This window comes from Lithobates pipiens, unplaced genomic scaffold (assembly GCF_037356315.1).
Source record: "Lithobates pipiens isolate NorthernLeopardFrog02 unplaced genomic scaffold, aLitPip1_a1.2 Scaffold_3, whole genome shotgun sequence".
Classification (NCBI taxonomy): domain Eukaryota; kingdom Metazoa; phylum Chordata; class Amphibia; order Anura; family Ranidae; genus Lithobates; species Lithobates pipiens.
The window spans coordinates 1814673-1886761 of NW_027507790.1; the positions used below are offsets into that span (position 1 = coordinate 1814673).

Consider the following 72089-nt stretch of genomic DNA (forward strand, 5'->3'; position numbering starts at 1 on the left):
TTTACTACTAGAAATCTATAAATGAGAACTCTGTTACATATAATTCTCAGCGTGCTGGCAATTAAATGAAAATGGTGAAATAAAAACCATAAAGTGAAAAATACTTATCCATACACCATAGATAGCTTTAACAGTATGCTACTATTGATAAAGTGCAAGTGCTAGTAAATCTACATGTGCCAATATCTGTATGCTATGATAAATAAACCATAAATATAAATAGAAAAGGAATATTGTGAAATAAAAAATAAGAAATATAAAAATAGAATAAGGCAAAATGTGATGTCTTCGAACTGCCAGTGAATATAGTGACTGTACTTAGTCTAAAAAACTTTGTGCAGAATATAATCGAGGTTGATATCGTGATAAATAGCACACTGCAAGTAAATGAAAGTGAAAACGTGTACAGTAGAAATTAAATTTTTTTTTTAGAAAATATACAAAATTAAAAGTGGACCATATGCGTTTAAAAATGTGAATAGGTGACGGAATCTTCCGTGCGTGAGGGAGGGGGGGTGATGATTTCCAATATTGTTCCCCGTGTTCAGTGGTCACTTCTATATTATGCTCTCACCGGAAAAAAGACCCCATCCGGGGTGGATCAGCCTTCACAATATCAGCTATTGTGTCGCTCTCTGGCTTGCTTCAGATGTAATGATGGGGATCCCTCGTTTTTCCGTGAGTGTAGTGTGCCATGTTATGTATGTTAAAAGAGAGGCACATCCATAGTGTGATAACGTTTAAAAACTCATATTTATTCAGTTCAGCGTGGCCAGGCAACGTACATCTCTAGCATAGACGAGGAAGCCGAGCGGGACTTTTAAAGCTGTTTTAAAGCTGTATTAAAAACCGCAATTGAAATTTCTGCTTTTGTAAGTAGTTTTAATCTATTTCTGAATAAATATGAGTTTTTAAACGTTATCACACTATGGATGTGCCTCTCTTTTAACATACATAACATGTACACTCATGGAAAAACAAGGGATCCCCAGCATTACATCTGAAGCAAGCCAGAGAGCGACACAATAGCTGATATTGTGAAGGCTGATCCACCCCGGATGGGGTCTTTTTTCCGGTGAGAGCATAATATAGAAGTGACCACTGAACACGGGGAACAATATTGGAAATCATCACCCCCCCTCCCTCACGCACGGAAGATTCCGTCACCTATTCACATTTTTAAACGCATATGGTCCACTTTTAATTTTGTATATTTTCTAAAAAAAAAAATTAATTTCTACTGTACACGTTTTCACTTTCATTTACTTGCAGTGTGCTATTTATCACGATATCAACCTCGATTATATTCTGCACGAAGTTTTTTAGACTAAGTACAGTCACTATATTCACTGGCAGTTCGAAGACATCACATTTTGCCTTATTCTATTTTTATATTTCTTATTTTTTATTTCACAATATTCCTTTTCTATTTATATTTATGGTTTATTTATCATAGCATACAGATATTGGCACATGTAGATTTACTGGCACTTGCACTTTATCAATAGTAGCATACTGTTAAAGCTATCTATGGTGTATGGATAAGTATTTTTCACTTTATGGTTTTTATTTCACCATTTTCATTTAATTGCCAGCACGCTGAGAATTATATGTAACAAAGTTCTCATTTATAGATTTCTAGTAGTAAACGGTATAGCGCCAGGTCTATTTCTCTTTTCCCCTTTAATTTTACATATGTATCCAGGTCATCATGGAGCCGGTATCTGACCCCATGTGACCAGATTTTCCTTCCACTATTGGTTCCCGGACTGAGACTTGGACCCCATTCATTTAGGTGATGGGTTTTCCTCCAATCATCGGCCTTGGAACAGTGGAAGTCTAGCTGGTTCTCAATAATTGGTCTTTCATTCATATGTAGTTTATAAATATGAGCAATGTGGGGGAGCTAGTGTATGCCCCAGTTGAAGTCCTTTGAGATGAAAAACTTCGGCCTTGGCCTTCTGCGTCCCACATTGCCCTTCCTTTTTACTCTGTGATCACAGTTTTTATTATTATCGATGTATGTTGGTTTTTATAAATAAAAAACCCACTTTTTGACCTACACCATATGGAGGCCTTTTTTTATTTTCATAACCTTTCAGACTTGAGTTCTTTTGCCGTCCAGTTTAGTCTGAATTCCAGCCCTGGTGTTTCCTACATCTGAGTTCCCATCTGAAAGTTACCTACACACCCCTTGGAGTTGTGTTTGGAGGTCCTGAGTTCCTTGGAGTTCTGTCGATTTTCTGATCCCGGCACCCTTGCCTTAATGACTCGTTGCCACTGACATTCGAGTCCACCTGTTCCGGTAAGAGTAGATATACTTCGCCTTTTGGTTGAAGATGTACCACCCATCCCTGATGCTCTTTACACGGGACAGTGCCAGTGTACTCTATCCCTGACTATCCACTATCTGGTGGTGGACTCACACCGGACATTTCCCGGACCTTCGCATTTTTTGGACTTTCACACATTTCCATTTCTCTTTATTCTTTGTATAATTGTTTTTTTTTTAACATTTACATGCAGACACCCATATTTGTTTATTCTTTAGCACTACATCATTCATCATTCACTGTTCAGCATCTTTGTCACATTGTTCATGTAGCAGCTTTCTACTCTTCATTTATTTGAGTTAGCGCAGTCATATTTGCCATTTATACTTCGCAACTTTTTTGTATATTTTGTTATATGATATTTTTGCACAGTAAAAAGTAACTTAAACATTTAAAAAGACAATACAAGCATACATTTGTAATTTTACCTTATTTTTCATGTATGCTATGCTATTTTACATGTCTTTATTGTTCCAGTTACTGTGTAAAAACCTACTGTGTATAAATCCTTAACTGCTTCCTGCCCTGCCTACAGACAAATTACAGCTAAGCAGGAACTTTCCCATCCTGGATGGAAATCATATGATGTTCCCCCAGTCACTCGGCTCGCAGTTGCCCTAGGGGCCATGCTGCAGCTTGATCTATCACCCCCTGTGTCCAACATACACAGGGGATGACAGATCATTGTACCAGGCCCACCCTGATACCATATGATTGCTGTGACCGATCACAACGATCACATTTTTACACAAAATAATTTCATTCAAAGGCATTCATTGTGTACTATTCTGTTGATCTCTGTGATTGGTCATAGTGATCATATGGTACAGGGCTAATCATAGTATATCTGTACTAGACATGTGCAAAAGGAAAAAATTCATTTAGTATAGTTTCATTTTCATTTGTTAATTAATTAATTTAATTTAGTTATATTCACTAAATTCATTAAATTCATTAAATTCATTTTCAGATTTCGTTTCGTTTTCTACCGAATGTGAAAAATCGGTCGCATTCGAAAATATTTCAACCAAATTCGAAAATATTTCTACCGGATTCGAAATGATTTCAACACGATTCGAAATTATTTCAACCACATTCAAAACTATTTCAACCGGATTTGAAAATATTTTGCAACCCGACTTTAGGGCCAAATTTGGAGATGTTGTAGTGCTAGTTCTATTGTGTTTGCATACCTAATTTGGTGTTTCTAGCTATAAGTGACCCCGAGATATGTGGTCCCAAAGTTGGGTCGCAAAATGTAATTCTCTGCAGCAGAAAAGTGCTTGACATTTTTGTGACCTGACTTTGGGGCCACGTATCTCAGGGTCACTTGGTGCTAGAAACCCCCTGCAGAAAAGTACTTGGCATATTGCCCATATCTGGGGTCACCTGGTGGCAGGTGACGTGGCAAGTGGGCAATCCACAACTTGGTCACGTGGCACTCATGTCCGGTCACGTGGCACTCGTGGCAGGTCACGTGGCACTCGTGGCAGGTGTCATGGCAAGTGGACAATACACAACTTGTGGCAGGTGACGTGGCAAGTAGACAATACACAACTTGTGGCAGGTGACGTGGCAAGTGGACAAATACAATACACAATTTGTGGCAAGTGGACAATGACATACAGCATATGCACTTGCCTTGCGATCGACATCCGTGACTTCTTCAATCAGGCATGCTGACAACTTCATTGATACCATAAATATAAATGAAATAAGATGTGTGTGTGTTTTTTTTGCACTGGTGCAAGTATGAAAAGTTGATGTAACAGATATATATAAGTATAAGTAACTAACCATCTTCAAAAATTTCTAATTCAAATAGAAAAGATTAGAACAGAATAGAAAAAAAATATAATTTAATAGAATAAAATAGAAAGAATATACAACCATCTTCTGAAATTCAAATTTGAATTCAAAATTTAAATTTCGAATAGTATGAATTCAAATTTTTTAATTAATACATTTTAAATTTGGATAGAAAAGATTATAATAAAATAGAAAATAGACTAGAAAAGAATAGAATATATTATATTTTATTCTATTCTGTTCTATTGTTTTTCTAGTCTATTCTTTTATATTCTATTAAAATCTTTTCTATTAAAATCGAAATCATTATATACTAAATTCAAATTTCGGAAGATGGTTTTATATATATATATATATATATATATATATATATATATATATATATATATACATATATATATATATTTCTTTTCGACATTCGAATTTCATATAGAATGAATTCGAATTTGAATAGAAAAGATTAGAATAGAAATAGAGAATAGACTAGAACAATAGAACAGAATAGAATATAGATACTATCTATTTCATTTTAAGATTTTTTGCAGATTACCATTTGTTTTAATAATATCTCCTGCAGACTGTTAGCATCTATTTCATTTTTTTGCAGATCTCCTGCAGACTATTAGTATCTATTTTGTTTTTCACCAGATCTCCTGCAGACTATTAGCATCTATTTCATTTTTTTGCAGATCTCCTGCAGACTATTAGTATCTATTTAGTTTTCTCCCCAGATATCCTGCAGACTATTATCATCTATTTCTTTTTTAGCAGATCTCCTATAGACTATTAACAGCCATTTCACTTCTTTTTTTGCAGATCTCCTGCAGAATGTTAGAATCAATTAAATTTTTCTTTTTTTGCAGATTACTATTTATTTCCATCAGATCTCCTGCAGTATATTAACATCTATTTATTTTTTTGCAGATCTCCTGCAGACTATTAGCATCTATTTCATTTTTCTTTTTTTGCATTAGAACAGCTTCACAATAGTACAAATGTATATGGTAACACTGTACTGTTCTGGCCACAGTAAATAAATAAATAGTAAAAACAGAGTATGTAAATAAATAGTAAAAAAAAGACAAAGAAATGTTAATAAATTGAAAAAAAAAAATTTTTTTTACATACTGTCACTAGTCAGTGTCCATGATCACTGCCACACCAGTTATACGATCACATTGTACTGCTCTGGTTACAGTACATAGAAACAAATTGTGAAAAAAAATGTTTTATTTAATTTCTTAATTTTACAAAAAAAAAAAAACTTAAAAAAACTCACTGTGCTTCTTACTAAATATCTTAGATTGTTTACTTTACAATAAGGGGTCAATTGGGGGGGGGGGGGGGGGGTATGTGTATTTTTTTGATATTTTAGGTGCCTCAAGATTTGAGATAGGCAGTCAGAACATCAGGACCAATGAATTTTCAAACATACAGTTTATACCATAGATTGTAGACTCTATAACTTTCCTACAGACTAAATAATATACACTGGTTTGGATTTTTGTATGTGTGTGTGTGTGTTTTTTTTTAACAAAGAAATGTAGCAAAGTACATTTTGGCCTAAATTTATGAAGAAAGATTATTTTTTTGTTTTATGTATTTAGCAACAAATTAAAAACCCAGTGGTGATTAAATATTACCAAAATAAAGCTCTATCCGTCTCAAAAAAATTATAAAAAAATTCATTTGGATGCAGTGTTGTTTGACTGATTGTTATTCAAAGTGTGACAGTGTTAAAATCAGAAAATTTACCTGGGCAGGAAGAGAATGCAAGTGTTTGGTATTGAAGTGTTTTTTAAATAACAACAAATAAAAAAAAATATAATATGCTAAATATTATCACCAGCTAGGGGCAGGTGGGATAGCTCAGGTACCGCTATGGGGGAGCCCATATTCTGGCAACTTCTCCTTCCCTTCTCTCCTTTATTGCCTCTCATGCCAGGACCTTCTGGCTTCTAGCTTTATATACATACAATAATTACTTTTTTACCCTGCAGATCTGATCTGCTACTCTTGGCTTGGATAAACATCTAGGGTGGTTGTACCTGGATATTACCGGATGCCTTACCCCCTTCTGCAAGCCCCCAGAAAGTCTTTACCCATATTACATGACTGGGTTAGTCTTCTGGGTTCTTGCTACTGCCCGACCACCTAAATCATCAGGATTATCCCTTCCTTCTCCCCTGGAGTTCTGAAACATTTTTACAATTGACATTGCTGGTTTTCAGGTGAGCTATCTTGCTCTCCGATATACTCCATCTGCAGCTCTACATCTCTGTACCCTGGTTTTTCTCTTTTCTTTTTTCTCTCTCCAAAACCCCCCTTCCCTCCCCCCTTTCTCCCTCCTTTTCCTTCCCCCTTCACCTTCCCCCCTTCCCCTTCCTTTCTCCCCCGTTTTCTCTCCCCTCTCTCCTCTTTTTTCTCTCCCCTGCCTCCCCTTTTTCTCCCCCACCCCCCGTTTCCTTTCCTTTCCCTGCTTAATACACCCCCTTGTCCTTTCTCACTCCTATTTTTCTGTCCCCCCTCTCCCCCTTCTCCTCCCTTCCCTCCCTTCCTCCCTCCCCTTCTTCTCCCTCACTTCTTTCTCTCTTTCCTTCCCCCCCTCTTTAGGTCTGGAGACATGCTTGGCCAATCCATCACCTTTACCCTCAGCTTCTTTAGCAAGGCAGTGGTCACCTTGAAGATGTGTTTGGGGTCATTATCATGTTGGAATATTGCCCTGTGGCCCAGTCTCCAAAGGGAGGGGGTCGTGCTCTGCTTCTGTATGTCACAGAACATGTTGGCAGATTCCTCAATGAACTGTAGCTCCCCAGTGCTGGTATCACTCATGCAGCCCCAGACCATGACACTCCAACCAGCATGCTTGACTGTAGGCAAGACACACTTTTCTTTGTACTCCTTGTCTGGTGGGCACCACACACGCTTGACACCATATGAACCAAATAAGTTTATCTTGGTCTCATCAGACCACAGGACATGGTTCTAGTAATACTGCTTGTCTTCAGTAAACTGTTTGCAGGCTTTCTTGTGCATCATGTTTAGAAAAAGCTTCCTACTGGGATGACAGACATGCAGATCAATTTGATGCAGTATGTAGCGTATGGTCTGAGCACTGACAGGTTGACCCTCCCAACCCTTCAACCTCTGCAGAAATGCTGGCAGCAATCCTACATCTATTTCCCAAAGACAACCTCTGGTTATGACGTTGAGCATGGGCACTCAACTTCTTTGGTCGACCATGGCAAGGCCTGTTCTGAGTGGAATCCGTCCTGTTAAACAGTTGTATGGTCTTGTCCACGGTGCTGCAGCTCAGTTTCAGGGTCTTGACAATCTCCTTATAGCCTAGGTCATCTTTATGTAGAGCAACAATTATTTTTTTTAGATCCTCAGAAAGTTCTTTGCCATGAGGTGCCATGATGAACTTCCAGTGACCAGTATGAGAGAACGATAACACCGAATTTTACACACCTGCTCCCCATTCACACCTGAGACCTTGTAACACTAACAAGTCACATGACACTGGGGAGGGAAATAGCTAATTGGGCTCAATTTGGACATTTTCACTTAGGGGTGTACTCACTTTTGTTGCCAGCAGTTTGGACATTAATGGCTGTGTGTTGAATTATTTTGAGGAGGCAGCAAATGTACACTGTTATACAAGTTGTACACTCACTACTTTACATTGTAGCAAAGTGTCATTTCTTCAGTGTTGTCACATGAAAAGTAATAATAAAATATTTACAAAAATGTGAGGGGTGTACTCACTTTTGTGAGAAACTGTAAATAAAATTAAATAGGCAAAAAGTGCAATACAAATTTCAAGAAATGAAAAGGCGTATATTTTTTTAAAAATAATATTTTTGATGTCTTATATAATATTTAACATCTGGTACTTACCTGGTAAGTCGTGTAAAAATGAATCATTTGAATACCAAGTACTTGACCTAATTACCTTGTTGACCATGTTGATAAAAAAAGCAACATGATCACAATGACAAAGTGTTTTTATTGTAAAAATATTAGCCATATGATCCCCATCTCCATACCTGTCCTGGTGATCATCAATGGATTATGTTCATAAACCATATCTACACGATTCCAATCACATGGGTTTTGATTATCAATAAAACCAAGATACATAGCAATCCAGTACAGAGAAACTTTTTTTGTAACTCGTTTTGTCTCTCAATGCTGTAAACTAGAAATGAAGGCCAATTGTTAGCAAAGGTGAAATCAGTAATTCTGGCATAATTCATTAGTTGACAATGAATTAAAATTAAAACACCAAACCTATAATTCTATAAATAGATTTTACCAGAAAATGACAAGACATGCATCTAGCTAAATGGCACTTGTGCTAACCCTTTTCCATGTCATCACCCTGTTATTTTTAAATATGTTATTTATGTTTACATCAAATTTGGCTTTAAAGGGTCCACCACTGATCACCCCATTTTTTTAATAAATAAACACGCGAAAGAGGTAAGAGGATGCCTGTAATAATATATTCATAATAAAAGACCAAAATTGCTGTTATATATGTAAGCTTAATTTTTTACTTGGTAGCGCTCATCGGGCTATTTCTGACACAATTATCCCAAAGTAAAGAGAATACTTTATTTTTCTATAGAAGTAAATTTATGCCAAACTGTGATTTTGCAACCATTCTTAAATCCCCCCCCCCCCCCTATCTAAAACTGTTGTTAGTTGGCATATATTATTTATCTCTGCTGCTATAATAGGCTTCATTGAGGCTAATAATATTATGAATTCTACTGATAAAAATTATTCAGGTTTAATTATTTAAATTGTACACTAGGTGTCTATTGTCCATACTCCCATGTTAGAATTGTCAAATCCCTTAAGGTTTAAAGGCAGGACATTTCCTTATAAAATATCTCCTTCATTTACTTCACTGTGTTCATTGTATACATAATAATATGACCATGATTCTTTTTCAGGTAAGCTGAAACAAATTACGGAGATAGATTTGCTGAGTTAAGTGCAGCATTTGTGTATATCTGTCATTTTGCTATTGCAAGATCTATTTTCATTGGACAAATACAGATATTTTGGTCTTGTATTCTTTACAGCATCTGAAATTTCATCTTCAGTTCAATGACTTCCAAGGGTTTAAAGTTGCAAACCACACATCATACATTTTAATAAAATATAAAAGCCATCATTTTATTTTTAGCTTCATATTTTTTTTATTTAAAAATACTTCTTAATACCATTACTTCATTACATATTTATGGTTTGAGTCCTTTAAATATTCACAATCTCCAAAAACAAAAACAAATATTAGGATCATGACCTGGTTGGCTAGAACATTGGATAATATGAATAGGAGTCAGGCAAAATTTTAGGAACTATTTATCAAACAATTTAGCAGAAATCAGTCAGTTTTTTTTTTTTTATTCACAAATTCAGAAATGTAAAACCTGCTACTTTACTGTTTAGTCGGTTAGATGAAAGTGAGAACAGAGAACCACTCTGTCTGGCAAAGTATGGCACAGAATCATTTCACAATGTTATTTTTTAGGAGTGCCTTACCTAAATTAACTACGGTAATTTAACTGTACTCAAGCTAGCACTTTTCTCTTTATAGATTGAAGTCATTGCTTGGGCTGCATACCTGTGCATACTTGTGCTGTATACCTCCAAGATAGACCTCTGCTGCTTCTCCCAGTAATGTCTCCTCTCTCTCTGGAAGAAGTAGCAGAGGATGAACCTTGGAGAGAGGTCATTTTAAAGTGCAGACTACATAGGAAAAAGATTCATTTACCTTCTACAGCTGCAGTCATTTTTTCTGTTTCACTAAGATATCTCCAGCAGAGAGGAAGGATGCACATATTGCCGCTAATGTCGCGTACACACGATCGGAATTCCGGCCAGAAAAAGACAGATGAGAGCTTTTCATCGGAAAATGTGACCGCGTGTATGCTACACCGGAATTTAGCTGTCCGAATTTCCGCCAGCCAAAAATTGATAGCATGTTCTCAATTTTTCAGAAGGAAAAACGTTCTATCGTAAATTCCGATCGTGTGCATGCAATTCCGACACGCCAAAAATCACGCATGCTCAGATTCAACTACGAGATGGAAGCTATTGTCTACTGGCTATTGAACTTCCTTTTTTTAGTCCCGTCGTACGTGTTGTATGTCACCGCGTCACTGGAATTTGGTGTGACCGTGTGTAGGCAAGACAGCTTGAGCGGAAAACCATCAGAGCTTTTTCCAACGAGAATTCCGATCATGTGTATGCGGCATAAAGATTATCTGGATGCGTGACTAGACATATTGGAGTCTATCTTGGAGGTGAGAGGCTAGAACACATGGGGTGTGGATTGTAAAAGTGATCTACATGCTTTCATTACGTTATATATTTTTTTCTACACATTTGGACACATTTTTTCCCTCCCCCTTCTCTTTTGCACTAATTTGCACAGTTGAAGAGACTATTAATTATTTGTGAAATTTTCCACACAGTTTTTTACAGTTTGGACTATCATTGTTATTTGAACTTCACATTCATGCATCATTGCATTTTGCACCTTGATTTAATTTAAGCACTTTTTTCTATTATTGCACTAGTACTATGATTGAACTTATGCATTTTTATTTATTTTTTTACATATTGGGGTTGATTTACTAAAGAAAAATCAACTTTGCACTACAAGTGCACCTGGAAGTGCAGTCGCTTTAGATCTGAGGGGAAGATCTGAAATAAGTGGAAGCTCTGCTGATTTTATCATCCAATCATGTGCAAGCTAAAATGCTGTTTTTTATTTTCCTTGTATGATCCCCTCGGATCTACAGCGACTGCACTTCCAAGTGCACTTGTAGCGTAAAGTGGATTTGCCTTTAGTAAATAAACCCCATTGCATTGTGAATTTTTTTAAATATTGCACTTTATTGGATATTTACAAGTGTACATATATAGCGCTGCTTCACTTGAATTATATAATTCTGGTACTGGTGATGCTATAGAAGTTTAGCAGCTGTATAGAACATTCATTACACTTTTTATTTATTTACATTTATTCAATACTTTGAGTAGCACACAAGTACCAAACTTGTTTAGATTAGGGGATGTACAGCAAATGCAGTAACTCAACTGCAAACTATTTAATTGTCTAGTAGCATTTTGGAGGTATAAAAGGTCATTTATCTAAAACAGCTTTAACTTTATATATACTTTTTAAATATTTTAGCAAATAAAATGCTCACAAAGTACCATATTTAACCGTTGGCCGACCAGCCGCCGCACTTGCACTGCGGCAGCACGGCAAGTGCGTGCCCCCCCCCCCCCGCTCGCTCCCTGACCTGATCGCTCGGGACACAAGGAGAACCGGGAGCTGTGTGTGTAAACACACAGTTTCCAGTTCTCTGAGCAGTGAACTGACAGATTGCGATCTGTTAGTTTCCATGCACAGTCCCATCCCCCCTTCAGTTAAAACACTCCCTAGGACACATATTAACCCTTCACTGCCCCTAGTGTTAACCCCTTCACTGCCAGAGCCATTTTTACAGTAATCAACGCAATTTTAATTGCACTAATCACTGTATTAATGCCAATGGTCCCAAAAATGTGTCAAAATTGTCAGATGTGTCCCCCATAATGTTGCAGTCATGATAAAAATCACTGATCACCGCCATTACTAGAAAAAAAAATATTAATGAAAATGCCATAAAGCTATCCCCTATTTTGTAGATGCTATAACTTTTGCGCAAACCAATCAATATACTCTTATTGCAATTTTTGTTTACCAAAAATATGTAGAAGAATACGCATCAGCCTAAACTGAGGAAAAAAAAAGTTTTTTTATATATTTTTTGGGGATATTTATTATAGCAAAAAGTAAAAAAAAATAGTTTTTTTCAAAATAGCACAAAAAATTAAAACCGCAGAGGTGATAAAATACCACCAAAAGAAAGCTCTATTTGTGGGGGAAAAAAACGTAAATTTTGTTTGGGAGCCTCGTCGCACGACTGCGCAATTGTCAGTTAAAGCGACGCAGTGCTGAATTACAAAAAGTGGTCTGGTCTTTGGCCAGCCAAATGGTCCGGGGCTAAAGCGGTTAAACTTTATAATCAAATATAAAATGCTTCTATATGCTAATATTTAAGCCTTATTATTTTTTCAGGTGCACTATTTAATGTATGCTTAATAACCTGTATCGTTTTATCTTTTGAATATTTTTTTCAACCATGAACAGTAATGATTCACTAATTTCTGAATTTATTATCTTGGGCTTGTCTACTGATAAAGAAATTGAAACTTTCCTTTTTATTCTGTTTTTGATTATTTATATAGTAGCCTTGACCGGTAATGTAACCATCCTCCTCCTGTCCATCACAGATCCTGGTCTAAAAACCCCTATGTATTTCTTTTTGGGACTGTTGTCATTTCTTGATATCTGGTGTACTTCAGCTACATTACCTAAGATGCTCTCAGGCTATGTGACACAGTCTAAGGTGATTTCATATTATGGCTGTGTAGCCCAGTTGTTCTTCTTCACATGGCCAATGGGTATGGAGCTTTTACTCCTTACAGTTATGGCATATGACCGATATGTTGCAATTAGAAATCCACTTCGTTATGCATCAATAATTAATCGTAGAGTCTGTGTGAACATAGCAATTATTATCTCTATTATTGGCTCTCTTAATTCGGTGACACACACATATTGTACCTTTAGGCTTCCCTATTGTAATGACAATAAGATAAATCACTTCTTCTGTGAGATAATGCCTTTGCTGAAACTGGCATGTGCAGACACCTATATCAATGAGATTGTGGTCTTTACAGCTGATTTTATTCTCGGTATTTGCTGCTTCTTACTAACTTGCGTTTCATATGCATTTATTTTCAACACTATACTTAAGATACGTACTGCTGAAGGCAAGCGTAAAGCCTTTTCCACCTGTGCTTCCCACATTGTAATTGTATCTCTGTATTATGGAGCTGTCATATTTACTTACATCAGACCCAGGTCCAGCCTGTCTTTGGAAAAAGATAAAATAGTATCTGCTCTATATGCTGTAATTACACCTACACTGAACCCTATCATTTATAGCCTGCGGAATAAAGAAGTAAAGGAAGCATTCCTAAGAGTGTTTAAGAGACTAGTACCACATAGGTTCCAGAAAAATGCACCACCTCGGTTAAGACTTTTTTAATTATCCAAAATTTGGGTTTATTTACGTTATGAAAAATATGCCCTTTATTGCATGTCGCCATTTTACAACATTTTCGAAAGAATTAAACATAATCACAGTTTTAAGTTGCAGTTATTTTAGTAGTTAACCACTTCCTGCCCGGCCTGTAGACAAATGGCGGCTGAGCAAAAGCAGTACATTTCCGGTACCATGGGATTACTGTGACCAATCACAGCAATCAGGTGACAGTTGCACACAATGAATGTATTATTTTATTCATAGCTATACATTGCGTACGATCTCTGTGATTGGTCACAGTGATCACATGGTACACAAAGGGCCAATCACAGTACATCTGTACCATGTGATAGCTGTGATCAATCACAGCTATCACAAAATTACAATGAATAGATGGCATTCTTAAAAATGATTGGTTATAACAGTGATCATCACAGTTATAAGCAATCATAGTGTAAAGAAAACCTAAACATTTCCCCAATGTAGCACAGTGTCACTATGGTAACACCGCATTGGTCTGGTTTCAGTTTGTAAAGAAAAATTGTAAAAAAAATAAAAAATTGTGAATAAAAAAGAAACATTTTTTTAAAATGATTTTTTTTTTCTTTACATACTGTCACCAGTCATTGTCTTTGATCACTGCCATACCAGTCATATGGTGACTCATTTTATTTAATTTCTTCATTTGTTATGCACTTATTTTGGTTATTTTAACCCATAAATTTAGCAGAATACATTGTGGCCAAAATTTGAGAAGAAATTATATTTATTTGCAAAATTTTATAACAGATACAAATAAAAATATTTATTTTTTCCAAATCTTTGGTATTTTTTTCGTTTTTCTTTTATACCAAAAAAAGAAAAGCCCAATGGTGATTAACCACTTGCCGCCCGCCCTATTACAAATTGACGGCGGCAAAGTGGTTTCATTATCCTAACCGGACGTCATATGACGTGATTAGGATTATGAGCCGCTGCGCGCCCCCGGGGGCACGCATCGCGGCGATCGTTGTTGCGGGGTGTCAGTCTGACACCGGGCAACTACGATCTCGGTAAAGAGTCTCAGACGGAGACTCTTTACCATGTGATCAGCCGTGTCCAATCACGGCTGATCACAGTGTAAATGGGAAGAGCCGGTGATCGGCTTTCCCTCACTCGCGTCTGTCAGACGCGAGTAGAGGAGAGCCGATCGGCTGCTCCTCTGACAGGGGGGGTCTGTGCTGATCGATTATCAGCACAGCCCCCCCGAGGATGCCCACACTGGACCACCAGGGACACCACTAGACCACCAGGGAAAAGGTAATAAAAATCCATAATCCTCCCTAGACCACCAGGGTGCCAGTCAGCACAATGGGTGCCAATCAGTGCCCATAATGGATGCCAATCAGTGGCCACAATGGGCATCACTGATTGGCATGCATTATTGTTTGGCACTGATTGGCATCCATTACTATAACACCGATGCCGCCTATGAGTGCCCACCTGTGCCGCCTATGAGTGCCCACCTGTGCCGCCTGAGTGCCCACCTGTGCCGCCTGAGTGCCCACCTGTGCCGCCTATGAGTGCCCACCTGTGCTGCCTATCTATGCCCACCTGTGCCGCCTATCTATGCCCACCTGTGCCGCCTATCTATGCCCATCTGTGCCGCCTATCCATGCCCACCTGTGCCGCCTATCCATGCCCATCCGTGCCGCCCATCCGTGCCGCCCATCTGTGCCAGCTATCAGTGCCAATTTGTGCCACCTATCAGTGTCCGTCCGTGTCGCCCATCCGTGTCGCCCATCCGTGTCGCCCATCAGTGCCGCCTATCAGTGCCACTTCATTGGTGCCACATTGGTGCCCATCAGTGCCACCTTATCAGTGCCCATCAGTGTAGCCCCATCAGTGCCCATCAGTGAAGGAGAAAACTTACTTATTTACAAAGTTTTGAAACTGAAACAAAAAAACATTTTTTTTTTCAAAATTTTCGGTATTTTTTTATTTGTAGCGCAAAAAATAAAAACCGTAGAGGTGATCAAATACCACCAAAAGAAAGCTCTATTTGTGGGAAAAAAATTATAAAAATTTCATTTGGGTACAGTGTAGCATGACCACGCAATTGTCATTCAAAGTGCGACAGCGCTGAAAGCTCAAAATTGGTCTGGGCAGGAAGGTGTTTAAGTGCCCTGTATTGAAGTGGTTAAATAGCACCCAAAAAAATCTCTATCAGTCTTACAAAAATGATAAAAATGTAATTTTGATACAGTGTTGCATGAGTTAGTAATTGACCTGGGCAGGAAGGGGTTGAAAAGGGGTTCAAGTTATCATTTAGTAAACATAGGAAGCACTTAATAAAAAAATTAGATTTTCACTATACACAACTATTAAAGGCAACAATTCCTGATCAGGACCAAATATAGGTTTGTAAATTCACTAGAAACAAACAATATGGGTTAAAATGCAGTATACATGCACAAAAACTGACTTTATGATGTTTCATTTATTGATAATCTATTTTTACTACTTTTTATGGGTTTTGATAGCTAATAGATAAACCAACCCACTTTAATGGTATTACTTCAGAATGAAACGCAGTATGACATAAATTGTGTTAATCACACAATTAGAAGAAGAAACCAGTTAGAAGAAACCAATTTCAGTATTTTATTTTTATTATTTCAAAGTTGTTAATTTCTTACATATTACAGAGAAGTGAAACATTACCAGTGTAATCCCATTGGGTCAAACACCAAATATAATTTTTTTGTATATTTAGATTTACTGGTCCTTGATGTCACCTCTGTAAGGTGTTTATTGTTTGTGTCACTTACAGCCATGGATGTTTTTTTTAAATATGATTTTAATGTTTATGGTGGAATGAAGAAAGATTTTTATTATATATGTATGGTTCATTTGCTGGGAGATCATACCTTAAAAATCATTCTCCTACACTTTTCACTTCTTTGTCCTTTGCTTATATCATTATTATTATTGAAATACAGGATTTATATAGCGCAAACAGTTTTCGCAGCGCTTTACAACATCGGAATGTGGTATGACTTAGTGCCCTCTCTATATATAATACATTCCGCATTCTTTGATATTGATTTTATGATGGTAAATACTAATTGTGTATTTTGGGGTTTATATGGGCATTATTTCTCAGCAATTTGAATATTAATGTTTTGTATGTAATTCGATTATTAAGAGGTTAACTTTGTATCACTGCTCTATGATAGCGCAATTTTGTGGTCAGGTGTGTATAATGAATAATATTGAGTAGGATATATAAAGCTCTAACCAGGGAGACTGGGAAATGTATTTATAACAGGTGAAAAAAAAGAAGAAATCTAAGTTATTTTGGCACATGAGGTTCTTTGAGAATTATATTGAAAAAATTGTGTACCACGGGAGAATCTGAATTTCTACTTCTCTCCCTCATATCAGTTTAGAGCTAAACTCCACATGGGAAGCTAATTTAAAGCAAATTTCCTCATATTATGTGTTAAAAATCCTAAAGGAACATTATATAAGTAAAATAAAAATTCATAGCCAAATTAAGACATGTGCACTGCTAAAAAATGTGTTCGCTTTCATTTTCATTCGTTTTTTGTTTTTTTTTTTCGTTTTTTTGGTCATTCGTTATGATCACAATTAGTAAATTCGTACATTTTAAAATTCGTAAATTTGTACATTCTCAAATTAGAAAATTCGTAAATTTGTAAATTCGAAATTCCAAAATTAGAAAATCTGAAATAGTAACTATTAAATTATAGGTATTGTAATTTCCTTTCCAATTTGGCTGTTAGTGAACATAACAAAATACACTAAAAGCAATAATTTGGAGGAAGAGGAAGGGATTATCACGATGCCTCAAAAAAAAATAGACAAACAATTTAATTTAAAAAAACAAATTCGCTATACAATTTTTATTATTTCATGAACAGATATCACAAAATATACATAAGTTAAAATAATATCAGAGTGATTTTGCTCTCTCCTTTCTCCAGGAAGCATAAGATTTGTAATATGTCGGGCCAAAGTGGTATTGGCCTTAATGTGCTGTCCGGTCAATTCTTCCCTACATGTTTCGCCATAAAAATGGCTTCCTCAGGTAAAATAAAATATGACCACTAAAGAGAAACAATGATTCTACAAAAAAAGGAAGGAAAAGAACATATTGTGAATATATAAAAATTTATTAAAGGGCTATGATAGCATACTGCATAAGAAAGCGGGCTACCACCCAAAATATGGGCACACCAGAACCATCCAAACCCACCCCCAGAGGGCACATCAAGATTGCTCGCGTAGGGCCGAATACCTACCCCAACATAACCCCGCGAAAAAGGCAAGCTAGGCGCAAGCCACATAGACAGCAATCGCCCAGTAACCACCTTAGTGTAACTATAGGGGGCAGGAAAGGCAATCGTAGAGACTAGAAAGTCAAAAAAGAAAAAGAGATAAATAAATTTGATAATATCCACTTTGGGGTGATTCCATGGAGAAAATCCCCAGACGTGGAAACACCAAATCAAAACACAATATATACATAATAGGGCCACCATGGCCTTCATCTATACATACCTATTAAAAAGAAAATTGTAGGAGAATTTAAAGTACGGAGGCGCTGAAGAAGATATAATCAAATAACTATGAATTTCAATAGCACTGATGGTTGAAGAGTATCCGCAAAGATTGGATTGGTATAATAAAGCAATAGCACTAAAACGAGCAAAGAAAAAAGAAAGAAAAAGGAAAAACGGAGGGGGTTAAAAATCAAAAAATCAATCAAGAAAAAAAAAAAAGTGTATTTAAATGCTTACCTTGACTAAAAAGTGAAGGCCAGCTTATATTGAAAAATGTTTGCCAATAATATATAACAAATACAAATTTATCCAAAGTTACGATATATCTGAAATAACACATGCTGTATCTAAACGAATGGAATGTAATGAATTAATAATAATAATAAATAACAATACTAATAAAAACGTTTTATTATTATTTATTATTAATTTGTTCTGTTCCATTTGTTTGGATGCGGCATTCGTTATTTTGGATAATTCGTAACTTCGGATAAATTTGTATTTGTTATGTTCACTAACAGCCAAATTTGAAAGGAAATTACAATACCTATAATTTAAGTTATTATTAAGTAAGTATTATTTCAGATTTCCAAATTTCCAAATTTACTCATTTACAAATTTACGAATTTAAAAATGTGCGAATGTATGGATTTACGAATGTGCAAATGTACTATTTTATGAATGTACACATTTACAAATTTTCGAATGTTTGAATTTACGAATATTCTGAAAAAATTGTTAAACGGGTCTTCCTTAATTCGGATATTTCCGAATTAACAAATTTTTCAAAATTCGTTAAAAAATGAATTTGTAACAAAACGAATTGCACATGTCTATCCAAATTCAGGAACTCTCAGCCCAAAAAATTCAAATACTTTACCTGGGTTTGAATACCAAATCAACAAGCTACAGGAATATGTGGATGAATACAATAGAAAACATTTTAATTGCATCAAGTTATCAATGTATTTCGAGTCATATAAACACAAAATATAATTGTTTTATATATTTATATTTACTGGTCCTTAATGTAGCTCTGTAAGGTGTTTGTGTCACTTATAACTATGGATGTATTTTAATTCAGATTTTATTGTTTATGCAGTAATAAAGACATTGATTTTTAATTATACAGTATATGTATGATTCATTTGTTGGGAGGTCATACCTTAAGAATCCCATCCTACACTTTTCACCTTTGTCCTATGTTCATATTGGGATGTGGTCTGACTTAGTACCCTTTCTATAGCTCTATATAATAAATTCCCAATTTTTTGACATTTCTTACATATTGTCATACAACTGTTCTTACAGGTGTAATAAAAAAAAGTTCAAATGCAATCTATACACAAGCTATACTGTGTGATTTTCTGATACAATAAGTTAACTTTTTGCACAATACTATGACGTGCTGATGACAAATTGTACAGATGTTAATTTACAGGTGCACTAAATACAAAAGTCTAATAAAATATGTCAACAAAATATTTGGATTTGAATTGGAGGCAGAGAAGACAGTGTTGTCCTACGATGTCACATGACTTTTTACTTACAGTATCTCACAAAAGTGAGTACACCCCTCACATTTTTGTAAATCTTTTTGTATACCTTTTCATGTGACAACACTGAAGAAATTACACTTTGCTATAATGTAAAGCAGAGAGTGTACAGCTTGTATAACAGTGTAAATTTGCTGTCCCCTCAAAATAACTCAACACACAGCCATTAATGTCTAAACTGCTGGCAACAAAAGTGAGTACAACCTTAAGTGAAAATGTCCAAATTGGGGCCAAAGTGTCAATATTTTGTGTGGCCACCATTATTTTCCAGCACTGCTTCGAAAATACGGGCATGGAGTTCACCAGAGCTTCCCAGGTTGCCACTGGAGTCCTCTTCCACTCCTCCATGAAAACATCACGGAGCTGGGGGATGTTAGAGACCTTGCGCTCCTCCACCTTCTGTTTGAGGATGCCCCACAGATGCTCAATAGGGTCTTGGTCTGGAGACATGCTTTGCCAGTCCATCACCTTTACCCTTAGCTTCTTTAGCAAGGCAGTGGTCTTCTTGGAGGTGTGTTTGGGGTCATTGTTATGTTGGGATACTGTCCTGTGGCCCAGTCTCCGAAGGGAGGGGAGCATGCTCTGCTTCAGTATGTCACAGTACATCTTGGCATTCATTCATAGTTCCCTCAATGAACTATAGCTCCCCAGTGCCAGCAGCACTCATGCAGCCCCAAACCATGACACTCCAACCACCATGCTTGACTGTAGGCAAGGCACACTTGTCTTTGTACTTTTCACCTGGTTGCTGCCACACACGCTTGACACCATCTGAACCAGTTACACTAATCTTGGTCTCATTAGACCACAGGACATGGTTCCAGTAATCCATATGCTTAGTCTGCTTGTCTTCAGTAAACTGTTTGCGGGCTTTCTTCTGGGATGACAGCCATGCAGACCAATTTGATGCAGTGTGCGATGTATGGTCTGAGTACTGACAGGCTGACCCCAACACCTTCAACCTCTGCAGCAATGCTTGCAGCACTTATACATCTATTTCCCAAAGACAACCTTTGGATATGACAATGAACATGTGCACTCAACTTCTTTGGTCCACCATGTCGAGTCCTGTTCTGGGTGGAGCCTGTTCTGTTAAACTGTATGGTCTTGGCCACCATGTTGCAACGAAGTTTCAGGGCCTTGGCAATCTTCTTATGGCCTTAATTAATAATAATAATAATAATAATAATTCTTTTTTTCAGATCCTCAGAGTGTTCTTAGCCATGAGGTACCATGTTAAACTTCCAGCGATCAGTATGAGAGAGTGAGAGCGATAACACTAAATTCAACAAACCTGAGACCTTGTAACACTAATGAGTCACATGAAACCGGGGAGAGAAAATGGCTAATTGGGTCCAATATGGACATTTTCACTTAGGGTAGTACTCACTTTTGATACCAGCAGTTTATACATTAATGGCTGTGTGTTGAGTTATTTTGAGGGGGCAGCAAATTTACACTGTTATACAAGCTTTACATTCACTACTTTACTTTGTAACAAAGTGCCATTTCTTCAGTGTTGTCACATGAAAAGATATAATAAAATATTTACAAAAATGTGAGGGGTGTACTCACTTTTGTGAGATAGTGTCTATACCAACTCTAGAGAATGTTGAGACCATAAAGTAAGTTTTAAAGTCATGATAAGATCATTGACAGAGAAATCTCAAGCCAGGAAATATGTTGTTTGTAGTACTTTTTTTCAACAACACCTATTTCAAGTACAAATGTAGCGGAATGCCCATTAACTTATAAAGCTCAGATATACGTGCAGGCCCCTTTAACCCCATTTACCTAAACTCCCTTGATTCCAGGGAAGATAAGTTACTCAGCCCCCCTCCCTCATCAACAGAGAGGCAGTAGTATCTAGAGAAATGATCTGCAGCCAGGTGAGAGGACTCTAATGTCAGAATTGACATGCAGGCAGACGAGCCAAAGTCCAATAGCATGCAGATTCTCCAAAAGACCCAGTTACTGGGGGGAACTCCTTCCTGTTTACTACCAAATGTCCAATTGTGTAGCACTCAAGATCTCCAGTTCCAGTGCGGTAGCACTTTGCCCTTGGGCCTTGGATTTCAATTCTGTTTTACTAGAACTACCATGAACTTCACTGTAAGGGTTCTGTATATGGGAGGAATCGCAAGTAGCTGTGTTTTGAACTGAAACAGTGATTCTCATCTAGACTCTCTATTGTTAGATAGTCTAATAGAGAATTGCTATATAGACACGTTACCTCGATTGAGTGTTAGAGGCATTGTTGTGCACTGTGCATGTTCTTGCCATCTTGAACCTGTATTTCAATATTCTGGTGTGCGTTCATTTTCTTTGCCATATTGAACCTGTGTTGTATTATAACTTTGTATCTGTTTAGTAAATTGCAAGTTTATTAAAATACAGTTATGCCCTGCCTGATTATTTATCTGACTGCCCATTTTATTAAACAAAGATATCTTCCAAATTCAGAAGCATGGCCCTGCAATGAGACAGGGGCATAACTAGAACCTTTAGGGCTCTGGTACAAGAAACCATGATGGGCCCCCCTGACCCCCCCCCCCTTGCATCCGACCCCCGGGCTTCCAATTTTGGGAGGGTGTTCACGGACATCCTCCCAGAACTCTGACTCCTGTATGCCCCTTGGCACGTGCATCCAGCGCAATCACGGCGGCCCTATACCATGTGATTAGCTGATCACATGTAAACAGACTTGCTAGGCATCCCTTCCTCCTACGCTGTGTTTATGTAAAGAAAGGAAAGGCGTTAACTGTCAAGAATGTCAGTAAATTGTTTGCACTGATAATCGGTGCTGCATTTCAGTGCCGCCTATCATTGCTCATCAATACTGCCTATCAGTGCCCATCAGTGCCACCTATCAGTGCTTTACCTGTAGGTAGAGGAGGTTTAGAAACAGTTGACTTTAACCACCCACTGGAACACAAACATATGTTTTTAAATTCTACAACATTAAGCTATATAGATAGTAGAGAATATCACCAAACACAGAGTTTAAAGTAATGAATAAAGGCATCTTAGGGGAGCTTTGAAAGCTAGGGGCTACCTATACTGAGATTTGGTAAAACAATTTCAAAGTCAACTAAAAAAAGGGACTATCAAATAAAAGAAAGAAGCAGAACAAACCTGGTATATGCAGTTCAGTGTAGTGTGGAATGAAAATATCTGTTGACTGGGTAGACAAAACATTCACTCAACGATGCATGGCCCGGCATAGGTGGGCAAAATCTGCAGTTCAGGACTAAGCAGTCTTCCTACACCTTAATACTTAAAAGTTTTACTAAACACTAAACATATAAATATATGTCTATATGCAGTAACACATGCTTGTTATACTTACTGTGGAATCTAAGGGGTTAATCCTCTGCATTGTGTAAAAAGGTTGTGTGATCCTGTCTTCTCTGATCCTCCTAAGGGGGCCGGCTGCACAGGGTTAGTTTGGTGTGTATTGCTAGAGAGGTTTTTTTTTTCTTGGGAGAGTGCATGTGATCAGGAAGGGCCAATCAGCACTGTCCACACAGAGGGTCAGGGGAAAATGAAAACTCCTCCTATAAGCTTTAAGCAGACAGTGATAGAAGTCACAAGACTGCTCTAACTGTTGATGAGAAAAGGTATTTCTTAGTTTATATTTACTTAAACTATTGCATTTCTATGCTCTATGTACTGTGGGAGACCACATATATCAGGGTTCTGAGTTTAGTAACACTTTAATACTCACTTTTCCCTGCACCCTCAGTGGCTGGTGCTCTCCTTCACTGCATGATGCTCTGAAATGTGGACAGACTCTAGATTTGCTCATGTATAACACAGAACTGCTGCTTCTACATTGTATGGGATGATTTCAGATAGCTGCAACTGAAGGACCAGGAGACTGGTCAAATGAAGAGGAGGAAGCCTGTGAAAGTGAGAAAAAAGGTAAGTATATCACATAATTCATCACCCTTAGACAAAATGAGTAGTTAATCTCTTGCCGCCAGGGCCAGATTAAGAACATCATGGGCTTGGTGCTAAGGATTTTAGTAGGGCTTTTTATAAAAAATAATGCAAACATTTTTTGTCATGACAAATTTAATTAAATAGTGAGAGGGAAGTTGAGAGAGAGAGAAAGGGGATGAGAGAGTGACGAGGGCTAACGGAGGGAGGATGAGAGAGAGAGGGGGATGAGAGAGAGAATGTGCTTGACTATGTGTGGGAGTGACATCAATGCAGCCCGGCCAAGGCAAGTGACCAAAGGCACAGAAACCGGAAGGAAGACCAGGTGAAGATGGAAGCGCCTGATTGATCACAGCACAGTACTGGAGGGCTCTGTCTGACAGGTAAGTGTACCCTAATCTGCTAATATGCTGTGCACACTAGTACATTATGGCATAACCTACCTCAGGGCCTCTAAAAAGTAGTAATGTTAGCAAATTTTACTACCGCTTTAATATCACAGGATCCCAGGAGCCTCTCATGGGGCCCCCTACTGACCCAGTGGCCCTTGGACAGTGCCCAATTGCATAGTTGCCAACATTTCAAAAATATTTTCAGGGACACTTTTTTACCAGTGGTAAATTTAGAGTAGCTGACATCCCCTATGTTCCTCTATACATCACAACAGGAATCACAAAATTAAATGAGTATTAATAGTACCAATAATGGGCAGAACAAATATGAGGACTAAGAAGATTTCCTTTAGTTGGACTAACATATGTGTGCCCATTTTAGAGCTAGAAACATTGAGGATATTCAATATAATTTTAAAGAACTGTTTTTGTGCTTAAGAGGCATAGGGGAGGAGTATGGATAGTATAAAAGTGGGAAGTATGTGCAGGTGAGGGAGAGAAATGTTGGGGGTATAACAGTGGGCACTATCTGCAGGAGAGGAGTGTGGAGTGTATGGCAGTGGGCACTATATACAGGAGATGAGTGTGCAGGGTATGACAGTGAGCAGTATGCACAGCAGAGGAGTGTGGAGGGTATGTCAGTGGGCAGTATGTACAGGAAAGGAGTGTGGAGGGTATGATGGGGAAGTAGGTAGAGGAGAGGAGTATGGAAGGTATTATGGGGCAGTATGTACAGGAGAGGAGTGTGGATAGAAAGACTGCTGGCAGTATGTACAGAAGAGGGGAGTGGAGGGTTTGAAAGTTGGCAGTATGTACAGAAGAGGAGTGTGGAGGATATGACAGTGGGCAGTAAGTATAAGAGAGAAGTTTGGAAGATATGACAGTGGACAGTTTATATAGGAGAGGAGTGTGGAGGGTATGACAGTGGGCAGTATGTACAGGATAGTAGTGTGGAGGGTATGACAGTGAACGGTATGTACAGGAGAGGAGTGTGGGGGTATGACAGGGCAGTATGTACAGGAGAGGAGTGTGGAGAGGATGACAAGGGCACTATGTACAGGTGAGGAGGATGAAGGAATCTGGGAAGAAAAAATGTAAAGGCTTGTGGAAGGATTTTTATGGACTGCATAGTGAAATGAATGAAGGAGAGACTAGCCATAGTCGATCTATGCATGGGCAAGTTTTTCACATTTTTGGTAAAGCTTACTCCCCTCTGAAAAGTAATCTCTGGCGGATTGCTTTTCAATGAGTGGTCAACGAGTGGTATAGCAGCAGCTTACAGGTGTTCATGAGGTGCTACTGCCGCCTCCTTGTTTTTTTTACATTGCTGAATGGTAGTTTTCGTTTTTAATTGTTGGACTATGCTGCTACCGCAAGAGAGTTTGGCTTGCAGTTGTAGAGTGGCCCCATTGAAATCAATAGGCGAGTTTTACAGGCAGTGCTGTCTGTCAAACTCTGCAAGCTGAGTTAAAGATGCTGCAGCTAAAGAAGTTACAAAAAAAAAGTTGCAGCTGTGAAGGGAAGTATAAAAACTATGGCATTAGTACAGCCCTGTCCAAATGTATTTTTAAGATTTGGGTCAGGGACTTGCGGTGAGGTCAGTGGCTGATGAGGCACTGGCTAGTATCAGAGCCAGATACACACAGATTACATAAGCCAGAGAACATTAGAGCGAAAATTTGGGAAAAAAATACTGCGCTAAAGAAATCTCTCAACAATCAGTCTAAATATCTAAAGGCTGCGATTGGTACGATGTGATACACACCTATAAAGCATATAAGTCAGGAATTACAACCACGCTCACAATTACAAAAATCTAAAAAAATATATCTAGAACCTATAACAGAATAATATGTATACACTATAACTAGTCAAAAATTATAATACAAAAACCCAACTAAGTGAATAATAAAAATATACTCTATAACTCATACAATAATCAAGTGTACAAAAAAAGTATATATATATATAAAGTGCTCAAAAATTATATATAAGCAACAGTTCCTCATAAAGACGTAGTCATGAGCATACAGTGGTAAAGTGCACAGAATTTTTGTGAACAATCAGAAATATTACAAATAGAGTGCTCAAAAATTATATATAAGAAAACAGTTCTTCATCAAGATGTAATCGTGGGCATAACAGTCCAATAATCATAAGTGTTTCTTCTCAAGAAATCCTATGCGGGTGCAAGAAAGAGAATTTCCTTCACCAACACCGTGCTGATAAATGGTAAAAATGCGCGCTTACCAAATCCCAGAATCAGAAAGGCATTTGATATCAGAAATCTTAGGGGTCATCACACAGGGACATCACCTCGTTTTCACGTGGTTGGACCATTCATAAAAGGCAAGCAAAGACTCCCATAGCGTAAAACCGTAAACCAAAATCTTTTATTCCATAATAAAAAACATACTCACAAACATAAAGGTCAAATCAGCGTTAAGAAAACCCGGCCGGCAAAGCGAACGTCCAAATGTCACGTGATTTGCGTCAAGCACATCAAGACCACCCTACATACGTTTCGCCATATGTGGCATCGTCTGGGGCATGGGCGATGCGCTGACGCATCACGTTTTATATACACAAACTAGAACCAAGCCTCGTTCTGAGCTGAGGGGAGGAAACCGGAAATGATGGAAAACAGGAAGTACATCACACCAACATGGCCGCCACGTGACACCACAGGCTCCATATTGGGTGAGGGCAAAAATTAACTAATACAAAAAATTTTTTTTATAAACTTTAACCACTACAATACAGGGCACTTTCGCCCCCTTCCTTCCCAGCCCAATTTTCAGCTTTCATCACTCTAGCGCTTTCAGTGACAATTGCGCGGTCATGCTACACTGTACCCAAATAAAATTTTTATCATTTTGTTCGCACAAATAGAGCTTTATTTTGGTATTATTTATTCACGACTCCGTTTTTTATTTTTTGCGATATAAGCGCAAAAAAGCGGAAATTTGGAAAAAAGACAATATTTTCTTTTTTCTATTTTAAAAGAAATCCAATAAAATCTAGTTTTGTCATACATTTAAGCCAAAATGTATTCTGCTACATGTTTTTGGTAAAAACAAATTCCGTAAAGTGTATAATAATTGGTTTGTGTGATCACGGACATATGTATGCAAATGATCATGTACATATGTGTGCAGGTTATCACGTACATATGTGTGCAGATAATCATTGGGACATGTTATTTTAGTGGGACATATGTGGGGGACATGTTTTTATTATTAGGGACATGTGTTTTTATTATTTGGGGACATGTGTGTTTTGGGGACATATGTGGGGACTGTGTTTATACTGTGTGGTGTGTTGTGTATTACACTAGACTGGTGATCAGTGAGTAAAAAGCTGTAAAAAACAGCTCATACTCACTGATCATCAGCCGGCTGCAGCGATCGGCTCTCCTCTCCTCAGCGATGACTTCTGTGTGAGGAGAGGAGGAGACGATTGCCTAGCAATCGGCTGTTTGTTTACATCACATGACGGCCGTGATTGGACACGGCCCTCATGTGATCAGGAGGGCCAATCACAGAGCCCTCCTGCCGATCTGAGATGCGCCGTGTCCGGGTGACACGAGCACATCGGGATCGCACCGCTGCGCGGGCACGCGCGCGCGCGATCCCGCTCCTTCTGAAGGACGTTTCTGAACGTCCTATCAGAAGTAGATGGCTCCCACCCGGCCGTATATGTGCATTGGCCGGGTGGGAAGTGGTTAAAAACAGAAACAGCAAAACTTAAAAATAAATCCTACTAGCATGGCTGCCACATGCTACCACGGGCTCCCAGCTAGATATAGGCAAAAGCAACTATTAGAAAGAGGGCGGCAAAACCGGAAGTACATCCTGTCAACCTCCCAAAAACCGGAAGTGATAAAAACTACACAAACTAGAACCAAGCCTCGTTCTGAGCCGAGGGGAGTAAACCGGAAATGATGAAAAACAGGAAGTACATCACACCAACATGGCCACCACGTGACACCACAGGCTCCATATTGGGTGAGGGCAAAAAAATAAAAAAACTTTATATAAACTTTAAAAACAGAAACAGCAAAACTTAAAAGTAAATCCTACTAGCATGGCTGCCACATGCTACCACGGGCTCCCAGCTAGATATAGGCAAAGGCAACTATTAAAAAGAGGGCGGCAGAACCGGAAGTACATCATGTCAACCTCCCGGAAACCGGAAGTGATAAAAACCGGAAGTGTGTCACGCCAACCTCCCGGAAACCGGAAGTGATGAAAACCGGAAGTGCGTCACGCCAACATGGCCGCCACGTGACGCCGCAGGTTCCATATTAGATGAAGGCAAAATTCATCCAATATGAAAGATTCAAAATCAAAAAGTGGCAAAACTCAAAATTGAGTATCACCAACATGGCTGCCACATGTCACCGCAGGCTCCATGTCAAACGAAAACTGGGGTAACCGTTAAAAAAGGGGACAAAAAAAATGGGAAGTGCATCATATCAACCTGGTAGTAAACCAGGCCGACTTCACAGCCGCACGTCAAAGGTCACACAGACCCGGAAGTGCACCACATCAACATGGCGGCCACGAAACACCAAAAGCCCCACATTGTCTAAGGGCAAACGTAAAAATAAAAGTAAATATGATAATAATTAAAAAAAAAAATACTAAAATAGCGTAACGGCCACAAAAACAATATCATTAACACCCCGGCATGGGAGCCACCGGGTGCCATTGATTTCATACCAAAAAACAAAAAAACAAAGACAACTATAATGACTAATTGTCTAATGGCCACATAACGTTAGGGAAGGGAAGATCCTTCATCCTCCCATCAGCTCAAATCAAGTTCACATAATCTGAACTCCCAACCATTACAAATATGGACCCCGCAGACATATATACCTGCCAAAAAAAATTATGAGTTGTCTATAAATGCGTTAATATCAACATCTACGTTAAGCCCGAACGGGGTATAGCATTTAATTTTATGAATCCAGGCCATCTCCAATCTTGATAGCCCCTGACCACAGAACCTCCTCTCCAAGGCAAATCAAATTTGTCTATGCCCAAGAAAATGGTCTTAGCTGGATTTTTATCATGATGCTCTAGATAATGCCTAGATACCGAATGCTTTGGGAAGCCATTGAGGATGTTAGTGATATGTTCATTTAAACGCACGTTGAGTGCCCTTTTGGTCCTCCCAATGTACTGTAGCCCACATGGGCATTGCAACAAATAAACTACCCTTTTGGTGGTACATGTGATAAATGGTTTAATCTTATGTACCCGTAATGTACTGGATGATATAAATGACTGAGTGCGTCTATGTGTGCAACCACTCATAGAGCAAACCCGACATCTCCGACATTGGTAATATCCCGTTAGTTGCTCAAAGAAACAGGGTTTCACACTAGGGGGATTGAGGACATTGGGTGCCACCTTATTCCTCAAAGAGGGGGCGTCCTTATATATCACTCGTGGTCTGGTGGGTAGCACTTCATTTAAAGTCAAGTCATTGGCTAAAATATGCCAATGCTTATTAATAATCTTTTTTATTGCCTGGTGTTGAACGGAAAACGTAGTAATGAAGGGGACCTTACCCGTTTTGTCATCTAAGTCAGTCTTTGTCCTTTCTCTCAATAATGAGCTTCTTTCGGTAGCCCTAGCGGCTTGTAATGCCGTTTCAAGCATCCTATTTTTATAGCTCTTATCACTAAACCGCTCTGATAAAATCCCAGCTTGTTTCTCAAAAATATCCGGATCCGTACAATTTCTTTTGATTCTCAAAAACTGACCCTTTGGTATAGAGTTCAGCCATACTTGATGGTGACAGCTATCTATTGGAATATATGCGTTTCTGTCAGTGCTTTTAAAATAAGTAGAAGTGAAAAGTTGGTCTCCAGACTTATAAATAGTTAGGTCTAGGAAATGAATGCTAACCTGACTCGCTTCAAAACTCAACCTAATCCCTCTATGGTTCAGATGTAATGAGTCCATAAAGGCATCCAAATCCTCACGTCGCCCCTCCCACAGGAGGAGGATGTCATCAATGTACCGAACCCACAGCTTAAGCTGGGGCCTCTGGTCAACATAGATGACATCCTCCTCCCACAGGGCCATAAAAAGGTTGGCCAGACTGGGGGCATACTTAGCCCCCATTGCCACACCTCTTTTTTGATTGAAAAACTTCTGGTCAAACCAGAAGTAGTTATGTGTGGCCGCAAACCTTAATAGCTCCATGATGAACATAATATGTTCATCGACCAAGCCAGAATCACGTCTCAAAAAAAGTTCAACTGCAAACAAACCCATCTCATGAGGGATAATAGAATACAGAGATGCTACGTCAGCTGTAACTAGCCACATGTCATTAGTTGGAACATAACTAGATAGTACATTAATGACCTGACGTGAGTTCTTGAGGTATGAGCGTATGTTTCGAACCAACGGTTGTAGAAATTAAATCAATATACTTGCCCACCCGGGATGTGAGCGAATCAATACCGCTCACTATTGGTCGCCCCAGGGGGCAAGTAAGGCTCTTATTAGAGCGAGGGCAATAATTCTAGCACTAGACCTCCTCTGTTCCTCAAAATATGTAACCTGTAAAAGAATTTAAAGCGTTGCCTATGGAGATTTTTAAGTACTGAAGTTTGGTGCCATTCCAAAAGCATGCACAATTGTAAAGCATGACATGTTAGGTATCTATTTACTCAGCGTAAGATCATCTTTCATAGTATTAAAAAAATTGGGCTAACTTGTTTTTTTTTTTTTTTTTATTCATGAAACAGTTTATTTCCAAAAAAAACATGTTTTAAAAATTGCTGCGCAATTACTGTGTAACATGAAAAATTGCAATGACCGTCATTTTATTCCCTAGGGTGTCTGCTAAAACAATATATATAATGTATGGGAGTAATTTTCTAGCAAAAAATTATGATTTTTACATGTAGGAGAGAAGTGTCAGAATTTGCCTGGATGGCAAGGGGTTAATTACCATAAGTAAGTAATATACAAATAATTATGATATATTGTTTTTAAGGTAATTTACTATATTTTCAAAACTGTACTCAAGCAGGTGGCTTAACAGACAAATTACTGAAGTTTGAAGTTATGACTTCAAACCGGTAATTTCACAGTAAATAGATAAATTATAAATTATAAGGAGAGGAGAGAGATGGGACTTTGAGTGAAGCACACAGCAGTAAATGGATTGGTCAAGTGACTAAGAAAATTTAATGTATTGAGTAGTTTTGAGACCTTAGCTAGTAAATAAATTAACCAAAAATTCAGATTATATAAAAACTTGATATTCCATGATTGATGAGCGGCTATAGTGCCGTGAAACGCGTAGAGCCTTGAATTATTACCTTCTTTTTATTGCAATCATGGAATATCAAGTTTTTATATAATCTGAATTTTTGGTTAATTTATTTACTAGCTAAGGTCTCAAAACTACTCAATACATGTTTATTTATTTATTTATTGAACTGTGATTTATACTGTACGAGGCATGTTGCCCCAAGTATTTTTTAGAGGCCTGTTGCCCAAAATACTTGCAAACAATGTATGATTTGTGAAATATAAATAAATTAAATTTTCTTAGTCACTTGACCAATCCATTTACTGCTGTGTGCTTCACTCAAAGTCCCATCTCTCTCCTCTCCTTATAAACTACAGACAGGGATGGAGGCTGGCGTCCCTTTGATGCTGGCCTCATTTAAAGTCCCAAAATGCACTTTTCCTATATTGAAATAATAAATTATGTTATAACATATAGTGGCTAACAGAGGACAGAATTAGAAATAAACTTAACATTAATAAGTCACCGGGACCAGATGGCTTGCACCTGAGGGTCCTTAGGGAACTCAGTCAAGTAATTTTTACTGACAGTCTACTGACTGGTAGGGATGAGCTTTGAGTTCGAGTCGAACTCATGTTCGACTCGAACATTGCCTGTTCGCCTGTGCGGCGAACAGTGAACAATTTGGGGTGTTCGCGGCAAATTCGAAAAGCCGGGAACACCCTGTACAAGTCTATGGGAGAAATCTAAAGTCCTAATTTTAAAGGCTAATATGCAAGTTATTGTCCTAAAAAGTGTTTGGGGACCCTTCAGGTCTGGTATGGATATTAAGGTAAACCCTGCGTCAAATTTAAAAAAATTTACGTGGGGGTCCCCCTAAAAATCTATACCAGACCCTTTATTCGAGCACCCAACCTGGCAGGCCACAGGAAAAGAAGGGGGACGAGAGAGCGCCCCCCTCCTGAATCGTACCAGGACACATGCCCTCAACATTGGGAGGATGCTTTGGGGGTCTGTGACCACTCAAAGCACCATGTCCCCATGTTGATGGGAACAAGAGCCTCATCCCCACAACCCTGGCCGGTGGTTGTGGGGGTCTGCAGGCGGGGGGCCTTATCAGAATCTGGAAGCTCCCTTTAACAAGGGGACCCCCAGATCCCAGCCCCCCCGTTTGAAATGGTAAGGGGGTACAAAAGCACCCCTACCATTTCACAAAGAAAGTGTAAAAAATAGTTAAATAAGACAAACACACTTTTGAAAAATTCCTTTATTAAAAATAAAAAAAATAAAAAAAAGATTCCAGCAGTGGTAATACACTCATGCTATCCAGCAACGGATGATCATTTCTCCGGAGTCCAGCGATGGCTGATCTGATCCAGCGACGGGTGATTTTCAGTCCAGCGAAGTCCATCCATGCATCCATCTTCTGTCTCCACTGTCGGAGACACTGCGGGATGCCGGTGCCTGACATTTCTTATATTAGGAGGGCGGGGCCACCCGTCACCTGACCCCGTCCCCCTCTGATGCTAGTGAGGGAAGCCAGGGCTTCCCCAATGATGTATGGGTCACCCTGCCCCCCTCTGATGTAATGCAGGTTTCCGTTTAAGATTTAAGTAATGACAAAGGTATCATTAGAAGTAATCAGTAGACATGTGCACCGTCAATACAATTTGTTTTGTTTCATTCCGTTCCATTTCATTCAATTTCGTATTAGCTGTTAATAATTTTCGTTAGGTTCGTTAACTTTTCGTAACAATTATGAACATTCTTTATGATGAATTTAAAAAGCAAAAAATACCTTTCTTAATATGGCAGTCGTCAACTCATTATGCTCATAATGAGGGGCTCCCACCATCCCTGTGCTGTGCTGACTTCCTCCTGGGGCTGTACCCCTGCTGTGCTCATTATGAGGGGCTCCCACCATCCATGTGCTCATTATGAGGGGCTCCCACCATCGCTGTGCTGTGCTGACTTCCTCCTGGGGCTGTACACCTGCTGTGCTCATTATACGGGGCTCCCACCATCCCTTTGCTGTGCTGACTTCCTGGGTTTTTAACTTCATCATAACGAATAATCGTAAATTATTATGACAATAATAAAACAATATTAACGGACATTCTTATTTTGTCCGATTCTGAATCTCCCATCAACTACCAGTACCAGTCTCCCACTCCCATATTAAAAAAAGTAATTTTCCCAACCCTCACTCAGCAGCAGAAGAAAACCTCTGGTCAACAAAACACCAGTCATGTTTCTGTTGTAATGGAATTTGGATCCGAAATTCGTCAACGAAATTTTGTATTTCGTATACAATTCAGAAGCATAGAAATTTGTATATTACAGATGCTTCTGAATGAACGAATTTTCGGAAATTCATACGAATTTTTGGAAATTCGTACGAATTTTCGACTTGTACGAATTTTCGATTCATACGAAGTGAACCACACATGTATAATAATCAGTATGGATTCATGAAGAATCATTCTTGCCAAACCAATCTTTTAACCTTCTATGAGGAGTTGAGCTGCCTTCTAGATAAAGGAAGGCCCGTAGACGCGGTGCATCTGGATTTTGCAAAAGCATTTGACACAGTTACCCATACACGTTTACTGTACAAAGTAAGGTCCATTGGCATAGACCATGAGGTGAATACATGCATTGAAAACTGGCTACAAGGGTGAGTTAAGAGGGTAGTGATAAATGGGGAGTACACCGAATGGTCAGGGGTGGAAAGTGGGGTCCCCCAGGGTTCTGTGCTGAGACCTATGCTATTTAATTTGTTCATAAACAACCTGGAGGATGGGGTAAATAGTCCAATATCTGTATTTGTGGACGATACTAAGCTAAGCAGGGCAATAACTTCTCCACAGGATGTGGAAACCTTGCAAGAAGATCTGAACAAATTCATGGGGTGGGCAACTACATGGCAAATGAGGTTTAATGTGGAAAAATGTAAAATAATGCATTTGGGTGGCAAAAATATGAATGCAATCTACTCACTGGGGGGAGAACCTCTAGGGGAATGAAGGATGGAAAAGGACCTGGGGGTCTTAGTAGATGATAGGCTCAGCAATGGCATCCAAGCTGCTACCTACAAAGCAAACAGAATATCGGCATGCATTAAAAAAGGGGTTAACTCAAGAGATAACTCTCACACTGTACAAGACTCTGGTCCAGCCTTACCTGAAGTAAACTGTCTAGTTCTCATGTACTGGGAATGGAGCGAGTACAATAGGGATAAAACGTTTCTGCAGAAGGGAGTTTAACAAGACATGTGGCCACTAATTAAAATGAGAAGAAATTAGGTTTAACCTTAAACTGTATAGAGGGTTCTTTATTGTAAGAGCGACAAGGATGTGGAATTCCCTTCCACAGGTGGTGGTTTCAACAGGGAGCATCAATAGTTTGAAAAAACTATTAGATAAGCACCTGAACGACCACAGAATACAGGGATATACAATGTAATACTGACATATGATCACACACATAAGTTAAACTTGATAGACTTGTGTCTTTTTCAACCTCACCTACTACGGTATGTAACTATGTAACTATATAGCATAATTATATGTGATTTAGCTTGATTAAAACAGTAACTTTTCAGCAGCAGAAGATTCTCATTCTCCCTCTTAACTATGGAGAAAAACATGGGATTAAGGGTAAACCTTTTTTTCCTTGTAGTTAAGAAGGCTGGGCTGGAAGGGAACATGTGTCTTTTAGATGTTACTGGTCTCAGAGCTGCAGTCTTACCTGTTGTGCCACAGAGGAGCTCTGGAGTTATTGCAATGTTTTCCCAGCTTGGTGCATTGCTTTAGGTCCAGTTCACACTGAGGCAGCGCGACTTACAGCGCGACTGCCTCAGGCGACCTGGACGCAACCACTAAGGCGACTTGCAAAACGACTTCTGTATAGAAGTCAATGCAAGTCGCCCCAAAAGTCGTACAGGAACCTTTTTCTAAGTCGGAGAGACTTGAGTCGCTCCGATTAGAACGGTTCCATTGCACAGAGCGGGACGTGACTTGTCAGGTGGCTAAGTCACCTGACGAGTCGCCCCTGTGTAAACTGGCAACTAAGACTCTCAAGCCTCATCTGCTGCCAGCTGCGAACAATGTACAATCAAGCGACCCATAAATAGCAGCACTTCCTGTTACTCAGTGCTCGTTTGTTTGGACTAGCTCCCTGGGTGTATTGATAGCGCTGTGAGCTTTATTACCGTGTATTGAACCTCTACCTGAATTCTTGACCATTCTCCAGCCTGCTGATTTGGTACTTCACCGCCAGCTTGTGTATGACCTCCGCCTGCCCGACCATTCTTTGGATTCGATTTTGTGCCACTGTGCCTGATCTGTTGCCAACTTGACCTGCCTGACTTTGTTTTCATCTGAATCCTCAGCATACAAGCTCCACTTCAGACACTACCTACCACAAGTACCTTACAGGTTTTCTGTTATTTCCCCTGGGGTGGGTGTTGCTTGACTGGGAGCCTAGCAAGTAAAAAGATTTGGTTAGAGATACAAAACTCCAGCTGGGATGTTTCTATTTGCTGCATTCAAAGACCATCAACCCATCCCTTGTTATTTGAGTTAATTGATTTTAATGAAATAGATTTTTTTTTGTAATAAAAGGCTCCTATGGCCAATAGAATCCATGAATGTGTCATCTAATTTGATCTGGTGAACACAGGTAGCAGGGATAATAGTATGGGCCTACTCATCCTATGCAATCCATAATAATGGAAAGCATCAACATAATGATGCTTGTGCTTGAATCCTACTCAGCTAATAATTAATGAAAACTATTTTTTTTCTTTTTGTTATGAGCAAATAATCCACCAACACTCCCTTTCTTATTTTAATAAAATAGAAAACAGTAGGTGCCAGCAGGTAGGAAACCTCATATACGGTGTAAAAAGTCCACATAGTCCATATATATAAAAAATCCATAGGTGTATGCTCCAGGGCAGCTAATCCGAAGAGCAGAAGCAAGCTCTCAGAATAAAGCAGAGATTAAGCGCCTCTAAAGACCACTGGAAACATTTAATATAATAAATAAAATGCCAAATGGCAACCTACAAGCACAATTGTAAGAAAAGGCTCATCAAATTTATGTGGTCTGGGACGTGTGTAGGATCGCCAGCCGAGAGTCCGTCAGGGTCTGCTGTGAAGCCGAGAAGGGCCTATTCCTTCTAAGATGGTGGTGGACCGTGCACGTGACAAGTGGCGTCAGTGGGAAGGCATTGGCGGAAGAGGAGATGGGATGCAGTAAATGTGCAGTAAAGCCATCGGGCATGCACGCTCTTTCATCAGGCAGACTCAGATCATTCCAAAAAAAAAAAAACACCTACATGGCTCAATTACTTAATAGAAAGTGTGCTAATGTGACAGGTTCCATACCTTCCCTATTCTGACTGCAGAATAGAAGGGATCTGCCACTGGGTTCACTGGTGGGGTTCTCTCAGGGGCCTGAAGATTACTGGTCACCTTTTCCAGAAGAGATGGCATGGAGGGTCACATGATGGATTCAGGTAAACTAGAAAGTGAAAGGGGCTTAAAAATTAAGAATGGGTGGAAATGTGGTGGGTGTAAGGGATGAAAGGGTGTAGTTTTGCCCAAAGATGAACTTTAAAATAAATAAAAAGTAGCTCAATAAATTGCAATTGTGTTCACTTTGAATACCTAATCATATGCAGGTAAAATTAATAAACAGGGATTTGTTTTCACAATGAATAATCAAGTTGAATACAGCATTACTGTTCTTTCTATGATAGCCAGTGGCCATATTGTGGTATTTTCCTTATTCACACTATCAAGGAGATTCAACATGGAAAAAATAGCCTAATAGCATTACATTTTTCCCCCATTTGTACAGATCAAAAGTAAATGCAGTTTCACGGGTCAGATAGCTCAGTGATTTATTTTTATTTTTTTTAAAACACAAGTGTGTTCTGTTGACAATCTGCTTAGTTCACAATGCCACAGCTCAGAGGGGTCTTTCAATTTTTATTTTGTATTCTGCAAGAAAAAGATATCACCCACCTATAGCATATTCCAAAATATGTGGTCCTGCTGATGGCTAATCTACTATCCACCACATAGGTTCCCCATTGGTAACATGTTTCATCCATATATAGGCTCAAGCATGGATATACAGTCAGGGGAGGCGGGTAAGGCAGAGCCTCACCTGCCATGAACATACAAAAAAAATGACAAAAAAAACTAAGAATTGAGCTTCAAGGGTCACAGCTCAGCGACCTGGGGTCACAGAAACACCACATTTGGGTAGTAGGTAGCTGAAGTCCTACCCCACCACCGGGCCTCCTATTATCTTTGGTTCTGGAGATGCAGGGTTCCTTGCGCAGCCTGTCAGAAGCTACATATAGAGCAGCCAGTTTAAATACAAGCTCTCAAGCTCTGTTTGCACCAGACTGAGAGGATGAGCTCACAGTGCCTCTAAATTCTTGTCAAAGGCACTGAGCTCAATGGATAGCTTGGAGCCTTGGACCAATGGTAAAGTACTATTGGCCCCAGCTGTACAATAAAAATGCTCCAGGCACATGCTCTCTTTCAGCCCAGCCCTCTTAACTACAAGGAAAAAAAACATGGGTTTATGGGTATAAGGTTTACCGTATATACTCGAGTATAGGCCGACCCGAATATAAGCCGAGGCCCCCAATTTACCCCCAAAAAAACTGGCAAACTTATTGACTCGTGTATAAGCCGAGGGTGAGACATGCCTGTCCATCCCTGTGTGTGTGTCCGTCCATCCCTGTGTGTCCGTCCATCCCTGTGTGTCCGTCCATCCCTGTGTGTCCGTCCATCCCTGTGTGTCCGTCCATCCATCCCTGTGTGTGTGTGTGTCCATCCATCCATCCATCCCTGTGTGTGTGTGTCTCCATCCATCCATCCATCCATCCCTGTGTGTGTGTGTCTCCATCCATCCATCCATCCATCCATCCCTGTGTGTGTGTGTCTCCATCCATCCATCCATCCATCCCTGTGTGTGTCTCCATCCGTGTGTGTGTGTGTGTGTGTGTGTGTGTGTGTGTGTGTGTGTGTGTGTGTGTGTGTGTGTGTGTGTGTGTGTGTGTGTGTCCAGCCTACCTTTGTCCCGAGCCTCCGTCCCGTGCCTTGCCTCCTTGCCTCCGTCCCGTGCCGGGCCTTGCCTCCTTGCATCCGTCCCGTGTCGTGCCTTGCCTTGCCCCCGTCCCGTCCCGTCCCGTGCCGTGCCGTCCCGTGCCCTCTTCGTCGGCGGCCATTGTAAGTTCAAAAGCTGCGCCGCCGCCTTCGCCTGTGATAGGCGGAACACTGAATTTCCCAGCAGCCTGTGTTCCGCCTATCACAGACGTCGTATCATCCTCGTCCGTAGTACGAGGATGATACGACGTCCGTGATAGGCGGAACACAGGCTGCTGGGAAATTCAGTGTTCCGCCTATCACAGGCGAAGGCGGAGCCGGAGGCGCGGCTTTTGAATAGAATGGCCGCTGTCTGTCTGCTCGACACGCTGATCGAGCGGGCAGACAGCGATGACTCGAGTATAAGCCGAGGGGGGCACTTTCAGCCTCAAAAAAGAGGCTGAAAATCTCGGCTTATACTCGAGTATATACGGTACCCATAATGCCATGTTTTTCTCACACAGTTAAGAGGGAGAATCTGCTGCTATTGAAAAGGTACTGTTTTAATCAAGCTAAATTATATATTATGATGTTATATGTTTATAACATAATTTATTATTTATCTATTTACTGTGAAATTATTGTTTGAAGTTTTAACTTCAAACTTCAGAAATTTGTCCATTAAGTAATTTTTTTTAGTAAATTTAGTAAATTATCTTAAAAATAATATATAATAATTATGTATGTACTAATTACTTATGGTAATTAACCACTTGCCACCCAGGCCAGGTCTGACACTTCTCTTCTACATGCCAAAAATATTATTTTTGATAGAAAATTACTCAGAACCCCCAAACATTATAAATATTGTTTTAGCAGACACCCTAGGGAATAAAATGGTGGTTGTTGCAACTAATGTCACACAGTATTTGCGCACATTTTTCAAACTTTTTTTTTTTTTAACTGTTTCATGAATAAAAAAAAAAGTCAACCCAAATTTTTTACTTTGTATAATGTGAAAGATGATGTTATGCCGAGTAAATAGATACCTAACATGTCACGCTTTAAAATTACGCACACTTGTATAATGGTGCCAAACTTCAGTACTTGAAAATCTCCATAGACGAAGCTTTAATTTTTTTTTTTTTGAGATTACATGTTTAGAGTTACAGAGGAGGTCTAGTGCTAGAATTATCGCCGTCGCTCTATTGTTCATGGCGTATGTAACCTGTGTGTGTCTGGCTCTAATACTGGCCAGTGCATCACCAGTAACTGACCTCACCATATGTCCCTGGGTTCCAGTCCCTGCAGTCCTCTGATCCCCAATTGTGACAGTGGGCAGCGGATCCCCTTCCTGCACTCGCTGTTAAAATTTTAAAACAGTGTACCCATCTGGGGCTCCACACAGCCACATTATTCATTCATAGTTTCCTATGAATAGACTACAAGTACTGTCATGCATTGCAGTTGGGGAGCTGGTGAGCATCCTTTTAGTTCATTGATCTTCCTGCTCTCAAGTAACTGCCTGTCCCTTACAGAGGTACAGTCAGACAACTATCCTGAGAGTCTGCAGGAGTCAAACATTGAATAAAAAGAAAGGAATGGTGCAAAGACAGGTACAAACACTGCGTCATGGGGCTAATGACATTTACATAGAGGAACGTGCATTAAGCAAAGGGCTATCTGCAATATATACTGTAATCTATAGTAAGGTAAATCAGCTTATTTGAAAGCAACGTCCCGATATAAAGCAAAGCTAAATGTCCATAAAATAATAAAACAATGGCACAAATGGCAGCTCCCTTAGGAGTGAAGCAGACTCTGAAAGACAAAGTAAAGAACAAAAAGTGACTTTCATCCAATAGTATCTAGCATTACATTCTAGCTGTGCTCCGTCCCGGGAGCCTTTATAAGACTGTCAGCCCCTACGACCAATTAGATCTGATGAAAATGCGGAAGCATTGAAACGCGTCAGCTGATAAGCCTGACATCATTTCCGGGTTCCAGACTGCACCGAGTGTGCTCTAAGCTGACACGCATGCCGCTGCCGAGTCACACATAGACCGGCCAGGTTGATTTCAGACCACAGGATACGCTCGCTCCTGCTCAGCGAAACCTAGTTCGGCTAACAACATTTTCTGGATCCCCTCATCTCATCCAGGACCATCTAAGCGCTACAGGTCCGCACTCAGGATGCATCCCTGGACAGCAGAGTGACCACACACACTCCACATTATGATAAACCCATGCCTGTTTCTCACAGCTGTCATGTGAGTAGCCATTTGGCTGATTATATTATCATTAAACTATCTTTTTAAACAAATTGCACTTAGAGGCGCCCCTTTTTGTTCTTTAGGAGCCAAACATTGGCCGGCTGATCAACGGTGTAATGGTGTAATGCTTTGCAAGCTTCTTAGAAAAAAATAATAAATGCACTTTTTTTACTTTTTACTTTATTTTTATTTTTTCAAAACATGAACTTAGCCTTTAAATCTCAGGTTTTTGTTGATAAACCATAGGCAATTAAAATAAATGAAAATATTTCCCCTGATAGCACTTGTTAGGTCTGTAACACATTTTTTAGTTCTATTGTGCATGTCTGCTGGGATTGTCATGTAAATTCTCCAATGTCTTTAATCGTGGAAGAAAAACTATATAAGATTGATTCTAATTAGTTACCCTCATTTTATGTAAAGGGAAATTTCAAGATAGGAGAGTTTTTCCATTACTTTTAAAGGTATTTAATTAGAATTACCTTGTTTGTTTGAATGCCAATTCAGATTTTTGATGAGCCCTAGTGTTGTATCAGTTACAAGCATTAAGAAACATAGAAAATACTTTATAAAATATTTTAACATTAATAATTCATTTTTCCTGTTATTACTATTTCTGTTTGTTTTTTTTTTAAACAATGCTGTGATTGACAGCAAAGAGAAATACCAGGTGACACAACTGTCATAGTAGGTACTTTGATCTTTTTGTATGTAAGGTGTATGTGAATTTTATAGACTTGTTGCCATGATTTTACTATAAAGAGATCCCATTGGGGTGTAAGTATGAAGGTTGCCTTTGCTTATAAACTCAGAGGCTGTCAGCATTTTTTCTGTTTACTCATTTCTGGCCTGTGAGGCAAAGGTAAGTATAAAAAAAATCACAGAGCTTGCTTAAGGTGCATGTAAACCCTAAGGCCGCGTACTCACGGATGGACTGTCCGCCCAACTAGGTTCGTCAAACAGTTTGACAAACAGTCCGTTCAAAATTAGCATGAACGGACTTGACCACACACGACGAACGAACAGTCCGCTGAAAACTTGCGCGATGACGTGAACGGCACGTACGACGGGACGAGAAATTTAACGTCCAATACACTGCAATGCAACCTTCACCGTGTAAATTCTTTCTGAGCATGCGCGAGACTTAGTTTGTCGAACAAGCCTACACACGAGCGGACTGTCCGCTCAAACCAAGTTTCAGTGGACAGTCTTACGGAAATTCCGAAAAACTTTGTTAGTCAGACTGTCCGCTGAAACTGTCCGCTGAAGCCCACACACGAGCGGACTGTCCGCTGAAACACTGTTCAGCGGACAAAGTTGGGCGAACAGTCCGCCCGTGTGTACGCGGCCTAACACTAAACTTATATTTTCTCAGTTTTGATCTGTTAACTACCATTGAAAGCATTTTGTTAAATCTGTTTAGTAAGTGTAAAAAAAAAATTCATCCATGTTACAAGTAACTTTGTATCATCTACAAATTTTTACCTTATTTTAATGTTTATTACTAATGAAACTTAATTTCTATTTTCTATTCCGTCAAACATTATATTTCCACATATGACATTACTGTGCATCTGTTGTTTATACTTATGAAAACATAATAAAAAATGTTAAATCAAAAAAAAAAAATGTGATCCTGACAGAAATCCAAAGAGCTGGTAACTTTCTGTGCACTCTGTGCCGCACTGATATCCCAAGCAGTAACACCAATCCTGCCCAGATCTTTTCTGCGCACAAGAGAAGCTCCAAGTGGATTTTTAGGGTACCCAAATAGGTGCACATATTAAAACATTAAATTTTTATTGCGTATAATTATTACATAGACGAAATTACAGCACAAAAATATCCTAAACATTTAATATATAAAAGTCATCCAAAGAGATCCAGATTATGTATGGGATGTGCAATCTAAAATAAAGGAAGAATATCACAAACACAATAAGCATATCAAAAATAGAAAATGATGAGTACTGTGCCCACCACCAGGGATGAGCCGAACCCCCCCCCCCCCCCGGTTCGGTTCGCACCAGAACTTTCGAACGGACCCCAAATTCGTACGAACTTTAGAACCCCATTGAAGTCTATGGGACTCGAACGTTCGAAAATTAAAAGTGCTAATTTTAACGGCTAATATGCAAGATGCTGTCCTAAAAAGGGTTTGGGGGCCTGGCTCATGCCCCAGGTGACATGGGTCAATGCCTAAAATATTTTTAAAAATGGCCGTTTTGGCGGGAGCACTGATTTTAATGGCAATGAAAAAAAAAGTGAAATATTCCTTTAAATATCATGCCTGGGGGGTGTCTGTAGTATGCCTGTGAAGTGCCACGTGTTTACCGTGTTTAGAACAGTCCCTGCACAAAATGACATTAAACTGAAATAACATCATTTAAAACTGCTTGCGGTTTTAATGTTATATCTGGTTCCTGCAATATGGTTGAAAATCATTGAGAAAAATGGCATGGGTAGCCCTCCCTGCCCATTACCAGCCCCTTTGGGTATTGTACGCATATTAAGGGGAACCCCGTACCCATATTAAAAAAAGGAAATGCGTGTGGCCCCCAGGCCCTATATACTCAGAACAGCAGTATACAGGCGGTGCAAACAAGACAAGGACTGTGTAGGTTTGTTGTGTTAAGTTGAATCTGTTTGTAATTTTCAACTGGTACATTTTTAAAGTGTAGCTCCAGTCAAAAAAACAATTTTTAAGCTTTTTGGAAAACATAGGGAAGGGTTATCACCTCTGTATAATTTGTTTTGTCGTCCATCTTTTTTCATCTCACTTGCTGTTGTCTCCTTCCGTTTGCAAGTAGGAGATGTTTGTAAGTTGGATGTTTGAAAGTAGGGGCCTGCCCTATATGCTCTGCAGAAATGGCGGAACAAGGTGTTGGTTTTGCCACAACATTGTAAGCCCTCAAAGTGACTCTTGGTGGGCGCTGGAGCGCCATGCTGTGAACAATTATATCAAGAATTGTAATTACATGCCATTGTTGAACAGTGGTAGAAAAATTGACCTTTGGTGGTTGTGGTGCTGGTGCCACAACACTATAAGTCCTCACAGTTACTCTGGGCACAGGAACGGGCCCTCCTGTGAAATATTATATCAAGAATTGTAATTACATGTCCCTGTTAAACAGGGGCAGAAAAATTGGGCCTTAGGCACTGGTGCTGGTGCCACGACACTGCAACCTCTCCCATATACTCTAGTTTTATTGCAGGAATTAGCCCTGCTGTAAAGCATTGCATCAAAAATTGTAATTATATAATATATATTATTAGATAAAGGGGTATACTGTACTGGAGGCACACAGCACCCACTAAGCCCTGCAGATGGCTCTATTAGAGAACAGCAATAAAGGGTAGATACAGGTGTATATTGTGCTGGAGGCACACAACACCCACTAACTCCTGCAGATGCCTTTATTATAGAACACCAGCAATAAAGGGTAGATAAAGGGGTATACTGTACTGGAGGCACACAACACCCACTAAGCCCTGCAGATGGCTCTATTAGAGAACAGCAATAAAGGGTAGATACAGGTGTATATTGTGCTGGAGGCACACAACACCCACTAACTCCTGCAGATGCCTTTATTATAGAACACCAGCAATAAAGGGTAGATAAAGGGGTATACTGTACTGGAGGCACACAACACCCACTAAGCCCTGCAGATGGCTCTATTAGAGAACAGCAATAAAGGGTAGATACAGGTGTATATTGTGCTGGAGGCACACAACACCCACTAACTCCTGCAGATGCCTTTATTATAGAACACCAGCAATAAAGGGTAAATACAGATGTATACTGTGCTGTGCTGGAGGCACACACAACTTCCAATAACTCCTGCAGAGGGCAGATGGCTCAAATAGAGAAGAGCTATGTAGGTGGATATAGCGGTGTGTACTGGGTACAGAGCACGTAGACAGCACGCACAAGCTCCTAACACTGACTGCAAGCTCTATTATAAAAGATAGATATATCGCTAGCTATATGGGTGAGGTGAATATAGCGGTGTATACTGCGGTCAGGGCACGCAGACAACAACCACTACAGAAGAGCAAGATCAAAAAATCGGCCGATAACCATTGGTGTATACTGTGTTGAAGGTACACAGAACACCCACTAACTGCTTCAGACGCCAACACACTACACAAGGCCGCCGCGCTGGCGGCCTTATATAGTGTGGGGCGTGTACTACACAGCCTGAGCTATGATTGGCCACAGGCATCCTGCCTGTGGCCAATCATGGCTCTCCTCGCTGCCGGCGCTGTGATTGGCCAAGCATGCGGGGTCACAGTGCATGCTTGGCCAATCATGAGCCAGCAATGCACTGCGCCATCGCAGTACATTGTGGGCCGTGAGCGCCACACGAATTTGGCGCGAACGGCCCATAACTTTCGGAATTCGCCAAACGGACGAACAGCCGATGTTCGAGTCGAACGTATGTTCGACTCGAACACGAAGCTCATCCCTACCCACCACCAATCTCACACACATGCAAGTGAATGTCTGTCTGTAAGTGTGTATAATTTGTGGTGGGCACAGTACATATCACTTTTTATTTTAATAAAACTAGATTCCTCAAAACGTGTACCTGTAATCTCAGGTGGATGACCAGAGGGCAGCGGCTTCTAGCAATCAATGGTCAAACACATGAGAATTGCAGCACGGATCCAAACTGGCTCCTTAACAGTATTGCTTGTCCCCTTGTTCTACCTAACATTGTGAGTGCATATTTGTATTTGGTTTTGTTAATAAAAGTTAAAATAGTGAGCACTATGCATCTCCTCTTTTTGGAATTATATCTGCTTAAGAAAGGATTTATGTAATGAACTCTGGGATCAGTGATCTATGTTTTGGAGGAGACATATTGATGCTGACATCCTCCATTTGTCCTTGTGCTACCCTAGGATTAAAAGGAGCATGCTCCTTTTAACCTTTGTAGTAGGGGATTAATCAACCAAGTTGAGAGCACACCTGACAGGGGTTGGTAAAGGTGCACATATAAAGGAAATGTTAGTGACATTACACGGATACTTGGACATAAATTTTGCACTTTGAATTTTGTCACATATACTATTTTCAACTAAATTGCATACTTTTTTGGACTTTTGTTTTTACACTCTTTTTTTACAAGTATTATGGAGCACATTTAGTATATAATTTCATCTATATCATGCTATTTATACATTATTATAAGTGCAATACACATTTTACACATACTGTAACAGTGTTGAAAGCTCAATACAAATTATTACCATGGGTAGATGTTAATTGCCCATGTAATTATATACACTGGGGGTGTGAAATACTCTCTGGATGAGTTTTATATATTTCTGCTGTAATGTTTTCTGTTTTAATGAATATGCACAATACAAATGTGTTTTTTTTTTAACCACTTGCTTACTGGGCACTTAAACCCCCCTCCTGCCCAGACCAATTTTTAGCTTTCAGCGCTGATGCACTTTGAATGACAATTGTGCGGTCATACAACACCGTACCCAAATTAAATTTTTATCATTTTTTTCCCACAAATAGAGCTTTCTTTTGGTGGTATTTAATTACAGCTGGGAGTTTTATTTTTTGCTAAACAAACCAAAAATATGCAAAAAAAAAAAAAAAAAAATCATGTTTAATAGTTTGTTATAAAATTTTGCAAACAGGTCATTTTTCTCCTTCATTGAAATGCGCTGATGAAGCAGCACTGGTGGGCACTGATAGGCTGCACTGGTGGGCACTGATAGGCATGGTTAAGGTGGCACCGATAAGGCAGAACTGATGGGCACAGATAAGGTGGCACTGATGGGCAAAGATGGGCACAGATAAGATGGCACAGATGGGTGGCACAGATGGGCATGGATGGGCACAGATAGGTACCACTGATAGATGGGACTGATGGGCACTGATAGGTGGCACTGATAGGTGGCTCTGATAGGTGGCACTGCTGGGCACTGATGGGCGGTACTGCTGGGCACTGATGGGCACTGGTAGATGACACTGATGGGCACGGATATGTGGCATATGAGGTGCAGCACTGTTGTTGAGGCAGATTGTGGGCACTGATAGGTGGCACTGTGGGGACTGATGGGTGGCACTATGGGCACTAATGGGTGGCACTATGGGCACTAAGGGGTGGTACTGATGGGTAGCACTTTTACTATATGTATGTTGCACTGGCAGGGGGCAGGTGGGCACTGATGACTTGGCCGTGATCGGGACTGAAGTCCCTCTCACGGCGGCCGGTGATCGGCTTTTTTTTTCTCCTTGCGCTGTCAGCAATAATAAAATATCTGATTATCGGCTCTGATGTGATCACATGATCAGCTGTCATTGGCTGACAGCTGATCACGTGGTAAGGGGTCGGGATCGACCCCTTGCTTCGATCCGTGATCAGGCGAGTCTCATAGACAAAGATGTGCATAGTAGGCAACCAGCCTTATAGCCATGTTCAAACTTCTTTTGTGTGACATAGAGCATATGTTTTTTTAGTAAGGTGCAGCAAGCGGAGCTCATACTCCCTACAACTGTGCAACCACAGGGTTAGCATAGCTGTACTAGAGTTCAGAGCATAGGCTGTCTCTGCAACTGTCATTGCATTTTCTAGTTCCTCAGGGCGCTGTTGGGCATTTTTGCACAAAATACCAGTAATGGACATAAAGCTGCCCCTCAACACTGCCTTGGAGGCCTCCCAGGCAGTTGTGGGCCCAGTAGTGCCCTTATTTGACTTCCAGTAGTCAGCAATACCCTTCTGACATTCATTCTGCACAATCTCATCCTCCAACCAATGAGAGTTTAATCACCAAATGTAAGAGCCTGCACTCGGCAGGAGGAGGAGCTCCACAGAAAGAGGGGCGTGGTCAGAAATCCCCCTGGGTAGATAGGAGATTGTGTGAACAATAGGGAGCACATGCACAGGGGCAAATGCCAGATCTATACTAAACATGGTGTGGAAGGAGTCAGAGTAGCCGGAGAAGTGGTGCTCATCTGGGTGCTTCCATTGCCATATCTCAGTAAGGTTATACACCTGAGTCCAGTCAAGAAATGAGGGATAGGGCCTGCCCCCACCCCTCAGGTGGTCCATGGCGGGGTCAGTACAGCATTGAAGTCTCCTATGAACAGTAGAGGATCTAGACAGTAATAAACGGGACCAGTGAGAGAGTAAATCTGAGGAAAATGGAGGTGGGGCATATATATTTACATATATATTTACTAATGTAAAGACTGTAAAAACAAAATGGAGAGTAATTATAATGAATCTCCCCTTGGGGTCTGTCTTTACCAGAAGAATTTCTATTGCAAGATAGAGACCCCACGGGAGTAGTTAGTGTGGGTGGCGTGGTATTCTTTAGCCAACCCGGGACGTTTAAGGGTGCATATTGTAGTACTGATTAGGTGAGTCTCTTAGAGGCAGATGATATGGGGTTTATATTTGTTAAATAGGAGAATACCAGGGACCGTTTGTGGGGTGAATTCAGACCCCTTACATTCCAAGAAATCTATTTCAACACATTAGTCATAGGAAACTCTATCTAGCATAGTAGCATAGGGAGGGCCATAATGAAATGGATCATGAAATATATGACATTGCCTATAGTATAGTGTGGGTGTAAAAGTACAGTAGTATCATATAATATCATATAATAAGCATGCGTAGGAGTATAAAGAACAGAGAACAACCTGAAGGCCCAGTCATTCTCAGCAACCAGAGCATGAGAAGAGACCGTAGTGAAGAACAACGCCCCCCTCCCTCCATCTCGGAATAAAACTCTCAACAACATGAAAGGTAACAGAAAAACTTGTGGCCTCGCCACCTACTGGTATGAGGGAGGTAGCAGATCCGATGAGGCTCTCAAATAAGATGCATGTGTCCATGCTGCAGGATGTAGAATTCACCTGTAATATAAGGCACAAACAGTAGCAGTCATGTAAGGCACAACATGTGCAAACGTTAGGAAGATCAGGTGTTAGACCTCCGCCGAGCCTGCCACAGGGGTAATGCAGGGCAGCTAGTGAAAAGGGGGGTAGTACAAGTACAGTCCATGGATTAGCCCCATCATAACAGATGTAGGTATTAATCAGAGGATTAAGAAATCCTGTGGGTGTTCTAACAGACATCAGTTAGGATAAGCAGAAAGGTAGGGAGAACTAAAAGGACAGCAGCAATGGTCTAAATTGTGGTGTTGTCTGGGTTGTTTTGTTTTCCAAAGCGAGCATCTAGCCAGGCCTTGGCTTCTTTAGGACAGGAGCAGAAGTGGGCTTTACTTTTATAGATGATTCTCAGTTTTGCATGGAAGAGCATTGCGTAGGGGAGGCCTTAAGTGCGGAGTCGATCTTTCACTGCCACAAAGGACATACACTGGCATTGGACTTCTTCTGAGAAATCAGGGTATATGGAGATATTGTTGCCATTAAACTTGAGTGGCCCTTTTTCTCTGGCAAGATGCAGAATAGTGACCTTGTCCTGAAAATAGAGGATTTTTGCAATCACGGACCCTGAGTGGGATGCAGGGGGGGGTGCAGTGTGCACATTCAATCTCAAAGCCATGGGAGAGCTCCTCAGCCCCAAAAACATCCTGCAGCCACGAATGGATGAATCGTTCAAGGCGCGATACTTCAGAGCATTTCGGGAACCCAACAAAAGGAGATTGTTCCTTTGAGAACAGTTCTCTAAATGATCTAACTTGGCTCTGAAGGTTACCAGCTCATCTGTAGCCATGCGTACATACTGTCACAGCTAAGGGGTGCACTGTGTCTTCTAGGGAGTCTTCTTCCGTCCCCCTGGCCTGTTCAGTAGGGAAAAATCAATATGGATGCTTTCCATTTGAACAGTGAGGGAGGCCTTACAGTCTTTTATAGCCAGCATGATTTCTGGCAGTGTAGGCTTATCTAGAGAGGGTCCTGGTGAATTGCAGTCCACTGAACGTGCAGGGGAATCTAGGGGTGTTAGGTGGTCAGCCTGGGTGCGGAACGCTGTAGGCATAGAGTCACTCACCCCTTGTGCAGAAGGCTGAGCTGAGGTAGGAGAGGGCTGCAGCGTGGCTTAATGCATGGCTGAGGGATTGGCGCCATCTTGCCTCCTGAACCTAGCCAGATGTTCCGCCATGGACAGGGGCACAGATGACCCATTTTTTTTCACCATCATACCTGGAAAAGATGCCTGCTGCATTTAGGAAGGGTTCAGTGCCACTTGGGAGAATTTTGGATTCAGGATGCCTGCAGGATGAGAAGATGGAGCTGGAGCTGTTCTCATGAACCTCAAGCCACGCCCCCCTCTATAAGATATTTACAGCATATATTAAAATATGTTCCATAAGAGCTGTATTAGATGGGGGTGGACATTTGTGAGATATGAAAAGACATAATAGAGTATTGCAATTTTGGATTGCCTATTTATTGTCAAGTAGGATATTCAAAGTATATTTGTACTTTGTAGTTTTCCTTTATTTTTTTTGCTTGATGATTCTGCCGGTAAAATGCTCATGGCCATGGGTGACAACACTAGCTCACTGTACTGTATTTATGGGAATTAGTATTGTTAGGACAGTACTACAAAACACTTTCCATAACATGGACGAGGATGAATTTTACAGTATGTGGAGAACAATGAATCTAATAGGAAGACAGCATAAGCAAGAAGTTAGCAGCTCACAAGATTTCTGGCAGGATCAACTGGTGTTTTTTTTATAGAACATATATAACAAAACCTTTCCAATTCAAACTAGAGGACTATGAAAATAGGGCCAGGAGATCCAATTTACACATAAGAGGAATTCCAGAAACGGTGACAGACCTACAGTCTACAATTACTGCACTATTTCAAGAACTTCGACCTTCCATTCCTATACGTACGAATGTATGGAATTAGACAGAGTCCACCGAGCCCTCACAGCAAAGAAAACAGATGGTCCCCCAAGAGACATAATTGTAAAATGTCTCTATTACAGTTCAAAGGAGCAAATAATGACAGCGGCCAGAGATAAAAAAAAATTTAATCTTTCAAGGGTACAAATATAAACTGTTTGCGGAACTATCCCAGCTCACTATTGCCAAAAGACGCTCAATGAAACCCCAATCACTGTAACTCCAACGCCACAATATTATATACCAATGGGGATTCCCCTTTTCCATCAAATTCACTTTTCAAAGCAAGAGATATACCTCTAGAATTGCTGAAGAACAGCAAAAAATCTTAATACACCTGCACCTGATGCATGAAAAAACTTGCACATTCTCACAGCCCAGAAGAGCAGCCCCATCTTCACCAACGAGCAACACACCCCAAAATACAAGGAAATCATCATTCTCACAAAAGGATAAAATCCCACTCCTTTGGATCAAGAAGATTCCATGGACTGAAAATATTAACTCAGGAAAGAGATCATATATCCTGGTTGAACTCTTAAAAGTGGGGTGCCCCTTAAAAAAATAAAAATAAAATAAAAGTCAGCAGCTACAAATACTGCAGCTGCTGACATTTAATAATCAGACACTTACCTGTCCCAGGGTTCAGCGATGCTCCACTCAGCAGCGTCGGCTTTCTTATTGTGGGCACCCGGCTGTGGCTTCCCAGCCGGGCACCCACTGCGCATGTGCGAGTGGCGCCCTGCGCCGCGATACGCTGCGCAGTCATCTGGGACCTGTTACGTGTCCCCTATGACTGACTGCGCTGAGGGGAAGTGATGTCAGGTGCTGAAGGAGGCAGACTACGAGGAATCCTCTAGCAACAGGTATTTAGAGATGAGTTAAAAAAAACATTTCCAATTTTTTTTTTACTTTTTTAAGGAATTATACCGTATTTATCGGCGTATAACACGCATCGGCGTATAACAAGTTTAGGAGGGAAGTTTAAGGAAAAAAACTTTTAGGAGGCAAGTTTAAGAAAAAAAATACATATTATAAATGCCCATCAACCTTGCACACTGTCCACCTGCAGCCTTGCATTGTCCACCTGCAGCCTTCCACTGTCCACCTGCAGCCTTCCACTGTCCACCTGCAGCCTTCCACTGTCCACCTGCAGCCTTCCACTGTCCACGTGCAGCCTTGCACTGTCCACCTGCAGGCTTCCACTGTCCACCTGCAGCCTTGCACTGTCCACCTGCAGCCTTGCACTGTCCACCTGCAGCATTCCACTGTCCATCTGCAGCCTTCCCCAAATTTGCAGCATGTTTTCATTTTAAATTTAGCGCCACCACCTTTGTCGCCGAGATCTTTGGCTCCTCTCGCCGTCAATATAGCCCGAGCCAAGTGTACTCGGCTACTCGGCTCCACTCGCAGTAACGCACCCCGTCCTGCCCCTTGGCCCAGATCCTATGATGGACACAACTCTGGTCCAATGGCAGGACGTAAAGGCTAGGAGGAGGGACTGGGCGTGACTGCGAGTGGAGCTGAGTACACAGTACACTCAGCTCGACAAATGTCGGCGGCACTCCACAGAGCGCAGATCAGCGGGGGATCGGCGTATTACATGCACCCGCGATTTTCCCATGATTTTAAGCGGAAAAAAGTGCGTGTTATACGCCAATAAATACAGTACTTAACCCCTAAGAGGCTGTTTGGAATTATTTCCCTTTTTCATTTTTCCTTGTATTAATTATTTTTCTTTTTGTGATTTTAGTTTCATGAATGGTCAGGAAATTACTAACAGTAAATTATTACCAATGTTTAGGCTAATTAGGGATAAGATGAAAAGTGACAATTTCTTTACCTAAACATTAGCCTCTTATAACTCTATTATTCCAAATAGCCTCATTCGGTTTGTACTCGATCTGAGATAATATTACCTTTTTACTGGTGTCTAATATTATAGTTTGAATACAAACACAGTTAATAGAAATAATAATTGCTTCAGGCATACCATTGCAATATATACAAGATAGTTCAGAATTATTCAAATTTTATCTACTACTCCAGATTTAACCCAGTTATTAAATTACTTCGGTACTATTGTTTTAAATTGCCTTCAGGATATATGACAAGTTAAAATAAAAATGTTATATTCTCTAGGCAATTATATAGGAATACGTAGAATGGTAACATTTATCAAATTACTTGCCACGCAAAATACATGCATCCTTTTGATGCTTTCACTATAGGGCTTTTTCCCTGCACGCGGATGACTCGTGCGTCCTCCTTTGTCTACCTTGTTCATCCACACATATGATGTGGGTGATCGACATAGGCGCTTTTTCCCCTGATAGGCATCCACATACTCTATCACGGGCCAATTTTGAATGTTTTAAATTTTTTGCATATCTATTTGTCTCAAATTTATGTTAACCTTTTTTGCTTCTGCTTTTTCTTTCTCTTCCACTTCAGACTCTACGAGACCCCCTTTCTCTCCTATTCCTATTAAGTTCACACAGGTCGCTCCTCCAACCCAGAATTGTATACGTCTTGGTAAGTTCACTCATAATGAGTTTATAATCAGTTATCATGGCTCCAATAAATGTATTATCCCTGAATGTTCAGGGTTTAAACATACCACAAAAAAAGACCAAAGTAATTTAATACATAAAGATCAGGTAGGCTTTATGCTGCATAGACAAGCGGGACATAATGTGTGCAGGGTGGTGCTTATGGCACATATTGCCAAAAAAACATTGTATCCCTTCTTACTTTCTTTCATTGGACAACAAGAGGGCATTTGACATGGTTTCATGGCCATACATGAAATACTCTTAACAAAAATTGGGATTTGGCCCACATTTTATAAAATGGATAAATGCATTATATCATAAGCCTACGGCAAATATAAAATATTCTGGATACAAATCCAAACCATTCAGCATCGAAAGAGGCACAAGGCAGGGATGCCCATTATGCCCCCTCTTATTCGCTCTTATTTTAAAACCCTTAGCCCAATTTATTAGGATCAACCCCATGATTACTGCCATTGACGTTAGAGGTCTACAGCATAAAATCTGCATATTTGCGAATGATATCCTTCTTTTTCTGTCATTCCCACAAATTTCAGGCCCTAACCTTTTTGCCCATTTTAAGCAGATTCGTGTCAATCTTGGGCCTGGCCATTAGCCCTAAGAAATGCCTGGCTCTTGATATCTCACTAACTGATGCAGAATTGATTCAAACAAAAACTGCACTCCCCTTTATATGGGCATAAAAGTCTATACCATATTTAGGAATCCACCTAACAGCCAATTACCCACCCTTATTAAAACAAATAACGACATTGTTAAAACAATGGTCTCAACTCCCATTATCCTGGATAGGAAGAATAAATGCAACTACAATTACCAATTTCTATCCCATCTTATTATGTGAGATTGGTGCAACACAGAGTATCAAAATTTGTCTGGCGCCCTATCAAACCACGCATATCGGTATATTCAATATTTGCCCCTAGAACGAATGGAGGGCTTGGTCTCCCCAATTTTGCCAGCTATTACAAAGCTGCCCACCTTGCCAGTATCACCAAGTACCATACAAAAAAGGAAATCCATTATGGGTACTAATAGAAGCGTTGGAATGTGATCCACTTTCAATCACTAACTTAATATGGCTTCATCCTAAAGATCATTGTGCACTAAGAAACCCTATAACTAAATATGTTGTATCTCTTTGGGACAGCCTGAAAACAACTTATCAACTACAATCAAAACATAATCCTCTATTAACCCATGTCCAAAAATGGGAGGAAGATTTGGGACAAAAACTGGACAATGCAGAATGGTCCGCAATATGGTTAACTACTAACTCCTCCTCGCCCCCAATATTACTGCGATGGAAACAAATTATAAAGTCCTAACCCCCTGGTACCTTGTATTATTCAGCCCTCTGTTTTAGGGGTTCTACAGATCCAGGTACACACTTACATATATGATGGACATGTCCAGTAGCGCAATCTTTTTGGGGGAAAATCTTTGAACTTGCCTCTAAAATGTTCCAAATGCCACTAATACCGGACCCTTTCATTGCATTACTTAATCTAAAACCTGACCCTCTAAAGCCCCATACACGCTATCAGATTTTCTGCTGATGTTTTCCTTCAGATTTACCAAAACCATGTAGTGCAAGGGCCTGCCTGATTGCATACACATTGAAACTCCTAAGGTTCGACCTCATATTATATGGTTTTGGTAAATGTGAAGGAGAAAATCAGCAGAAAATCTGATAGTGTGTATGGGGCTTAACACTCTCCCAATTTAAGCTTTTTGTTCAACTTTCAACCGCTGCTAAACAAACAATGGCGAAAGCATGGAAATCGCAAATACTGACATTTTCTTAAACTAAGAACAGAATGAATTCTGCAATGTCTCATGCTAAAATGTCTGCTATTGAAGGTAACCAAATTCCAAAATTCAAGAGAATATGGAATCCATGGATTAAAACTCATTTACCTCCAAATTTCAACAATTCAGTCCTTCAGCCATGGTAACTGATTATTTAACTGATTACCTGATAGTATATAGTCTCGTCTTTTTCATATATGGAATAACTAAACTGAACCACGCTCTGGTACCTGGACCGACCTTGTGAACTTACTCTCTATCTATTCTTCCTTCCCCCCTTTCTACTACCTCTCTTTTTTTCTTTTTTTTTTCTCATTTTATATCACATCTTCGTACTTGTAACTACTGTACTTCCATTTTAGTGTGAAATCAATAAACCTTTTTGACAAGAAAATTTGGGGGGAGGGAATCCTGCCTTTTTTGCTTGCATGGGGGGGTCCCTTGACATCCATACTAGGCCCTCATCAAGGATAAGGGTTTGGCATGTAACTTTAGGAAACCCCCTTGCCATTTTTTTTTTATTTTTTTTGTGGAGGTTCCCCATTAACATCTATCAGACTGTTATTTTGGTTAAGGCAGTAATAAACCCAGAAGGAAACATTATATATATATTGCAGCTTACCAAATCTTAGATGTGGTGACGGTATTAGTTTCATTCATTAGGCTTTCTTTTTTCTGTTCAGAATCCTCGTCTTGAGATGTCTTAGTGGAACTGTAGATGATTTCCAGTGATATGCAATTAACCAGTGGACTGCTACACATGTAGTATGGATTAATCTCATATTATGAGTGGGGAGATCTGTAATGGGAGAGAAGAGGAGGCAGTTGTGTAATGATAAAACAATGTTTTTATTTGAGATTTTGGAAGCAAACTTTTCTAATTGCTTCCATATATGGGTGATCTTATCACAGGTCCAGAAGATATGTGAAAAAGATCCTATGGAGTGGCATTCTCTAAAGCATGTAGGGGAGGAGGTAGGGAAGATGGTGAGGAGTTTAATTGGGGTGTTTTCTATTTTCATCTGGTAATCCAGTCTGCAAGTCTGTTTCAAAAGCACAAATTCTACAGCAGAATGTATCAGTTTAACATAAATGGGCAAACCACTTAACATTTACAGCTATATTATATTATTATCAGCTATTATTTGTTCATGCAAAACTTTAATCCCAAAAGAAAAAACGTTTGCTGTAACTTCTTATAAAGTGTGAGTTTGGGTTCAATTTATTAGTGGTTCTAAATCTGCTAATACATTTAACATTACCCTTCTTCCCCCCCAGACTGACAATGCTGCTGTCTGCTGTGCCTCCTGTGTTCACGCCTCCAGAGTTGTGTCTCACTAATACAGGAGGTGTTACTGGACAGATCACCAGGTGAAAACAGAGGGGAAAAAAACAAAGAAAAGAAAACTGATGCAGCCACCACATCTAATGATTGGTAAGCTGCAATATAATTGATTTTTGGTTTTGGGTTTAATACCACTTTTAATGGTCTGGTATTGATGAAAGGAAGCTCTTGCTGTTTGTTAACCACCTCAATACAGTGCAGTTACACCCCCTTCCTGACCAGACCAATTTTCAGCTTTCAGCGCTCTCACAGTTTGAATGACAATTATCCAACACTGTATCCATATGAAACTTGCGTCCTTTTTTTCCACACAAATAGAGCTTTCTTTTAGTGGTATTTAATCACTAGTGGGTTTTTTATTTTATGTGCTATCTATAAAAAAAAAACGTAAATTTTGTGGAAAAAATGCATTTTTCTTTGTTTCTGTCATAAATTTTTGCTAATTAGTAATTTTTCTTCATAAATTTTGGCCAACATTTATACTGCTACATATCTTTGGTAAAAATAACCCACATTAGTATATATTATTTGGTCTTTGTGAAAGTTATAGAGTCTACAATCTATGGTGCCAATCACTGAAAATTGATCACATCTGATCAGGCCTTCAGTACATCAGGTGCACCTCATTTCTTGAGACACTTACAAGTCAGGAAAGTACAAATACCCCCCAAATGACCCTTTTTTACAAAGTAGACATTCCAAGGTATTATGTAAGTAGCATGGTGAGTTTTTTTAAGTTGTCATTTTTTTCCCACAATTCTTTGCAAAATGAAGATTTTTTATTATTATTATTTTTTTTTTACAAAATTGTCATATTATCAGGATATTTCTCATACACAGCATATGCATACAACAAATTACACCCCAAAATACATTCTGCTACTCTTCCCGAGTACGGCGATACCACATGTGTGAGACTTTTACACAACCTGGCCACATACAGAGCACTAACATTGATGTAGTACCTTCAGACGTTCTACGAGCAAAAATGACACATCTCATTTCTCAACCACCTATTACACTTTTGAAGGCCCTGGAGTACCAGGACAATGTAATTTCCCATAAAATGACCCCATTTTGGAAAGCAAACACCCCAACGTATAATCTGTGAGGCATAATGAGTCTTTTGAATGGTTAACTTTTTTCCAGAAGTTTTTGGAATATGTGGAAAAAAATTAAAACGCATTTTTTTTTACACAAAATTGTCAATTTATAAGATATTTCTAACACATAACATGTATATAGCAAAAATTACACCCCAAAATACATTCTGCTACTCCTCCCGAGTATGGTGATGCCACATGTGTAGGACTTTTACGCAGCCTGGCCACATAGAGAGGCCAAACATTGAAGTAGTACGTTCAGGCGTTCTAGGAGCATAAATGACACATCTCATTTCATTCCTACCTATCACACCTTTGAAGGTCCTGGACCACCAGGACAGTGAAATTACCCACAAAATGACCCCATTTTGGAAAGCAAACACCCCAACGTATATTCTATGAGACACGGGCTGCAAATAGGTACTCGGGTACTCTGATGGGCTGGAGATAGGTACTCGGGTACTCTGATGGCCTGGTGACAGGTACTCGGGTACTCTGATGGCCTGGTGACAGGTACTCGGGTACTCTGATGGCCTGGTGACAGGTACTCGGGTACTCTGATGGCCTGGTCACAGGTACTCTGATGGCTTGGTGACTGGTATTTGGGTACTCTGAAGGGCGGTGACAGGTACTCATATGGACTGTGACAGGTACTCGGGTACTCAGATGGACTGTGACAGGTACTCGGGTACTCAGATGGACTGTGACAGGTACTCAGGTACTCAGATGGGCTGTGACAGGTACTCAGGTACTCAGATGGGCTGTGACAGGTACCCGGGTACTCGGATGAACCGTGACAGGTACTCGGGTACTTTTATGGGCTGTGACAGCTACTCGGGTACTCGGATGAACCGTGACAGGTACTCGTGTACGTTGATGAACCGTGACAGGTACTCGGGTACTCTAATGGACTGTGACAGGTACTCGGGTACCCTGATGGACCGTGACAGGTACTCGGGTACCCTAATGGACCGTGACAGGTACTCGGGTACCCTGATGGACCGTGACAGGTACTCGGGTACCCTGATGAGCCGTGACAGGTACTCGGGTACTCTGATGGGCCGTGACAGGTACTCGGGTACTCTGATGTGCCGGGACAAGTACTCGGGTACTCTGATGTGCCGGAACAGGTACTCGGGTACTCTGATGGGCCGGGACAGGTACTCTGATGGGCTGGGACAGGTACTCGGGTACTCAGGTGAACTGTGACAGGTACTCGGGTACTCTGATGGGCTGTGACAGGTACTCGGTACTCTGATGGGCTGTGACAGGTACTCAAATACTCTGATGGACTGTGACAGGTACTCTGATGGACTGTGATTGACAGGTACTATGAAGGGTGGTGACAGGTCCTCTTTATTGGGGGGGGGGGGGGCAATCAGTATGATTGGTGTACACTGTAGGCGGTAACGAGATGTTATCGCAATCTCCTCCTCACACACGATCGGTGTGTGAGGAGGAGAACCCGGTAACATCTCGTTACCGCGGTTTTTTTACATTTTAGTGATCGGCTGTGAAAGGATCACAGCCGATCACGTGGATAAACAGCCGGCCAATGGCTGTTTACCAGTGTTGGTGACGAGCAGTGTTCCCGGGGAACACGCCGCCACCGACGTGCACGCGCAGCACGCTCACGATCGCGCGCTTGCGCCGTGCACAGTCGGGGTGTGACCATCTGTGATCGGCCGTGACTTCATCACGGCCGATCACGTGGTAAACAGCCATAACCAATGGCTGTTCACCCCCTTCGGTTGCGAGCGGTGTCTCCGTGACACGCCGCCACCGAAGAAACAGGGATGCGCGTGCACGATCGCACGCATTCCCTGTTTAAACAGGAGGCCGTCATATGACGGCCTCCCGCCATAATAGGTGCGCCGCCTGGCCGTCATTTGACAGCCAGCGGTCAGCATCTAGTTAAAGTGGTTGTAAACCCTAGGACAAAAAAAAAAAAACTGCAAGACAAAGGCATAATGTATGTAAAGTATGCTATGCATACTAGCTCATTATGAATTACTTATCTTAGAACGAAGCCTCTGCAGCCGTCCTCGTACACCGCTCCGGCGGCCGACATGGCTCCCGGAGTTACTTCCAGGTATCGCGGGCTCTGTCACTGTGATTGGCCGAAGCCGTGATGACATCACTCCCGCGTATGCACGTGGGAGCCGCCGGTAACGGCACACTCACTGAAGCAACAGCACGTACGTGTCATTACTTGGGGAGATGCAGACTAGAATAGTGCAATCACCGAGCAGAAAATGATATCACCTGTGATGTATTTCAGTTATCTTGCAAACCTGGCCTGTTAGTGGGCCCTGAGGACAGGGTTGATGACCACTGTCCTAAACCGTTCAGGTTTAGGAGATATCCAGAGTAACTACAGGTAAGCCTTATTATAGGCTTACCTGTAGCAAAAAGTGTGTTGTAAGGGTTTACAACCACTTTAAGCTGAAAGTTGTCATTTCTTGGCAATTTAAACATCAATTTTATGCCTGGCAGCTGCACCCTTCTGCCCTGCAGTGTAAAAGTGGGAATGGGGCTCCCAGAAAACTATTGATTTTTGTGTGCCCTTGTGGTGAGCTGCATTAGTGTGAATCAGTCCTTAGATGGGCTTCACTAACAGATTAAAACTGAATTCCAACTAACACTTTTAAAACATAAAATTTTTCCTTTTGGGATAAAAGTTTAAATTAATAAAAGCTGACCATTGTAAGCACCCCTGCCAGTGGTTTGTCTCAGTCCTCTAACTGCCACTCATGAAGGACAGCTTGGTCTGTAAGTGCCGGTTCACACATCAACATGGGGACAAGGTACTTTGGGGTGGGGGGTCCCCCTTCCCGCAAAGCACCCCCCCATGTTGAGGGCACGCAGCCTGGTACGGCTCAGGAGGGGGGGGGTCGCTTGTTCGTTCCCACCCCCTTTCCTGACCGGCCGGGTAGCATGCTCGGATAAGGGTCTGATATGGACCTAGGGGGGACCCCCACGCCGTTTTTTCAGTGTAGGGCTTCCCCTTTAAGTCCATACCAGGTGATGGGACCAGCGACGTGTCAATCTCGCCGCCGTCCCGGCTACCTGGAGCCGTGTTCAAAATTAATGGACTTTCCTCCGTGTGTGGGCAAGTCCATTCATTTCAAAAGTACGGCAGACTCCTGCCATAGTCCGGCGGACCTAGTCCGCTGGAAAAGTCCAGTCGTGTGTGGGCAGGTCCGCACGTTCGGAAAGTCCAGCGGACTTTCCCGCGGTTTGTCCGCCAGACTAAGTCTGATCGTGTGTATGCGCCATTACAGGACAAATAAACAGGTGAAAATAAAGTGAAAAAGCGTAAAAAAGGAAAACGAATACAGCCATCACTTATAAGGATTTGTAAGTTGCAGTATAGTATATTGTTTTTTGCTTTAATACCACTTTACTGGTTTCCTGCAGTCATGTTATTTAACTAGTTCATATCCATGCCTGGCTTTCTCATGTGAACAATGAAACTGGAAGTAATGAAGATTTCATCACTTCTGGTTTCACAGCCACCATTTCCTGGCCAGTATAGCCAGGGGACACATCTAACCAAGCAGATTTGTGCTTGATTAGATGCTTTGACGGAGTCCCTTAATGTCTTCAAAAAAGAATATCTGTTACCTGCGCAATACTATTAAATATGGGTTTATTTGCCAAGTAAAAATAGATTTATAAATAAAAGAAAAAGTAAAAGAAAATGAATTACAATAAAATTTATTTTAAAAAAAATTTGTGGTAACCCATGTTGCCATGCACACGTATACACATGTAAACGTAGCCCAGGTTGCGCATGTGTATGTAAACCGCAGTCGCACCACACATGTGACACATTTCTGCAAACATGTGAGAACAATAATTCCAGCACAAGGGCTCCTGTTTAACTGTAAACCTGGTTAACTCTTAGCTGTAACAGCTTTTAAAGCGTCACCTATGGAGATTTTTGGGTACCGTCGTTTTTTGCAATATCACGGGCACATGCAATTTTAAGGCTTGGCATGTTTTGTATCTATTTACTCAATGAACCTCATCTTTTATATTTTACCAAAAAAACTACTAATATATTGTGTGTACTTAAAATTATTTTATTATATTTTTACTTGAAAATTTGTGTTTAATAAATGACTGCACAAATATCATGTGACATAAACATTTTCAGCTATCATCTTTTTATTTTACAGGCCACTTCTTTCAGAAAATATATAATGTTCTAGGGGTTTAAGTAATTTTATTGCCAAAAATAAAGACTTTTACATATGTTCAAAAAATGCAAAACTTTTCTCTAGAGCACAACTGGTTAAAGGAATTTAGCATTTTAAAGGAGTTGTAAACCCTCAAGGTTTTTCACCTTAATGCATTAGGTGAAAAACCCTTCTGTAGTGCAGCACCCCCCCCCCCCGAGCCCCAATTTACTTACCTGAACCCAGTGGCGTAACTAGAACCTTCAGGGCCCCGATGCAAGGAACCATGAAGGGCCCCCCTGAACCCCAGCCAGGGCCCTTCCCTCCGAGTTCGGCGGTGGAACTCCAGGGCGTGGTCACAGGTATGACCTTTGTGAGCCCTGTAGTTCCATCACTGGTATCAGTAATTTTTTTTAATTATTTTTAGGTGCCCCATTGGGGGGCTGTCCCTAGGCAGGATGGGGTCCCCGTCCCCAGAAGAGATGAGGTCCTTTTCTCCAGGGCAGATGAAGTTACTGCCCCCAGGTGAGAAGGGATCCCTGTCCCCAGGGGAGGTGGGGGTCCCTGTCCCCACGTGAGAAGGGGTCCCTTTCCCCAGGAGGAGATGGAGGGGGTATGTAATGGTGTGTGGGGGATGGGGTCCTCTCACTCACCATGACCAAGCTGTAGGCCGTACACTCATCCATGTTGGCCTGGGCTCCATCCAGTGTGCTGGATGGGCGATCAGCATATCTCCCAGAAAGACCTTTCATCATCTGTGTATGACGGGGGAGGAGGGGGGCTGGCAGACAAGCCTGCAGTGTCCTCCGGGGAGCCGGCTCTCATAGAGCTGCAGTGCATCTGTGTGCTTAAAGTTTGTTTACCCGGGAGAAGTATGCAGTGCAGTGTGGGCCAGACTCGGGGGGGGGGCGGGGCTCTGGCTGGGGAGAACAGACATCGAACTGAGCGGCAATGCATGGAGCAGGAGAGGGGTACTCTGAGGAGCCGGCTGAGGACACAGGTCATGCGGGGAATGCACAACTAAAGAGCAGCCAGTGCGATAGTCGAGCATGGAGCTCTGCTAGTCACCCTCCACCTACAGCCACCCGTGTGCATGGAGCACTGGTACCCCTAGCTGCCTATGCTGCTGCCAGCCATATGTAGAGGGGGCTGCATGTGCCCCCTGCATCAGAGGGCCCGCTTGCGGTCGCGACTGTTGCACCGTCTATAGTTACGCCACTGCCTGAACCCAATCTTTCCAGCAACGGGGACGAGCACAGCAGCTCCGTCCGCTGTCTCGGGTCCTCATTGGATAGATTGATAGCAGCAGGAGCCATTGGCTCAATCAAATCCAGTGACACAGGAGCTGGGGGCGGGGCCGAGTCCTGCTGTCTGTGTCAATGGCCGCTCTGTGCAAAACCCTTGCACAGAGGAGGTAAGTGTGAAATGTTTGTTATTTAAGAAAAAGAAAACAAAAACTTTACAACCCCTTTAATCTTGCCCCTAAAGCATTATTAAAATTGCTTTTCCTCACCAATTCTAATATTTAAAAACGTTTTTTTTGCTTTGGTGCATGTTCTGCAGTGGTCAGCCCCCCATGTCATCTGTTTGAGAAATCGCTTGTCTATTTTTTTAGGACATGGTTCTTATTGGTATGTTCTGCTAATCTGCATCAAACCAAACCCAGGTACAGTATGTTCAGCTCATCGGTAATCACTGTGAATAAATGTGAACTTATGAAGGGAATGTGAATATACAAGAACTTACTAGAGGAATTCAGTACTTGACCATGTTCCCCAAGGAAGAATGCACTCCCCTTTGTGAGATTTTGAGAAGAGATTTAATTAAGAGGAACTACAACTAGGAAAACCTTTGCTGGGGTGTTCGATGACTCCCACACCCCAACGTATAATCTGTGAGGCATAATGAGTCTTTTAAATGGTTAATTTTTTTCCAGAAGTTTTTGGAATATGTGGAAAAAAATTAAAACGCATTTTTTTTTTACACAAAATTGTCAATTTATAAGATATTTCTAACACATAACATGTATATAGCAAAAAGTACACCCCAAAATACATTCTGCTACTCCTCCCGAGTATGGCGATACCACATGTGTAGGACTTTTACACAGCCTGGCCACATAGAGAGGCCAAACATTGAAGTAGTACGTTCAGGCGTTCTAGGAGCATAGGCTGGAGATAGGTACTCGGGTACTCTGATGGCCTGGTGACAGGTACTCGGGTACTCTGATGGCCTGGTGACAGGTACTCGGGTACTCTGATGGCCTGGTGACAGGTACTCGGGTACTCTGATGGCCTGGTGACAGGTACTCTGATGGCTTGGTGACTGGTATTTGGGTACTCTGAAGGGCGGTGACAGGTACTCATATGGACTGTGACAGGTACTCGGGTACTAAGATGAACTGTGACAGGTACTCAGGTACTCAGATGAACTGTGACAGGTACTCGGGTACTCTGATGGCCTGGTGACAGGTACTCGGGTACTCTGATGGCCTGGTGACAGGTACTCGGGTACTCTAATGGCCTGGTGACAGGTACTCGGGTACTCTGATGGCCTGGTGACAGGTACTCTGATGGCTTGGTGACTGGTATTTGGGTACTCTGAAGGGCAGTGACAGGCACTCATATGGACTGTGACAGGTACTCGGGTACTAAGATGAACTGTAACAGGTACTCAGGTACTCAGATGAACTGTGACAGGTACTCGGGTACTCAGAGGGACTGTGACAGGTACTCGGGTACTCAGATGGACTGTAACAGGTACTCGGGTACTCAGATGGGCTGTGACAGGTACTTGGGTACTCAGATGGGCTGTGACAGGTACTCGGGTACTCGGATGAACCGTGACAGGTACTCGGGTACTTTTATGGGCTGTGACAGCTACTCGGGTACTTGGATGAACCGTGACAGGTACTCGGGTACTTTGATGAACCGTGACAGGTACTCGGGTACTCTGATGGACTGTGACAGATCCTCGGGTACTCTGATGGACCGTGACAGATACTCGGGTACCCTGATGGACCGTGACAGGTACTCGGGTACCCTGATGGACTGTGCCAGGTACTCGGTACTCTAATGGACTGTGACAGGTCCTCGGGTACTCTGATGGGCCATGACAGGTACTCGGGTACTCTGATGTACCGTGACAGGTACTTGGGTAACCTGATGGACTGTGCCAGGTACTCGGTACTCTAATGGACTGTGACAGGTACTCGGGTACCCTGATGGACCGTGACAGGTACTTGGGTACCATGATGGACCATGACAGGTACTCGGGTACCCTGATGAGCCGTGACAGGTACTCGGGTACCCTGATGAGCCGTGACAGGTACTCGGGTACTCTGATGGGCCCGTGACAGGTACTCGGGTACTCTGATGTGCCGGGACAAGTACTCGGGTACTCTGCTGGGCTGGGACAGGTACTCGGGTACTCAGGTGAACTGTGACAGGTACTCGGGTACTCTGATGGGCTGTGACAGGTACTCGGGTACTCTGATGGGCTGTGACAGGTACTCAAATACTCTGATGGACTGTGACAGGTACTCTGATGGACTGTGATTGACAGGTACTATGAGGGGTGGTGACAGGTCCTCTTTATTGGGGGGGGGGGCAATCAGTATGATTAGTGTACACTGTAGGCGGTAACGAGATGTTACCGAAATCTCCTCTTCACACACGATCGGTGTGTGAGGAGGAGAACCCGGTAACATCTGGTTACCACGGTTTGTTTACATTTTAGTAATCGGCTGTGAAAGGATCACAGCCGATCACGTGGGTGCCGGCCAATGGCTGTTTACCAGCGTTGGTGACGAGCAGTGTTCCCGGGGAACACGCCGCCACCGACGTGCACTCGCAGCGTGCTCACGATCGCGCGCATGCGCCGTGCACAGTCGGGGTGTGACCATCTGTGATCGGCCGTGACTTCATCGCGGCCGATCACGTGGTAAACGGCCATAACCAATGGCTGTTCACCCCCTTCGGTGGCGAGCGGTGTCTCCGTGACACGCCGCCACCGAAGAAACCGAAGAAACAGGGATGCGCGCGCACGATCATGCGCATTCCCTGTTTAACCACTTGTTTACTGGGCACTTAAACACCCTTCCTGCCCAGACCAATTTTCAGCTTTCGGTGCTTTCACACTTTGAATGACAATTACTCAGTCATGCAACACTGTACCCAAATGAATTTTTGTCCTTTTTTTCCCACAAATAGAGCTTTCTTTTGGTGGTATTTGATCACCTCTGGGGTTTTTATTTTTTGCGCTATAAATGAAAAAAGACCGAAAATTTTGAAAAAAAAACGCATATTTCTTTGTTTCTGTGAGAGAATTATGCAAATTATTAATTTTTCTTCATAAATTTTGGCCACAATTTATACTGCTACATATCTTTGGTAAAAATAACCCAAATTAGTGGATATTATTTGGTCTTTGTGAAAGTTAGAGAGTCTACAAGCTGTGGTGCGAATCGCACAAAATTGATCACATCTGATGTACTTGTGGCCTATCTCGCTTCTTGTGACACGAACAAGTCAGGAAAGTACAAATACCCCCCAAATGACCCCTTTTTGGAAAGTAGACGTTCCAAGGTATTTAGTAAGAGGCATAGTGAGCTTTTTGATGTTGTCATTTTTTTCCCACAATTCTTTGCAAAATTAAGTTTTTTTTTTTTTTTCTCCACAAAATTGTCATTGTAATAGGTTATTTCTCTCACGTGGCATGTGTATACCACAAATTACCCCCCCCAAAAAATTCTGCTACTCCTCCTGAGTATTACAATACCACATGTGTGGGACTTTTTCACAGCCTGGCCACATAGAGAGGCCCAACATGCAGGTAGCGCCATCATGTGTTCTAGGAACATAAATTACACATCTAACTTGTTGACTATTTATTACACTTTTGAAGCATCAGGACAATGACACGTGACACTGATGACAGATGGCACTGATACGTGGCAATGATGACACTTATACGTGGCACTGATGACACGTGGAACTGATGACAGATGGCACTAATATGTGGCACTGATGACACGTGGCACTTATACGTGGCACTGATGACACGTGGCACTAATACGTGGCACTGAAGACACGTTGCACTAATACGTGGCACTGATGACAGATGGCACTAATACGTGGCACTAATACGTGCCACCGATGACAGATGGCACTAATACATGGCACTGATGACGCATGACACTGATGACAGATGGCACTGATAAGTGGCATTGATGACACGTGACACTGACAACAGATGGCACGTGACACTGACAGGTGGCACTGATGACAAATGGCACTGATACGTGGCACTGATGACAGATGGCACTAATACGTGGCACTGATGACAGATGGCACTATGTGGCACTGATGACACGTGGCACTGATGACAGATGGCACTTATACGTGGCACTGATGACAGATGGCACTGGGGACAAATGGCGCTGACAACAGGTGGCACTGGGGGCAGGTGGCACTGGGGGCAGGTGGCACTGGGGGCAGGTAGCACTGGGGTGGATGGCACTGGGGGCAGGTAGCACTGGGGGCAGGTAGCACTGGGGTGGATGGCACTGGGGCGGATGGCACTGGGGCGGATGGCACTGCTGGGGGAGGATGGCACTGCTGGGGGAGGATGGCACTTTTTTTTTTTACTTTTTTTTATCAACTCAAGGCAGAACGGCTGCCGCTGCAGCCGTTCATCTCTCCCCTCTCACACTGTCTGTGTGAGGAGGGAGAGCGGCGCTGAGTGATGATCTCATATGTTTACATATGAGATCATCTCCCATTGGACACGCCGATCGCGCTGTAAATGGCCGCTGTGATTGGCCGTTTACAGCGATCTGTGTTTGCCTGTCCCCGGGGGACACGGCAAACACAGAACTTCCGTGATGCGCGCCCGCGGCGGCACGCATTGCGGAAGTAAACATTAGGACGTCCAGGGATGGCCTCCCGGACGAACGCACCTGCTCTACGGCCGTCATTCGGCTATAGGGCGGGCGCGAGGTGGTTAAACGGGAGGCCATCATATGACGGCCTCCCGCCATAATAGGTGCGCCGCCTGGCCGTCATTTGACAGCCAGCGGTCAGCATCTAGTTAAAGTGGTTGTAAACCCTAGGACAAAAAAAAAACTGCAAGACAAAGGCATAATGTATGTAAAGTATGCTATGCATACTAGCTCATTATGAATTACTTATCTTAGAACGAAGCCTCTGCAGCCGTCCTCATACACCGCTCCGGCGGCCGACATGGCTCCCGGAGTTAGTTCCAGGTATCGCGGGCTCTGTCGCTGTGATTGCCCGAAGCAGTGATGACATCACTCCCGCGCATGCACGTGGGAGCCGCCGGTAATGGCACACTCACTGAAGCAACAGCACGTACGTGTCATTACTTGGGGAGATGCAGACTAGAATAGTACAATCACCGAGCAGCAAATGATATCACCTGTGATGTATTTCAGTTATCTTGCAAACCTGGCCTGTTAGTGGGCCCTGAGAACAGGGTTGATGACCACTGTCCTAAACCGTTCAGGTTTAGGAGATATCCAGGGTAACTACAGGTAAGCCTTATTATAGGCTTACCTGTAGCAAAAAGTGTGTTGTAAGGGTTTACAACCACTTTAAGCTGAAAGTTGTAATTTCTTGGCAATTTAAACAGCAATTTTATGCATGGCAGCTGCACCCCTCTGCCCTGCAGTGTAAAAGTGGGAATGGGGCTCCCAGAAAACTATTGATTTTTGTGTGCCCTTGTGGTGAGCTGCATTAGTGTGAATCAGTCCTTAGATGGGCTTCACTAACAGATTAAAACTGAATTCCAACTAACACTTTTAAAACATTAAATTTTTCCTTTTGGGATAAAAGTTTAAATTAATAAAAGCTGACCATTGTAAGCACCCCTGCCAGTGGTTTGTCTCAGTCCTCTAACTGCCACTCATGAAGGACAGCTTGGTCTGTAAGTGCCGGTTCACACATCAACATGGGGACAAGGTGCTTTGGGGTGGGGGGGCCCCCTTCCCGCAAAGCACCCCCCATGTTGAAGGCACGCAGCCTGGTACGGCTCAGGAGGGGGGTCGCTTGTTCGTCCCCACCCCCTTTCCTGACCGGCCGGGTAGCATGCTCGGATAAGGGTCTGATATGGACCTAGGGGGGACCCCCACGCCGTTTTTTCAGTGTAGGGCTTCCCCTTTAAGTCCATACCAGGTGATGGGACCAGCGACGTGTCAATCTCGCCGCCGTCCCGGCTACCTAGAGCCGCGTTCAAAATGAATGGACTTTCCTCCGTGTGTAGGCAAGTCCATTCATTTCAAAAGTACGGCAGACTCCTGCCATAGTCCGGCGGACCTAGTCCGCTGGAAAAGTCCAGTCGTGTGTGGGCAGGTCCGCTCGTTCGGAAAGTCCAGCGGACTTTCCCGCGGTTTGTCCGCCAGACTAAGTCTGATCGTGTGTATGCGCCATTACAGGCCAAATAAACAGGTGAAAATAAAGTGAAAAAGCGTAAAAAAGGAAAACGAATACAGCCATCACTTATAAGGATTTGTAAGTTGCAGTATAGTATATTGTTTTTTGCTTTAATACCACTTTACTGGTTTCCTGCAGTCATGTTATTTAACTAGTTCATATCCATGCCTGGCTTTCTCATGTAAACAATGAAACTGGAAGTAATGAAGATTTCATCACTTCTGGTTTCACAGCCACCACTTCCTGGCCAGTATAGCCAGGGGACACATCTAACCAAGCAGATTTGTGCTTGATTAGATGCTTTGAAGTAGTCCCCTAATGTCTTCAAAAAAGAATACCTGTTACCTGCACAATGCTATTAAATATGGGTTTATTTGCCAAGTAAAAATAGATTTATAAATAAAAGAAAAAGTTAAAGAAAATTAATTACAATAAAATTTATTTTAAAAAAAATTTGTGGTAACCCACGTTGCCATGCACACGTATACACATGTAAATGCAGCCCAGGTTGCGCATGTGTATGTAAACCGCAGTCGCACCACACATGTGACACATTTCTGCAAACATGTGAGAACAATAATTCCAGCACAAGGGCTCCTGTTTAATTGTAAACCTGTTTAACTCTTAGCTGTAACAGCTTTTAAAGCGTCACCTATGGAGATTTTTGGGTATCGTAGTTTTTTGCAATATCACGGGCACATGCAATTTTAAGGCTTGGCATGTTTTGTATCTATTTACTCAATGAACCTCATCTTTTATATTTTACCAAAAAAACTACTAATATATTGTGCGTACTTAAAATTATTTTATTATATTTTTACCTGAAAATTTGTGTTTAATAAATGACTGCACAAATATCATGTGACATAAACATTTTCAGCTATCATCTTTTTATTTTACAGGCCACTGCTTTCAGAAAATATATAATGTTCTAGGGGTTTAACTAATTTTATTGCCAAAAATAAAGACTTTTACATATGTTCAAAATATGCAAAACTTTGCTCTAGAGCCCAACTGGTTAAAGGAATTTAGCATTTTAAAGGAGTTGTAAACCCTCAAGGTTTTTCACCTTAATGCATTAGGTGAAAAACCCTTCTGTAGTGCAGCACCCCCCCCCGAGCCCCAATTTACTTACCTGAACCCAGTGGCGTAACTAGAACCTTCAGGGCCCCGATGCAAGGAACCATGAAGGGCCCCCCTGAACCCCAGCCAGGGCCCTTCCCTCCGAGTTCGGCGGTGGAACTCCAGGGCAGGGTCACAGGTATGACCTTTGTGAGCCCTGTAGTTCCATCACTGGTATCAGTAGTTTTTTAAATTATTTTTAGGTGCCCCATTGGGGGGCTGTCCCTAGGCAGGATGGGGTCCCCGTCCCCAGAAGAGATGAGGTCCTTTTCTCCAGGGCAGATGAAGTTACTGACCCCAGGTGAGAAGGGGTCCCTGTCCCCAGGGGAGGTGGGGGTCCCTGTCCCCACGTGAGAAGGGGTCCCTGTCCCCAGGGGGAGATGGAGGGGGTATGTAATGGTGTGTGGGGGATGGGGTCCTCTCACTCACCATGACCAAGCTGTAGGCCGCACACTCATCCATGTTGGCCTGGGCTCCATCCAGTGTGCTGGATGGGCGATCAGCATATCTCCCAGAAAGACCTTTCATCATCTGTGTATGACGGGGGAGGAGGGGGGCTGGCAGACAAGCCTGCAGTGTCCTCCGGGGAGCCGTCTCTCATAGAGCTGCAGTGCATCTGTGTGCTTAAACTTTGTTTACCCGGGAGAAGTATGCAGTGCAGTGTGGGCCAGACCCGGGGGGGGGGGGGGGCTCTGGCTGGGGAGAACAGACATCGGACTGAGCGTCAATGCATGAAGCAGGAGAGGGGTACTCTGAGGAGCCGGCTGAGGACACAGGTCATGCGGGGAATGCACAACTAAAGAGCAGCCAGTGCGATAGTCGAGCATGGAGCTCTGCTAGTCACCCTCCACCTCCAGCCACCCGTGTGCATGGTGCACTGGTACCCCTAGCTGCCTATGCTGCTGCCAGCCATATGTAGAGGGGGCTGCATGTGCCCCTTGCATTACAGGGCCCGGTTGTGGTCGCGACTGCTGCACCCCCTATAGTTACGCCCCTGCCTGAACCCAATCTTTCCAGCAACGGGGACGAGCACAGCAGCTCCGGCCGCTGTCTCGGGTCCTCATTGGATAGATTGATAGCAGCAGGAGCCATTGGCTCAATCAAATCCAGTGACACAGGAGCTGGGGGCGGGGCCGAGTCCTGCTGTCTGTGTCAATGGACGCAGAAGCAGGACTCAGGAGCGCGCCCGCACGAGTGGAAAGCGGCTCTCCGAGGGGACACTCGAGAAGAGGAAGAGCGCTGATTAGGGAACCTAGAAGAGGAGGATCGGGGCCGCTCTGTGCAAAACCCTTGCACAGAGGAGGTAAGTGTGAAATGTTTGTTATTTAAGAAAAAGAAAACAAAAACTTTACAACCCCTTTAATCTTGCCCCTAAAGCATTATTAAAATCGCTTTTCCTCACCAATTCTAATATTTAAAAACTTTTTTTTTTTTGCTTTGGTGCATGTTCTGCAGTGGTCAGCCCCCCATGTCATCTGTTTGAGAAATCGCTTGTCTATTTTTTTAGGACATGGTTCTTATTGGTATGTTCTGCTGATCTGCATCAAACCAAACCCAGGTACAGTATGTTCAGCTCATCGGTAATCACTATGAATAAATGTGAACTTATGAAGGGAATGTGAATATACAAGAACTTACTAGAGGAATTCAGTACTTGACCATGTTCCCCAAGGAAGAATGCACTCCCCTTTGTGAGATTTTGAGAAGAGATTTAATTAAGAGGAACTACAACTAGGAAAACCTTTGCTGGGGTGTTCGATGACTCCCACATGAAGTTTAGAGTTGAAACATTTGGGGTTATTTACTAAAGGAAAATCCACTTTGCACTGCACTGAAGTAAAGTCGCTGTAGATCCGAGGGGGGCATGCAAGGAAAATAAAAAAACATCATTTTAGCTTGCACATGTAGCACTGACCCCCGAAGGAGCTGCTGGTTTTATTGGGCTTACCGTTACCTTCTTGACTGATTCTCCGTCTAGGGTTTCCCGTAGTAGATGGCCCAAAGAAATGTGGAAACTGACACCGAATCTTCTTTTGGGTTATTTATTTGAAGTATAAACAGAGTCTTTCAGTTTAGGGTAGAGGGTTAGGATTAAGTTCAGGTACTTTGGACTGTAAAAAATATGATAAGTCTCTCATAGAAGAAATCCAGAGAATAACCATTTCACAGCTGGATTTCACAAC

General features: G+C 41.6%; 2 protein-coding genes across 2 annotated transcripts in view; both read left to right on the forward strand.

Annotated features, from left to right (window-relative positions):
* Positions 1-9064: 9064 nt before the first annotated feature.
* On the forward strand, positions 9065-13706 carry LOC143939939 (olfactory receptor 13G1-like). Its single transcript, XM_077461031.1, has 2 exons — positions 9065-9106; positions 12295-13706. The coding sequence occupies exon 2, from the start codon at positions 12359-12361 to the stop codon at positions 13328-13330; it is 972 nt and encodes a 323-aa protein (XP_077317157.1). The 5' UTR covers positions 9065-9106; positions 12295-12358; the 3' UTR covers positions 13331-13706.
* Positions 13707-55993: 42287 nt separating this feature from the next.
* Positions 55994-72089, forward strand: part of LOC143939940 (olfactory receptor 6F1-like) — a 20257-nt gene continuing 4161 nt past the window's right edge. Inside the window, exon 1 of the mRNA XM_077461032.1 lies at positions 55994-56136. Coding sequence (XP_077317158.1) covers positions 56112-56136 — 25 coding nt within the window. The 5' untranslated portion in view covers positions 55994-56111. The remainder of the gene's footprint in view (positions 56137-72089) is intronic.

Bases quoted from the DNA above. Each gene is read 5' to 3' on its own strand.
- LOC143939939 (XM_077461031.1), top strand. From the start codon at position 12,359: ATGAACAGTAATGATTCACTAATTTCTGAATTTATTATCTTGGGCTTG.